At 33.7% G+C, this 72,089-nt stretch overlaps 3 protein-coding genes across 7 annotated transcripts; 1 reads left to right on the top strand and 2 right to left on the bottom strand.

The window, feature by feature from the left end:
- Positions 1-24,580: 24,580 nt before the first annotated feature.
- On the bottom strand, positions 24,581-30,528 carry LOC131628587 (replication protein A 32 kDa subunit B). Its single transcript, XM_058899425.1, has 10 exons — positions 30,196-30,528; positions 29,796-29,906; positions 29,475-29,572; positions 29,332-29,373; positions 28,490-28,567; positions 28,227-28,305; positions 28,007-28,096; positions 27,861-27,931; positions 25,027-25,095; positions 24,581-24,945 (listed from the first exon to the last, which is right to left on the bottom strand). The coding sequence occupies exons 1-10, from the start codon at positions 30,295-30,297 to the stop codon at positions 24,864-24,866; spliced, it is 822 nt and encodes a 273-aa protein (XP_058755408.1). The 5' UTR covers positions 30,298-30,528; the 3' UTR covers positions 24,581-24,863.
- A 6,255-nt stretch (positions 30,529-36,783) lies between these two features.
- LOC131628577 (uncharacterized) lies at positions 36,784-37,494 on the top strand. Its single transcript, XM_058899413.1, has one exon. The coding sequence runs from the start codon at positions 36,804-36,806 to the stop codon at positions 37,353-37,355; it is 552 nt and encodes a 183-aa protein (XP_058755396.1). The 5' UTR covers positions 36,784-36,803; the 3' UTR covers positions 37,356-37,494.
- A 167-nt stretch (positions 37,495-37,661) lies between these two features.
- LOC131628559 (uncharacterized) lies at positions 37,662-43,368 on the bottom strand. Of its 5 annotated transcripts, XR_009291849.1 has the most exons (18): positions 43,214-43,368; positions 43,095-43,123; positions 42,862-42,973; positions 42,688-42,785; positions 42,502-42,598; positions 41,999-42,088; positions 41,822-41,884; positions 41,591-41,665; positions 41,435-41,500; positions 41,274-41,351; positions 40,270-40,380; positions 40,112-40,189; positions 39,889-40,008; positions 39,596-39,706; positions 39,400-39,443; positions 39,299-39,317; positions 38,364-38,440; positions 37,662-37,990 (listed from the first exon to the last, which is right to left on the bottom strand). XR_009291849.1 is itself a non-coding variant. In XM_058899392.1 (16 exons), the coding sequence occupies exons 1-16, from the start codon at positions 43,244-43,246 to the stop codon at positions 37,976-37,978; spliced, it is 1,128 nt and encodes a 375-aa protein (XP_058755375.1). In that variant the 5' UTR covers positions 43,247-43,367; the 3' UTR covers positions 37,662-37,975. The 5 variants fall into 5 exon arrangements, 1 of the variants encoding a protein (XP_058755375.1); XR_009291848.1 differs by lacking the exon at positions 38,364-38,440; XR_009291850.1 differs by lacking the exon at positions 38,364-38,440 and having other exon boundaries at positions 39,596-39,703.
- Between the last annotated feature and the right edge of the window lie 28,721 nt (positions 43,369-72,089).

Below are 72,089 nucleotides of genomic sequence, written 5' to 3'. Positions count from 1 at the left end.
TACATAAATTGTAGGCCTAAAACTAATGGTGTGGTAGTTCCTCGATGTGAGAAACTACCACTTTTACAAAGTGATAATTTATGCCTAAAACTATGAACAGCGCTTCCGCGCCTAAAACTTGGATGATTTCAAATGAATGCTAAGACTCTATTTATAGTGAATGGAAATGGAAGTTCCTTTCAGCATCACGTGAGAAGTAGTGGAGATCATGCGTGGGAAGTTGAGAAAAAGGTGGAGAAAATAGTGGAGAGGTGGAGACGGACGTCTCAAGTAGCTGACGTGGCGCTCTTTCACCCATTGGGCTTAGGAGACGTGCGTCTTCTGAGGAGACGTGGCAAGGAGCATGGAGACGGGCGTCTCCCACTTGGAGACGTGGCTTGGATGATGGGAACGTGCGTCCCTTGATTTGTGGAGGGTGAGACGACCGTCTCCCACTTGGAGACGTGGGGGCTTCAGCTTCACGTGGGCTGGATTTGTACTTGCACAATTTGGGCCTTCTTTGCACCCCTTTCTTGCTTCAACACCCTTTTCCCATCTTTTAGGCACAAATAGTAGTGATTTTAGCTCCATTTCTTTCCTTTTCACAATTAGTCTCAATTTTGAGCGTAAAACCTGAAACAATAGAAATACCAGCATAATACCAACATAAAACAACATAATTAAGCTAAAATAAGGAAATAATTGATATAAATCGAGCCAAATAAACGATACATTTTCGTGCAACATAGGGAATCAAAAAACTTTGATTTGATTCATTTCAGGTAAGGAATTATGTAGTAGTGGATAGGGATATTTTGGTTAAGAATATGAGTGTTTATTATATTGATGATGTAAGTAGAAAAAGATATTGCATATGACCAAAAGTGTTTAGGAAGTTTGGATTGGTAAAGTAAAACTCTGCCTACATTGAGAAGATCTTGATTTTTATTTTCAATTCTTCCATTTTGTTGAGGGGATTCCACACATGATCTTTGATGTATAATTCCATTGGTCATATAGAACTGTGGAATTAATAATTATGGACCATTATTTGTTCTATTGTATTTGGGACAGGTTTTGAATTAGTTTTCAAGTAGGGTAACGAGGTCTTGGACATTACTAGAAACTCCAACTTTGGATTTGAGAATTATGATCCATACATATCTTCTAAAATCATCACGGATAGTAAAAATAAAATATGACCATGGATTGAATTGGCAACCAGGGTTCCCCAAATTCCAAAATGAATTAATTTAAAAAAGGAAGAGGTTTTAGAAGTACTAAAATGTTATGGTGATTTCTTGTGTCTAGCAAACTGGAAAATATCACAAACAACTTTATTGTCATGATGAATATTGAAATACAATTAAGACATTCTAGCTAATCTTTCATGAGATAAATGGCCTAGTCTAAAGTGTCAAATGATTGCATAGGTATAGTACACAATTTGTTAATACTGGAGTTTAAGGGATCTTGGTATGATATATGAGAAATATTTTTATTATTTTGAAATTGAGGTTCATATGGTTGAGCATCGCCATCAATCAAGAGTTTGTATAAACCACTCATCTCATTAGCCAAACTAATCATCTATTGCAATTTTAAGTCATGTAAGACACAATTTTATCAAAAAATGGACTGTGCAATTAAGGGACTATTAAAGTTTTGAGACTGAAAATAAGTTGAGTGAGAATTCAGGAGTGAAAAGAACATTTTTAATGTATGGGTGGGGGAAAAATATGACAGTTCCTGCATACTTTTCCAACATAGAACAGCCATTTAGTAAGCATACATTAATTGGTTTAATTTTGTAATATGAATTTAAAAATGTAAAGAGGAACATACGTGATCATTTGCTCCTGAATCAAGGAGCCAAAGATTATAGTCAAAATAACTAGAACATGCTAGGCTAGAGTCATAGGAAATACCAGAGGATTCATTTGGTTTGAGATCAGTGTGAGTGGAAATTTGGTTTAAGCTAGTTATGGTAGTAAAAGGTATGGTGGGAGACATTAATTTTGAATGTTGAAGTAAGCTAATAAAATGAGAGTATTGCTCTTGAGTAATATTGGCTTGAGCATTGGTTGACCTAGCTTTTTCACCGCTGGATTGATGTGGCTCGTCACTACCAGTAGAATAAGAATTGGCTGGATCTTGTTTCTTACCTAAATGTGGAGGGAATCCATGCTTTATATAGCCTACCTCGATAGTATGATCAATTATATTGCAATCAATGCAATTTTTGAGGTCCTTCTTGTATCCTGAATGATTAAGGTGTTAGATTCTCACTTTGAAAGCTATTCTCAGGTTTTTGTAAAAGAGCAATGTTATTGCTTTATTCTTGAATAACCATCTAATAGATTTTGTTGGTAGATGACAATGTCTCCATAAGAAGAAATTGAGTTTTAATAATATAAAAGTTGTCATTAAAATCTGAGAGAAACTAAATGATTTGGTTTTGTATGCTAAATTTCCATGCAGAATGCATAACTTCACATCGGCATTATTGCTTGCAAGTACAGGTTGGTATTGGTCGATGTGAGTTCAGTTCTTCCCACAATCCACACACTTTCGTGTAATAATTAAGAAATGATTTTGAACCCTTGTTCCATATTGTTTATTTCAGCTTGAATATTTGAAACTCAAATTCTACCGGCTTTAGCAAATCATTCTTTGAGATCTATTTAAACATCAAGAGCATTTTCCAGAAAAAATATAGTTTGAGCGATTGGATCAGAAATAGAATTAAGAATCCATTAATGAACCAAATAATTACATTGTTCCCAAGCAGCTTGATTCAGATCAAAAGGATCTAAAACTTCAATGGATTCGTCGATGAAAGATAACTTGTTCTTAGCACCAAGTGCTCTTTGCATTGATCTTAATCAAGCTAGATAGTTAGAGTCGTTCAAAAAAGGTGTAGACTTGACTGAATTTGGACCTTCACTCGGATGAATATAGTCGACATATTCAATATCTCCATTGGAGACACGAACCAAAGGTTTAAGATGCGGAAGGATGGTGATTGGATCGAAGAAGAAGAAGAATTCAGTTAGAGAAGGGGTGATAAAAATGTGAAAAATTTAAGGAAGAAGAAGAAAGATTGAAGAGAAACTAAAGTAAAATGTGATGATACCATATTATGGTGAAAGAGTTCAACTATGGTGAACACCAAAAGAGTGAATGAAAGTAGTTTCTCGTTGAATGAAATAGACCCTTAGAATCAGCTAATTAAGCTTGAATTCCTCTCCAAACTCAAACAACATAGGGGTCCTCCTCAAATGTCCATCAGCTCATCAAAATGACTCATCTAAACTAGGACTCGAACACAACCTTCATTGATCCATCATTTCATTTTCAACGTCAAGTTCCCCGCATCGTCTTCGCAAACCGATGACTTAGGGAACAATTGTTTTAGACTGGGCTCAATCCCAATCCATAATACATCAATCCTTGGACTCAATTTTCATCCACACCAATCAACTCAAAATTAAGGTAAGTTAACAAACCCGATATCTATGAATATCTCAAAGGCCGTCACTAATCATAATTTTTTTCTTATCTCCAATCACTCTGAAAAAAATTATATAAAACCTATAAATCAAAGTAAAAATTTATACATCATCTTATCTCAATATTTTCACTTCGTCTTTATTTTCTGACTTTAGTGTTGGAGAATTTTTTTTAACCATATTGGCCATCAATCCAATGCGTACATCAATTTGCTCATCTCAAATAGTCATTTATCTGCATCCAACTCCCTAATCATATTGAGATCAAATGTATTTTAATACAATTTCGTAACAACTATATTAGTAAGCATCAGAAATATGTACTAAATAGATCAAATGCGTAAGAGTATGTATTTAATTTTATAATAATTTTTTTCTGTACTAAATAGATCAAACACATATCATTAAAAATATGTATAAATTGTCTATCTTAATACATAGTGGATACTAATCATTTGATTTTATTTTTAGTAAGCATGATACTACTTATTTTGGAAAGGATGTATCAGTTTTAGATTGCATTTTATTTATATACTAAATAAATATAGATTTGATCCTCAATAGAGCCAGCTTGACTGTGGACCATGAGGACACTTGTCTCAAAACTAACACAAAAATGTATCCATTTTAGTGACTCAGCCACAGAACCAATCCAAATTGCAAGCAAAGCAAAGTTCACATTCACATTGCACATGTGAGAGAATTATTTTAGTTAAAAATGCTTTTACACTAAGCAATTAGAATGTAGAAAATAATTTCCACTAACATACAAATTTAGTAACATAAAGTAAGCAACGGTGGCAAAGTGTTACTAAAAGTATTATACTTTGCCAAAAATGGTCAAAGTTTGTTTCAGAAAGCCATTGCATAGTGAAGTTTGTGGTCAGAGAAAGGAATCATTCCCATGTTCATTGCCCATATCTTAGTTTATTTATTTATTTAATTATTGTTACTTCTTCATGATTATCTCTTTGTATTCTAGTTTTGTAATTTTAGCTGTTTAAATTATTGTTGTTACATTCTACATGATTTGAGTCTTGAGACATGTATAATTGCGGGTCCAACTAAGGATTCTCAATACGTGCGGTTGATTCTATTCTAAAATAAGAGCTTTTTATAAGGATTATTAGATCCCTAATTTTTAATTAAACAATTATTTTCTTCTAACAATTTTTTTATTAATTTATAAATACTAACCATAGTGAGCTTTGATTTGTGTGTCTTAAAAAGCAAGGACTCCGACGTGTATCTAAAATTACACCAACATTAACCTATTGACATTTCAACTATCTAATTAAAAATATAACATACCTATTAACACCCTTAATTGTTCTTCCATCAAAATTAAATTTGCATTAAACAAAGGGCGTTTCGGTAACTTGTTAATTCAATGGGATTAATCAACCAATGATATCATCTCATTCATCCGAGTGACACACATTTTTAAATTGTGGAGTACTTTTGATTGAAATTTACGTTTACCCAATAGACAATGTTGTACAACTTTTCTTTCACCCTTTATTTGCTATAGTTTGTGAACCTTTGCATTACCCCGTAGACAAACAAAACACACCATTTCAACACATTTTCCTCTCATTCTCCCTTCTCTTTCTCCCATTCCTCATATTCACGTTCTTTCTCTCTTCTCCCACCCGCTTTCTCTCTTCCTTCAACGATTCAAACCTAAATCGGTCGTCATCCCCTTCCTCCCCCGTCTCCGCTTCTCCCCTTCTTCCTGGTAGTTTCGTCTTCGTTATTTTCGTTGTATCACAATGTTGACCTTTTGTTGGTTTTATTGTTACAGGTTGAGGAGGCGGTGGCTTTGGAGTCGCAGACAATCCAGCACATGATCTGAGATGATTGTGCCGACATTGAAATTCCTCTTCCCAACGTTACGAGAAAAATCCTTGCTAAAGTTATTATTGTTTGAGCTGCAGTCCTTGACTCTAGACATGTTTTTTGAACTATTTAGAGGTGTAATTTTTTTCTGGAAGTTACTATTGTTTCTGGAAGTTTATATACTGAAGTTTAAATTACTGTTAAAATGTATATACTGAAGTTTTTTTTTATTATTTTGAAACAATGAACTTCAAGCATAGATTGTAGTTGAGCTTCAATCAACAAGTTATTGAGCTTTAAAATATATCTATTTTGGGATGATACAGGCCTGGTTTTTTGTTGAAAAACACTTTGAAAACATAAGCATCTTGAATGTTTATTATCATTCTTTTTAATTATATAGGGGGTTTGATTTCGTGAATTTACAATATAATGTCATTCTTGAAACCTAAGAATGCCCTCAAAAGAGCAGAAGGTTTGTTTTACAATATGCTGGATCTTGTGGATTTGTACAAGCAACTTGATAATTTGGTACAAACACATTGATGTGGATTTGTTTGGTCAAGAGACTAAGGAAGAGAAGAAGGCAGTTGCAAACAGTAGCTTTGAACAAACATTTGGTTTGTCTACTGCAAACAGTAGACCCTCCATTATCAGAATATCTCAAATTTTGACTACTTTTGTGTATCGTGATATATATATATATATATATATATATATATATATATATATATATATATATATATATATATATATATATATATATATATATATATATATATATATATATATATATATATATATATATATATATATATATATATATATATATATATATATATATATATATATATATATATTTCTAATTCTCGTCTGAAAAATATGTTGTGTAATTTGATTAAAGATTGGGAAGGTTGGAGGAGAGAAATGGAAATCCTTAACCAAGGCTGTAAGCAATGCAATTTGTAACAAATATAAGCGGTCATTCATCGGACTTCTTCAAAGGTAAAACACATTATTATTTCCACGTAAAGAACATTATACTGATTTTAGATAATTTATTATAGGGAAATTGCACTTTTCAATACTTAAAGCTAACTGATAAAGTTTAAGAGAATGGAGGGGATTTTAAGGTACTTTTAGAATTTTGAGAATATTCTAAAATTACTTCATGTCATGGATATATGCGCGGTGCAGTGGCTATATAGAGTATTCAAACTCTTATATTCTCAGGACCGCTGAATCTAAATGCAGTTTCTCTTGAATTTAAATTTAATTGTCCTGATATTTGTTGCACAGGAGATAGAAGTGAGTTTGTTTTTTAAAATTGATTAATGTCTTTAATCTTGATACCATGCTCAAATCTATAGTTTGCTCTTTATCTGTGGTAGCACTATTGTAAGTTTGTGATCATCTGCAAGTAATCAGTCTATATATCTTGTGGTGTAGGAAATTGATCGGTAGCCGGATAATAGATTGATCAGGGATTCGTTGTGGTTTTGCTGGTGCAGTGGATATGGTGCTCAATTGGTTGGTCATGAATCTGACTTCAAGAGATGTTGGTGCAATGTGCATGTTGTGTTTTGGTTGGGCTTTTATTTATCTTTGCATTAGTTAGAAGTTCTGGATATTGATTAAATTAGGAGTTAATGAAGATGAGTTTTGAGCAGAGTAAATATTTTGGTAAGATTTATGTTGGCTGGTGCATAGTCATATTATTTCAGTATATCTTTTTTCAGAAATATTGACGATGTCGACAATACCATGGATGAGATAAATGAACAGGCTGAGAACATGAAGCAGATTCAAGAAGCAAAACATGGTTCATCATCCCTTTGCCCTGCCTCACTTTCATCTTTATCCCTCTCTCAACTCTCAAGGAATGGTAAAGGATCCATGTTTAATGTTTTTGTTCTATTTGTCATTTTGATTGATTGTTCCTCTTATTGATTTTTGATGAATATAGTGTTACTTTTTTTATATATGCTTGAATTTAGCAAACACAATGCTTATCAAACTTAGCTTGGTTTTATTGGTTTTGGGCTAAACATGTTTCACTTGCTCCTCAATCATTGTATATAAGATTGTGTAATGTTAACATCCATGTATGGACTGAAGTTGTAGATTTTCTATTTCATTAATTTCAATTGTATGCCATCTCTAATGATACAGGTTGAAAGAAGATACTGCTTGGCAGCCTGTTTGGAAAGACGAGTTTGAGTCAAATCCACTTTTGAAAAAAGCAATAATAAATGCAAATGATCCACTTTGATGTTGGATATCTATAGCTCACTGGCAGGAAATGTAATTATACACTTCCTAAGTACTATTTCATTACTTTGAGCAGCTCTGCTTTCAATTATTTTGACATTTTATATTTTTGTTTATAAAGAATCATGACCATCTTATTTCTTTCATGTTTGATGTTCACTTCGATTTTGACCAAGTTCAGGCCAAATGAAATAAAGAGAGTGAAGATAAGCTTAGCTTATGTTTTTGCCTTCATAGAAATTAGATGTTCATGAGTCTGCTTATGTCCAGCATCATTAAACTTATTATGCTTATATTTTATTAGACATCATCTAATTAAAGTGGAAGCATATTAATATTACTATGCTTATATCATCTTTTATGATTGTGGATTGACATTTTTATTATTTCAGTTTTACCATTAAATTGTATTGATATAGAGTAATTGATTTTATGTTTGTATTTGTTTCCTAAAGTTTAATATACATACATATATTTTTTATTTTCAGTTTAATTAGTTGTAGGAAGTATTGTTATTTTTTTATCTTTCTTACATTGCCCATGTAAATATTTATTCTACCATCATCACATTTCATCAAGCTTTACAAATCATACCCATTTCTAAATTATATGAATGGTTTATAGTATACTCTCCACTTTCTATGTTCCTATTTTCTATCTGCACCATATTATTTTCAACATATTTTTAGTTTTGCTCCACTAAATTCATCTGCACCATATTACCTAAAATGATGAACATCACATCACCAACCACTAAGTACATTTGAAATTGTGTAGGAGATAATACTTTTGTTACATGTTTGCAGACATATCTCATTAAAATTGTGTTTTTAAATAGAAGGCTTCTCTAAATTTCATGTCTACATTATTATGACATTGTACCTGCTGGATAAAGTTTACACTATATCTACTGCTAACAATACACTGCAAAATAGGAACCTATTGTCTATCAACATTTTGTACCTGCTGAATAGTACCCTGATATCCAAGTTGTATCTTTTGAAACTAAATATTTCTACTTCAAAGTTAACTAAGGCAATTATGAACCACTTTCCCAGATATGTATAGTTTCAATGTGAACTAATACCCTGATGTCCAACATGATATGCATTATGAAATGCCAATTTCTGAGTTGTCTTTCATCCTAGGTTACTTCATAAACTTAGTTTGCCTTTGAAAATTCAATAAAGATAATTATATGAATACACAGACACTTGTAATTCATGACATGACCCTATGGTTTTTAAGAATTTCATGGTATGTCATATTACACAACCATATATCAACATTATCTTCAATAGTATAATTTCATTAGGTTAATACTTTTACAAATTCCATATACAAAAAACTGACATTATAAAATCTTACTTTTAGAACAACGGTCATAAGTAACACTAATCAATGAATTTCTATTACTGATACATTAACAGGATAGTTGATAAATATTAATCCATAAAATTCATTTGTCATGTAGGTGGAATTTCCAAAGTTCAAACACTATGCTTGACGAATTTTGAAAGTTTAACTATTATTTTACAATGCTTTCGAAATCTCTTATAATCCTATGTTGGGACACCATTTCAAAGTCATGTAAATCACATATACTTCGTGTCTAAACCTATACTAAATAATTTTGTCCACTGTATGTTGACGATAAAGGATGCAATAATATTTCCAATCTCATAAACATATTGTCAATTATATAAACAATCATTTACTATGGATATTCAACTATCACATTATAGGAATCAAAGTTGAATATGATTTATAATGTCAATCACACAATTTAGTTGCGGAAGAAACATTATAGGAACCAAAGTTTATTATTACTCATTACTTAATGTCATACATTTCTCATACTTTAGTTATCATACATTTTACTTTCATCTTTATTCACGTAAATTTCATGCGCATTAATTCATTTTTATTCAGACATTCATTATTTTTACGGGTCACTATCACCATAATACCTTTCTTATGTGAATTTTTTCATTGAAACTCACTACTTTCACCGGTCACTATCATCATAATACCTTTTTTATTTTAAGCAATAACACTTCTAAGTATTAACCATTAAAACATAAATGTATATTTTCTCATTCACAGTATATTCATATTTGTTTATCCAATAAATATACATTATTTTTGCTTTGACATATTTCATACATCTATTACTCAATGTTTAATTTCTCAATAACACTTTCATTCAATATTAGTTTTTCTAATTCTTTATTTTCTATTCATTTGAGATTTCTTTGGTACACTTCAATCTAAGATGTCATATACAATTGAACTTCTTTTGAAGACACTTTTGGCCTATTGCATTTCCAACTTCTTTTTTAAAATAGATACATATATAGCTTCATTATATCTATATTATGTTTTATGAATTTTAATAACATTTCTCATTCGAGTTTCAAAACTTCTTTTTATGTGTTTGTAATGCATTATTCATCTTAAGATTTACATTACTCGTGCGGACGCACGGGTCTTCTACTAGTTTAGTATGAAAAGTTAAATTTACATTAATTTATTATTAAATAAAATATTAATGATAATATTTATGTATCAGTAAATGTCTTATGGCCTTTTAAAAGGAGGCGTCCGAATTCTCTCAGGACAGACGATGTAGCATGTCGCCCTTGTGAGAGAATCTCTAGTCGCCCATTTCTTAATTATGTCGCTCATTTCCTAAATCACTCTTGGGAGGTGACGTATCTTGGTCCACAAGGAAACTGGATGGAGAGAGAGAGAGAGAGAGAGAGAGAGAGAGAGAGAGAGAGAGAGAGAGAGAGAGAGAGAGAGAGAGAGAGAGAGAGAGAGAGAGAGAGAGAGAGAGAGAGAGAGAGACAGATTCAAAAGGAAAAGGATCATGTTCTCCTGAATAATAGGGAAGTTGACTACCCAATTTCCACTGTCTTGAGAAGCGTTTACTACTCTCTTGAAGCCTAAGTTCCAGGCCTAGAGATTCCTTATGAATACCTCAAACCTAAAGTTGATTCGGGGATCCAATTCATTTTTGCAAAATACCACATACATAGCTTTTCACATCCTTGTGTGAGATCCCTCTAACACCACAACAACCCTAAAAACCTTTGACAACCCTACAGTGCAAGGGGTTGTCACGTATTATATTTTTATCAATTACAATTTATGCCCACCGTGGGTCCTGGTAAAATTGTTGATTTGAATCACACTTATCATTACTCACTATTTTTTTCGCCAACTCCCCCTGAAGGATGCAAAAAAGAAGTTCAGAGATCACTATCAACACAATTGCCAGAGGTTTCGCTGGTGGAGGAGAGATCAGTTCCTCCTGGAGAAAATATTCCAGGCAGATTTTGAAAGTAAACAACATACCCACGGACATCATATAAACCTAGAGAGAAGGAATGTAAAAGCACCTTCTTCAAAGAAGAAACATGATGATTGAGATATAAAGTGATTATTGATTATCCCTGGAAGCTCAACAAGTGTCTTATTCTAGAGCGTATTCCAGGGGGCTTCAGCTTGACCTGGACGACATTCGAGAATTCCAAGGTTCTCTGGTTTATCTGTCACACAAATAGGTACAAAAAAGGTCACATAACACTCGAAACAACATTTTCCTCAAAAGCAAATGCGAAAACAATTAAAGTAAAATATTTCGTTGTAGATGCCTTGTCTCCATACAATGTTGTCTTGGGATGACCCGCCCTCAACTTATTAGGGGCGTTCGTGTCTACCCTTCATTTGAGCCTAAAGTATCTCTTACCTAGAGGGCGGTTTGGATTAATTCATGGGGATCAAGCGATCACCCAGGAATTCTATCAAAATATCCTAGAAATAAGAAGGGAGCATGTCATTATAGATGATGCCCCTCAGTCAGAAGCACGAGAAATAGATGTTGTAAGATATGACCCTAGATTGGGGATGGAAATCGAGAAGCTCACTCATGCATAGGACCTGTAGGAAGTCTAGATTGAGCCCTTGGATCATCAGGTCACTAAGTTAGGCACTTCTTTATCTGATTTTGAGGAGGAAGATTTAGTCTCCTTGTTAAGGAGAGATGTAGACTTATTTGCATGGACGCTCTCTACAAAAAGTGGTATGTCATCGCCTCGCCATTGATTCCACAGTGAAGTTAGTGTCTTAGAAGAAACGCAAAGGAGGCAAGGATAAGAGAATGGCCATTAATGAAGAATTTCATAAGCTAAGAAGCTTCAGTCTTATAATTGAGGTAAAATACTCATCTGGGTTGGCTAATGTAGTTTAGGTAAGGAAGTCACCAAACATATGGAACATGCACGTCGAATTCACTAACTTTAACGTCACATGCCCTAAAGATCCATATCCCTTACCCAACAAAAATCGTCTGATTGACAAATCCCCTAGCTACAAAATGTTGAATTTCATGGATGCCTATTCTAGTTACAATCAGATCAAAATGGATTGAGTAGATGCAACCAATATAGCATTCATGTTCAATCATGACAACTATTACTATAATGTCACGCCCTTTAGGCTAAATAGTGCATGCACCGCCTATCAAAGACTCATGGATATGGTATTATCGAAGAAGAATGGGCACTACATGGAGGTCTATATCAATGACATGGTAGTAAAAACTCTAAAAGAGAAGAGCCACAATACATTCTTAGAAGACATCCTGGAGTAAGTCAGGCGAACATGCGCCAAAATCCCACTAAGTTCTCATTTTGTGTACAAACGGTTAAGTTTCTATATTTTATGTTAATCAAAAGAGGCATAGAAGAGAACTCAGATAAGTGATAGGCCATCATTTAAATGAGGATTCCTACCAAATTTAAAGAGGTTCAACCACTAATAGGGTATTTAGATGCCCTCTCTTCTTTCCTTTCTTGTGAAGATGACAAGTCTTTTCATTTATTTATCACTTTAAGAAGTTTGAATGGACAAGAGAGTGGGATGATACATTCTTAAACTTAAATTCCTTCATGGAATTTCTGCCTATCTTGATATGCCCAATAACATGTTTTCCCCTTTACCTCTATCTATGTATAACTGACCAAGCAATGAGTCAGTGCTCATCCAAGAGATTTAATAAATCCGAGTAACATGTCTATTTCGTGAGTAAAGTGTTTTAGAGCGTTGAGGCCCAATATCAAAAGATTGAAAGACTTTCCTTGGAAGTTGTGATAACCGCAAGAAAACTCAGACCCTACTTTCAGTGGGCATCGGGTATTGGTGAAAACTAACTACCCTATTTGAAAGGTCTTGAAGAAGTTGGATCTAGCGGGAAGAATGGTATCTTAGGAGATTGAACTATCTGAGTAAGATATCTAGTACATATATAGAGGTAATGTCAAGTCATAGATACTAGCCAATTTCTTGGAAGAATTCTTCTTGCAAGTAGGGGATAATGCTCCCCACACATGGACATTGTCTCTTGATGGCGCCTCTAACTTAAAAGGAAGTGGCGTCAGGATAGTGCTGGAAGGAATGAACAAAATATTAATGGAGTAGTCGTTGATGTTTGAATTCAAGGCTAGTAAAAATCACGCTGAGTATGAAGCCCATTTCGCAGGCATAATCATGGACTTAGAGATGGGCGCTTTAAGTTTGAATGCCAATAGCGACTCCTAATTGGTGGTGAATCAAGTCCTTGGGGAATACTAGGCGAAAGAGCCCCAGCTCATCAAATATATAAAAAATAGTACATGATTTATTAGAACACTTCAAAGCTTTTAAAATAAAGTATGTGTCCAGGGAACATAATTTCAGGGTGGACCTTCTCTCTAAACTAGCCAACACAAAAAGGACATGACATAACTGCATTATAATTCAAGAGACCCTCGTCGCACCTAGCATTAAAGTAGGGGAAACCAAAACTCTTGGAATCTCCTAGACAGCCAGTTGAATAACACCTATAATACGATATCTACAGTAAGACAAATTGTGTAACACCCCATATTTTCTAATTTTAATTTAATTGGAAATTAAATTATTAATTAGAATTATTTTGGTATTTGGTTGAATTATTGTAGAATTATGGATTAAGGGTCATTGGGTCGGATGGTGAGGTTAGTAGTATGGGGGTGCTAAGTGAGTAAGCCCATTACTAACTATTTTATGTTTTCATAAAATAAGGGAAATAAGGAAAAAGAGTCAGAACGTGAAAAATGAGAAGTTGAAGAGAAGAGCTGAGGAACGTAAAGAGGAACCAAAGAGGAAGAGGACCAAAATGAAGAATTTGGCTAAGGTAAGGGGTGATTACTCTAATCATATGGTATTATGATTTTGATGATGATAGGATTGAATTAAGGAATTAGAATCTCTATTTGGGATGTTAGGTTTTGTGAAATTCCAACACTGACATGCATGATTTGATGAATTGACTGCAATTGATAATGTAGTATTGTTACATGATGCATAAAAATCTTAAAAATCATGTTTTTCAGCTACTGGGTTCGTGGGAACCGGTTCCCATGTGGGAGGAACCGGGTTTCAGTGTTTTTAAACGTTAAAAATAGCATTTTTGGGTCCAGGAACCGGTTCTCATGTGGGAGGAACCGGGTTCCAGTACAAATTCCAACAGCACGTTTTGAAAACTATTCTAACTTTAAAAGCTTCTAATTTTCAAACCGTAAGTCCGTTTTAGACGCTGTTTTGGACGTTGTTCCTTAAATTGAATGCTCTACCATATGAAATAAAGAAAACAACAATAACTTGATTTTATTTTGAAAAGTATCGTTTTCCTCAAATGTGGTTATTCTTGTTTTGCATAGTTGACGATATGCAATGATTTGTTGTTCGAATAATTGAATATGTGCAATAATGTGTGTTGTTATAATGTGATTGCTTCTGCTTGTTATGCAAATGGATGTTGTTTATGGTAAATATGGTTATCATGTGTTTTGATGAATGATTATGCAGATGGATGTTATTCATGGTAAATGTTGTTATCATGTGTTTTGATGAATGATGATGATTGATTTGTTTTGAATGATGCATGATACATGTACATACTTGTTGGTGATAACTATGTTGAGTTATGTGAGACGATGTTGTTCATCGGAACGGTGATGTTGTAAGTATGTCATATGTGTGCATTCATTCATAAATCATTTGTGTTGGATCCCGTTGATGAGTGGATCGTTGGTGGCTAATTCCCATTGTGTGGAGATTAGTAGGCATTCATCGTGTGCCCATGTGGGGTGTGAGCGATGAGGTTAGTCGTGTGCCCATGTGGGGTGTGAGCGACTTGAAGGGCAGTATCACAGAGAGAAGTCCTGTGAATGTGATTCACGAATTTTGGTACCACATGCATAAGAGTCTGCATGGTCTTTGTATAAATTGTGACATGTCAGGATGAAATCCGGTGTTATGATTGTGTGGTGTTATTGGTGCATACTTTTGACTTGTGCATGTGATTGGTATGAATTGATAAATCTGAATATGCTAAGTAGGGTGGATAATTGCTTATGAATTCTATATCTGACGATTTATAATGCTATTTAATTATGATGTAGTCTCACCCTTACTTTGATGATTTCAGATTGAAGTAGCGGCTTAAGCGATCGGTGAGGATGACTCGTAGAGTTTATCCGGTTATGTTGGGTCGTGCCGGTCATGCTCTGATCTTGTAACACTGGGGGTCGATAGTCTTAGAGTTACTTGTGATACACTGTTTTGCCGTTATTGGTTTATGTACCGTTGATTTTATTGGAGATGTTTTATAATATTGTTGAATGAGTTTCCGCTGTGCTGAACATGTGTTTTGATATTTTTGGATTATTCCTAATAAAGCATGACAAATGACTTGGAGTTTTATTTATTCTATTTAATTGTAACATCCTTGTTGTATAATTACTCTGATCTTTATTATATTTTCCGCGGGGGGTTTAGAATGGTGTTACAGTAGTGGTATCAGAGCAGGTCGGTCCGTCCGGCCAATTGTAGAGTCAGTTGAGTTGCACGACAGTTGAATACTGTCGACATATTATCCCTTGGTACGCGACATGTGAGTGAATCACCGTCGGTACTTGGTTGTTTGTTGCAGAATTTGGTTTGAAACAAGTGGGGGAGAAGCTTTGCTTCTCGGTTATGTTTCAGTTGTAAGACGATTGATTCAGTAGGCTGTTTTGGGCAACCGCGCAAGCATTATCGGAGTTGTTGTTTTCCGAATCGAAGGTGACTTGAAATTAAGACTTGACTGGTAATTGAGTTGGAACATCTTGAAGGAAGATGATTAGAGGTAATTGATGATTATTTGTAAGAGAGGAAATTAAGTAGTTGCAATGTATCAACTCTGCTGATGGGCTGCAAAGTTGTCAGTTGAGTAGCCTTGCATCTCGGAAGAGGTTCAGCTGCAAGTTGCAAAGAGGACTGCGGTCGTAATGTTTCAGAAATCGCACTTCGGCGATGGGATGTGTTGCTCAAGTTATAAGAATGTTTAGAAGTGAAGAGATATGATAAGGGGCTGTTTGGAATATGATCGAGTTGAAGAGAATGAGTTTTGGAGTGAAATTTTCGTAAGCAAAACGCCGGAAAATTGCTGAATAGCTGCAGAACTTCGAAAATTCATAACTGGAGTTCTGGACATCCGATTTGAGTTCCGTTTGAAGCTTCAGAAAGCTAAAGAGATGAACTTTGTTATAGAAATGGTTACAGCAGCTGTAACATATTTAATTGTGACAGGATGATGTTGGAAAAAGGTGAAGTTGCGGTTACGCGTGCTCTTAGAACTAGACTTGTTTGTTGGTACGGCACGGGATGTCAGTGTCAGAGTTGAACGGATTGAAGGAATAATTAAAAGGTTTGGTGAGAAGCAATTTTAGGAATTAAGTGTACCATTTGAGGAGTTTTGGAAATATCATTTAAGGTGTCGCTGCATGGCGTCAGTGTTGCAATTTCGAACAACGATTGGAAAATTCATATCTCGAGATCCGAGTGTCTGATTTAAGTGTCGTTTGGGGCATTGCGAAGCTGACTTAATAACCATGATATATGTTGTTATTATATGTTTAAAACGTGTTTGAAATGTGTTATAGCGTGTAAATTGATGATGTTTGTGTGTTATGTTCGTGTGTGCATGAATTGGGGAAATGGGATAGAGTATTTTGCTGTCAAAGTGGTGAGTTTGGCTGTGCAGGTACGTAGGAACCGGTTACCGTGTGGGAGGAACCGGTTTCCCCTTATAAAAACAGAGGCGTGAGAATTCTGAGTTGTTGGGAACCGGTTCCCAGATAGGGACAACCCGGTTCCCCATAGTAAAAATCATAGACGAGTTATGGGAAGCAGCCAGGAACCGGTTCCTGTGTGGGAGGAACCGGGTTCTACTGTGTGTTTTTGGGAAATTGTTTTTACTTTAAAAACCCATAACTTTTGATCCTATGAGGAGATATTCTGAAGTCGGTTAAGGAAGCGCAAAACTTGTTGAATAGGAATGCCTACTACCGTGATTGTTTGAAACAAAATTGAGTAGAATGTGTTATTGAGGAATAAGTTGATGAGATGTTCGGTAATAAAGATGATTTCAATGCCGATGGATTTTAGTCAGGAGTGAACTAGTAGTAAAGGTGAAATAAGTTTTAGTACGGTTGAAGTCGTATTTATGATGCCAAAGCAACGACATGTATAGAAGAAGAATTGTAGAGGATTTCTTACACCTATTGGTGTGAGGAAAAATTGTTGAGATTCCAAGTGGAATGATACTTGGACGCAAAAGATGTCATGGGATTTAGAGTGAAACCACGAGTTATGAATGTTATTGCGGTCTTTTGCTAGATGAGGATTTTGATTCAGAACGAGATAAATAGAAAGGTACGAGTATATTAGTGATTATGAAGTTGGAAGTACTTAACAGGTGTGTGATGCTAAGTGACCATGAAGCAGATTATGTAAAATGTTTGGATGTTGGTATCTCACTGACAAGATCCAATGAAAGGGAAGTGTGCGAGTTGTAAAGACTCAGAGTGAACTATTGGACTATGACGATGTTAATGAGTTTGAGTGCAAACTCGGAAAAGGACACTATTATGTAGTAACGACGGTTTATGCTTAAATGTGGTTGTCGGCTATCTATTGACAAATTGAGGACTTGATCACCCTTAATCTCTTGTTGATAGTAGACGGAATCATATAGATAGGATGAGCTTGTTTGTTACCTTAATGGTTTAGGATATGATGGATACTAAGCCGTGAGAATAATCACTCACCATGTTGTGTGAATTTATGAAGAAGTGAATATGAAAGAGTGCAACATATTGGACGGTGATTTAAGACGGGTAATCAGAGTCACGCAGCGAAAGTGTGATGCGGAGTAGTGTGCGAGTACTACTCGTGGGCAGTGAGGAATTAATATGCTGGGAGCCTACGTAGAGAATATGAATTGATCTATATGATAGATTTAGAATCTAGTGGATGCAAGGATGTCGTGCTAGAGAATTATAACTCTTTTGAATAATTGCCGAGATGATGGGTATGTTATTGTGGATGTACTTAGTTAACGAGTATGTATTCAGCGAAGTTAAGGCGATGAGTGTATATTATATGATGCTATAATAATTTTGTACTGTTGTAAGGTATTATTGTAGATTTCCAGATATAATAAGGAATTATACTCTATGAAGAACGAAGTTGATTTAATTCTTAGAGAAGAGCGAGACTCGGTTTGAGCTATTTTGTAAGCAATGGTATATTAAGGCTGATGAGTGTGATTATAATTACTTGTGTGTACTCGTTATGATGGTTAGAATGTTTAAATAGAGGAAGTAAATCAGGACTTTGTTTTTGAATGCGAGTGAGTGTTGCTAAATGGTAGATTAGTACCATGTATGATGAAGAAGGATTCTGGAATGAATGAGTAAAGAGAGTTGGAATTGGATAAAACTGAGAAATCTAATTAGTAATGATGATTGTAATGAGTAATCAAATAATGCAGAAAAAGCGGAATGTAACATGTTGGATAATTGCTGGTATGACTTGAGAGGAGTCAGATAGTTGAAATTCAATGGTATAGGAATGTTATTATCGAGCTCTTGAAGGAAGCAGTTGGTGAAAAGTGTAAGTGTTATTTCATCGCTCAGATGGAAAAGGGTGTCTAAGGTTGGTACGTTCGGTAGATGGAATGCTTTACTGCAGTGTTGATCGGGTGTGGTCATACCATGATTGTGTAATTATATTACTCAGTTATTGGGCGTATTGTATGAGTCGCACCTTGACGCTCCATTGTCGTTAACCTTGGGAGATATGGCGAGTGGTACACCTTGGGATGGTCAAATGCGGCGTAAGAACTGAGATTGAATACATGAGGCATGCTTATGTTGGTTATGTCAGATGAATTTTGAGGTTCGACTAAGAAAGTGTGAACTGAGAACGGGAGAGTCAGATGAAGGACTCCTATCTGGAACTTTTCACTAGAAGTATGTTTTCGAGGACGAAAACTCTTTTAGTGGGGGAGAGTTGTAGCACCCCATATTTTCTAATTTTAATTTAATTGGAAATTAAATTATTAATTAGAATTATTTTGGTATTTGGTTGAATTACTATAGAATTATGGATTAAGGGCCATTGGGTCGGATGGTGAGGTTAGTTGTATGGGGGTGCTAAGTGAGTAAGCCCATTACTAACAATTTTATGTTTTCATAAAATAAGGGAAATAAGGAAAAAGAGTCAGAACGTGAAAAATGAGAAGTTGAATAGAAGAGCTGAGGAACGTAAAGAAGAGCCAAAGAGGAAGAGGACCAAAATGAAGAATTTGGCTAAGGTAAGGGGTGATTACTCTAATTATATGGTATTATGATTTTGATGATGATAGGATTGAATTAAGGAATTAGAATCTCTATTTGGGATGTTAGGTTTTGTGAAATTCCAACACTGACATGCATGATTTGATGAATTGACTACAATTGATGATGTAGTATTGTTACATGGTGTTATGGTATGTTATTTGTGCAGTAGAATCATGTATTTTGAGTATTTTGATGTTATTGATGATCAATTTCGTAATGGTATGAGTTGGTATGTGTTTGGGATGCATAAAAGTCTTAAAAATCATGTTTTTCAGCTACTGGGTTCGTGGGAACGGGTTCCCATGTGGGAAGAACCGGGTTCCAGTGTTTTTAAACGTTAAAAATAGCATTTTTGGGTCCAGGAACCGGTTCCCATGTGGGAGGAACCGGATTCCAGTACAAATTCCAGCAGCACGTTTTGAAAACTATTCTAACTTTAAAAGCTTCTAATTTTCAAACCGTAAGTCCGTTTTAGACGCCGATTTGGACGTTGTTCCTTAAATTGAATGCTCTACCATATGAAATAAAGAAAACAACAATAACTTGATTTTATTTTGAAAAATATCGTTTTCCTCAAATGTGGTTATTCTTGTTTTGCATAGTTGACGATATGCAATGATTTGTTGTTTGAATAATTGAATATGTGCAATGATGTGTGTTGTTATAATGTGATTGCTTCTGCTTGTTATGAAAATGGATGTTGTTTGTGGTAAATATGGTTATCATGTGTGTTGATGAATGATGATGCAGATGGATGTTATTCATGGTAAATGTTGTTATCATGTGTTTTGATGAATGATGATGATTGATTTGTTTTGAATGATGCATGATACATGTACATACTTGTTGGGGATAACTATGTTGAGTTATGTGAGACGATGTTGTTCATCGGAACGGTGATGTTGTAAGTATGTCATATGTGTGCATTCATTCATAAATCATTTGTGTTGGATCCCATTGATGAGTGGATCGTTGGTGGCTAATTCCCATTGTGCGGAGATTAGTAGGCAGTTATCGTGTGCCCATGTGGGGTGTGAGCGATGAGGTTAGTCGTGTGCCCATGTGGGGTGTGAGCGACTTGAAGGGCAGTATCGCAGAGAGAAGTCCTGTGAATGTGATTCACGAATTTTGGTACCACATGCATAAGAGTCTGCATGGTCTTTGTATAAATTGTGACATGTCAGGATGAAATCCGGTGTTATGATTGTGTGGTGTTATTGGTGCATACTTTTGACTTGTGCATGTGATTGGTATGAATTGATAAATCTGAATATGCTAAGTAGGGTGGATAATTGCTTATGAATTCTATATCTGACGATTTATAATGCTATTTAATTATGATGTAGTCTCACCCTTACTTTGATGATTTCAGATTGAAGTAGCGGCTTAAGCGATCGGTGAGGATGACTCGTAGAGTTTATCCGGTTATGTTGGGTCGTGCCGGTCATGCTCTGATCTTGTAACACTGGGGGTCGATAGTCTTAGAGTTACTTGTGATACACTGTTTTGCCGTTATTGGTTTATGTACCGTTGTTTTATAACATTGTTGAATGAGTTTCGCTGTGTTGAACATGTGTTTTGATATTTTTGGATTATTCCTAATAAAGCATGACAAATGACTTAGAGTTTTATTTATTCTATTAATTGTAACATCCTTGTTGTATAATTACTCTGATCTTTATTATATTTTCCGCGGGGGGTTTAGAAGGGTGTTACAAATTGTCCCTGGATGACTTTAAGGCAAAGAAAATTCACAAACGTGTATCAAAGTACACCATGAAGTCTAAAAGAACATGAAATTTCCTTCGACCTTGCAAAGGTGCACCAAGGGGCTTATCATAACCACATTAGTTGATGAGCCCTAGCCCACAAACTACTAAGGGTGTGGAATTATTGGCCCACTCTGATGAAAGACATTGTTGCATTCATTAGGAAATGTGATAAATTCAAAAACCACGCCAATATTCATCATGCACCAACAAAACTCCTCCATTTTCTCACGTCACCTTGGCCATTATACTAATAGGGTGTGAGTATTTCGATCCCTTTCCCACTGGGGCCAAGCCAACTAAAGTTTCCGATCGTTGGAGTTGACTATTTTACCAATTGGAAAGAAGTTGAGGTTGTCTCCAAGATCACAGCAGAAGGAGTCTATTCTTTCTACTGGAAGCGGATCATGTGTCGAATCAATTTTCTAGGAGTTATCATTTTAGACAACAGAACTTAATTTGTCATCTCTATAATGGTCGACTTCTGTCGCAACATAGGATTGAAAACAAAGTTTATTTTCGTTTTCCATTTGGAAGAAAACGAGCAGGCCGAGTCAGTGAACAAGGTGATATTATGGAGAATAAAAAAGAAGTTAGATGAAACCAAAGGACTTTGGGCTAAGAACCTTAAAAAAATGTTATGGTCTTATCACATTTCATTCAACCACTAAAGAGACTTCATTCACAATGGTATACAACATGAGCGTCATGCTACCCGTTAAAATTGGCATGCCCACTGGATGGCACTATCAATTCAAAGCAGAAAGAGAATGAGGCGGGGCTAAGATGCATAGCCGACCTAATTGACAACACAGGAGATGTTGTCCACATCAGTGAATTCAACGCCAAATAAAGAGCAGCCAGAAGTTACAAATCTAAGGTAGACTTGGGAGAAATGCAAGACAACGACATGGTAATTAGACTGGTAGTCATCCCCGCCCAGCAAGAGAAACGGAAACTCAAGGGGGCATATTGCTTATGTGAGAAACTACCTCATGTAGCATATAAGTTAGAAGAGCTGAGTGAACATCTCATCCCTTTGCTTTACATATGATCATTCCCTTACTAAATTAGGAGATTACTCGTTTTTTACAAACTTTAACCATGTACTGCTCTTTAGGTTGACACTTGAGATCTCTTGATATGAGGCTATAGTTTTTTTTTCCATTTAATTTTTCCCCATTGGATAGTAGAGTTTATCAAACCATAATACTTAGGTTTGTATATTTAACCCTTAATTGTCCAGGTTTGACTTATCATAGTTGTCATCATATTTGTCACCGTGGTGGTTGTCATCATCAAAAGTAGATGTCATATTACCTGTAAAAATAAGGTTCCACATTATCCCCCTTTTTTATGATGACAACGCATCTCTCAGGGGAAATGGTAACAGAAACAATATATTTTCGGAGTATAGAAATCCCCCTGAGTTAGATAGAAAATTTAACACCCCCCTAAGAGTATACTTCTCCCCCTTTGTAAAAATCAAAAAGCAGATAAATATGCGCTGTGAGAAGTAAATATGCAAAACAAGGGCAATTTAGATATTTAAGAAAAAACATCAAACTCATTATTACGAAGAATTCAAAATACATAAGAAAAATTTGCATGAAATTTTGAAATTACAGATAAGGAAAGCAACAGATAAAACGTATAAATGGACCTAATCTAGTCATAATTTTTTCCATTCTTTGCTATGAGTATCTTAATGTCCTCAACTATGTTCTGGTAGATATTAAGGATTTCATCTGTCTTGATGCTCTCACTCTCATTTGGTTCGTCTTCTTCTTCTTCTTCAATCTCTTTGTGCCTAATGTGGACTCTAATTTCTTTTCAGGCAATGTAGATTATCCTATGGTTCGATGAGTCTTGTGCTTCATCAATTGTGTCAACATTGAATGTGGCTAGAAGTTTTGTGATTAGTGGTCTATAAGGTAGTCCTGCAGATGGATTTTCTCTACACCGAATCATGTGGTTAAAAATACTCTCCATCCAGTTTGTTGAGATTTCTTGATTTAGTAGCCATTAAGATATTACATCTTCTTAATCACATAGTTATGGTTTCTTATCATTCTTGGAAAAAGTATTCTAGTGAAATGGTATTATTCGCTTCTGCGGTTACCATGCTCTTGTAGGAGATACTTCCTCTGACCATAATTATAAGCAAAGATTCTCTTTTTAGGTTTATTGAGTAATGAATGTATCTGATCTACATAAAAGACGAGATACATTCATTATTCAATGAATTTAAAAAGAGAATATTTGCTTATAATTATGGTCGGAGGGAGTAAGTACTTAAATGGTAGCCACCACCTCTGTTTCTCCACGCTTTTCGTCGAGAGAGTCTTCGTCTTGTTTATCTTTCATTTTTTATTTTATTTCAGACCTTCAAGACTTCTTCCTATTATTGCATGTCAAGGTTTGTGATGGCAAACTCGATGCCAGACTCTAACAATGGGCAACTCATGTGCTTAAGCTTCAAGAATCTCCGAGAACAAATTAATAATGCTTATACTTTTACCTTAACTAATTTTCATCTTTCCTAAGTTATTCTACAAAACATATCATCCTAACTAAAAGTTTTTTTTTTATTTCATTTAATAATTTTAAAATTTTTATAGTGTAAAATAATTTTACACTGTCAACCAATCACGACCATGTTAAGTGTCAAGTCACACTGCGCACTACCTTTAACCTCTTATATTTATTACTTTTTAATTTTTAAAATTTTTATATTTACTTATGTCATACTATTAATGAAGAATAATTTTATAAAATAACTTGCAATTTTATTTTTGACACATTAATTAAATTCTTAATTTATAGAAAACTGTTAAAAATAAATATAATTTAGAAAGGAAAGAATAAATATAATTTAGAAAGGAAAGAGTAATTGCAATCAGAGCAGACCCAAGTGTCCCATGAGGTCCAACTGAACCCTCAATTTTATAAATTAATATTTATAATTTTATATATCTTGCACTCTTGGAAATTATTCTTATGCACCCTGTGCATTTAAGGAGCCAAGACCCCTAACATTTACCTATTCAGAACTCTATATTTAATATGCACAGCGCATAAGATAATCTATATTTGCTAAATATTCTAACATTATAATTTTTAAATGTATATAGTTAAAAAATAATAATACTAAATTGAAATAAGTTTGCACTTCTGAAGATCCTGACTTGGCCACTAGTTGGCATTCACAGTTTTCTAACATGAATCATAGGTGCATATAAACTTTATTATACTCAGATGCTCAAATTCGTCAAAATATATTGTTTGAAGAATTTTTCCGATAGTGTATTTTTACACTGTCAGAATTTATATAGTCTTGCATTTAGGAGATGGATTGAAAAACTATTTAACTATGTATCCGTGTGGAAATCCTTAGATTCAAATTTTAAGATCAACAAACCATTGCCATATGCCGATACTTTGGATCTAAATATAGTTTCCATAAATTCAAACAAGTCCTGCATAATCCATAAGCTCTTAAAGTTTTCGACAATATGTGAAAACCCCTTTACACAGTAGATGCATTCAATGTCATGCTATCTTTGTCACAAGCAGTGTCAAATACATTAGTCACAAACAAAAAAACAATGAGTTGTTCAGAATGTAGCAGATCTACTACTTTCCTTAACTCTGCGTATGTTGAATCACTGGTATGCATAAAAACTTGCACAGAGTGGAGCATACTACAGTAATATTGATGCCCCTCGACCACCAATATGTCAACCGTCGGCAATGGACTTATAGTGATTTTGTTCACCTTCATAAATGGTACCTTCATTCGCAAGATTTGTAATAGCCAACCTGCAAAACCAGATAAGGGGTCAAAAAAAATTGGACAACATAAGAAGTTAGAAGATTGAGAGAGAGGGAGAGAACAGAGACATGAGTTTGTCCATGGGAATTCCAAGGTGTTGTCTAATAACATCAAGAGGTGTTCCTCCCATCTTTGTCCTGAAACATCAGTAACAACATTTTAGATTATGAATAGTGGATAAAATGATTAAGCAATTGAAAAATTAAAACTAAATGCAGTATTCTACACATGCATCTCTTAAGAACAAACACAGATGAAAACTGAAAACTTAGTAATCTAGTGTGATGAATTTGTATGATTGTGCCATTAAGTTAAATTGCCAGAAAAGGTATACATAATGACTACTACACCAAATCTCTGTCCATTCACAAAACAAGATGAAGGCTATTTCTAGGAATAATTGGTGCATTTTGGAACCCAGTCTAGATGGTAATATGCAGGCCCGGCCCTGTGTCTGTGCAAACAGTGCCACAGCACAGGGCCTCCAAATCAGTAGGGCCCCCAAAATAAAAATACTATATGCTATATTGGTAATATAAGTTGGCATAGGTAATATAATAGGTAATATAAGTTGGCATGCTATGTAAAATACAAGTGATCAATCCAAAACTTATGCTGTTACATTTTTTAAATATTATAGATTTCTTACTTGAGTGTTATAGTTTTTAATATAAACTAGTATATTTTTTAATGCATATATTTATTACTTAATTTCAAAGCGATTGCCTTTCAAATTTTCTTGTTTTACAATCTTTTCAAATGAGGTACTATATACACTGTATTTGTTTCTATTATTACTTCTTTTCTTTTTTTCGATAAAAGTATATATTATTTCTAAAAATTCTATTGTTATATTTTATTTTCTCATAATATATTACAAAATTGGAAAATTTATTATTAATTATAATTAAATCATTACAATTAAATAAATTATTACATTTAAATTTTATTTGAGTCATTTAACTTGATCTAATTTAATATAATATTTATAGGAATTTGTAATTTTTCTCACAAATTTAACTTCTCTACTGTATCAGCTATGATAAAATTTCTATATATATATTTTTAAAGAGGAATATTAGTATATAATTTATATTTATATTTTATCTTTTAAGAGGCCTATTTAAAAAATTATAACAGGGCCTCTTAATTGTTTGGGCCGGCCCTGGTAATATGGACAGTCACTCCATTGCTTGGAGACACTTTTACTACACTGTTGTAGACCCATAAACTCAATAAACTGAAATTGCAGATAAGAAAAAACATATCCATGTACAAACCTCGCGATCAAACTACTAGATAACTCGTCAATCTAATTCTAGAGCAAACAACGCTTAGTGTTGCAATATTTAAGAAACACATGCATCAATACCCAATCAACTTACACTTGTATAATATATTAGCACTCTTGCATCATCATAACTATTTCCACATATGATTTTATTCAAAAATTCAGCCAAAGGTCCATCGAAGCAAAAGCCCAATTAGAGGGACCCAATCCAAAAACGTCATATCGCAGTGAACAAAGGAACAGGTGGAACCTAGATCAGAGAATCGGGCACATGATCCCCTTCAAACATCGAACACCATTGGACCTACTCAGACGACTCCCCGCATCTCATATCAGGTTAGATGGAGGCGGTTTTAACCGTCTGCCATATATAAGCTAAATCACGCGTCGTTTCAAGTATTATCTCACTCTTCACAAACACAACTACACAAGGTATATTTCACAAACTTTTTGTTATAATTTGTTAATTTAGACCCGCTTAAAAAAGAATGGATGTAAATTATCAAGTTCACGTTTGATTTCCTAACTTGCACTCACTAATTTTCTAGTTGGTTTTAATTAGCAAACTAGACCTTATAGTTTTGTTTGCAATTTTAAAGAGAAGCGCTTTGGATAAAAGAAGGGAGAAAAGGGAAATGTAAAATATAATATCCCCCATCTTGAATATAGGATTTGTTTTTCTTCATAATAAAATATCTCCAAAATAGCGGAACTAATAAATTATGAAGCACAGACACCCCGGACAAAACAACACCGACACGGAAACACTGGTAATAATTTGAAAAAATAAATAAATCCAAGGTAATCACAAGTGTCCGTGTAGGTGTCGATGTCAGACACTAACACGGACACGCCATATTTCCATAAATGTTAGTGCTACATAACTATTAAATTGCTTCAAAAAAGGATTTTGGAGAGTTTAGATAAATTCTTCAAATTCAATCTATATAGATACACTAATATATTACTAAAATTTTATTAATGTTAAATATTCATTTATCATTTTCAACAAAAACACCGTATCAAAAAATGTGAAAGATTTTTCTATTTTCCTTCTACTCCCCTCCCCCCAAAGCCTTCTCTTCCCCTCTCCCTCCAAATTTGCAAAGAGAGCCTAAAGTCATAACTTGATAATTTACACCCACTAAAGATGAGTGGGTATAAATTAGCAAAGCCATGTATTATATGTAGAACTTTTCAAGTTTGCATTATATCTAAATTCATTAAGATTGCTACAATAATCCACAAGGGAATAAATAATTTGATAGCTGCTATATAATAGGTGGGGGCTGTTATAGTGGTAGCCTTAATTTCAAAGGTAAAACGCATAGCATTGAGTACCAGCAAGAGCAAGCCACCTGGACATAGGACCCACTCTCTCAAATCCAAAAGTCTCCTCTTGTTCCTTCCTAGCATTTATATATAATGCGGTCTACCATATTGTCTAGATCCCAAGTCCAAGGTAATCCTAACTAACTTAACTTCCAGAAGAACTAACAGGCCTAACCCCAAAATTCAGGAAATAACATAGACTCTGAGAAATAACTGACTTAGTTATATGTTTTAGGAGCTAATCAAATAAAACAAAACAAAACTACATTAAAAAAATACCTGTTTGTGGGATGATGCAAGATTTCTAACACCAAATCTTCAACAGTCTTCTGACCATTATTAGCAGAAAACTGCAGAGAAAAAGTACTAAAACAGTGAGGATACGGTAAAAATGAAGAAAAAACTAAAAGCCATGGTCCACTTACTTGATTTGCCAATACGGCTTGAGATTGATGACCTCTTGTGGGAGTGATTTGTGTGGAATTAGGAACATGTTGCTGATTGGAGTTGCTAGCCTGGATATGTTGTCATGTGAAATATTAGAATGCACTCACATATGGTAGACTTGTCAACATCCATAATCTTATATGTACATCATATCATGTCAAAATCAAATATAGAACTAGGCAACTTCATAACTTATACCCGTAACTTCGAATTATATAGATGAACATATATGCAATCAATGAAATGGTGGGTAATCTCGTTGAAGTCAGTCACAGGTCTGAAAATGACACAGATTAAGGAAGTGAAATTTTTATCTGTTAGCAAAATAACCTGTCACTTGCATACAGATAGGATAACTAACATCTAGTAATAGGTTAACAACAGATCTATCAAAAAAATTTAGAATATTGAACTGCTAAAATAAAATGTAAAAGTAAAATATGAAATATGTATCGTCATACCTAAAAGAGAAAACATTTAAGTTTTTTTTACCCTGAAAGCCTTTCAAGTGTCCATAAACCCGCACATACATTCCATTTCTACCAATGAAAACAGAATTTCAGTTCATGTTATATGAATATAAATTGTATGACAAATGAAGCTGCAGAAGGGGCAATAACAATTTTACAGATCATCTCAATGCTGACCAAAAGAAAGATAAAAACCAAAAGAAAGCTAACCATATCTCGTATTCCTCTTTCATTTTTCTCTTATAAAAGAAAGGTCATGTTTCAGCATTTATTTAACATGCAATTTAAAACATTCCATTTTCTTGATCAATTAACCTATTAAAACTTACTAGCTATTAAGCACGGCCACGGACACCTCTAGAAATAGGTGTGTCGCAATGTCTGACACACGTATAACACTCATACAACACGAGCCAGACAATTTAGACAAGTGTTTAAAAAATGATACATTTTTAAAGACAAATCTCACACATCTAAAAGGGTTAAACATGTATTAAAGCATTGTTATCAATGAAAAATTAAAAACAATCATTTGGATTAAGATATTTTTAAACTCTTTCAATAACAGATGGATAAATGAGGTTCAAATGCTAACATATATGTAGCGGTGTCGGTGTCTTATATTTGACATTATTGGTGTCAGAGTGTCTGTGTCAGAGTCAATGCTTCATAGCTTACTAGTGATAAGAAGAAGCTAATGAGAAACAACGAAAAAGTAACATAAGTAACACTTCTTGTTAGTCTTCTCTATACTTATAGAGGAAGGTATAAAACCTGATTAGTTAACCAAGTATAGTACTAAATGGCAATCAATACAAAATAAGGCACCATACAAGATACTCTCCACTTGAATTGAATCTGCAGGTTCTTGAAGCCTGCAAATAAACAAAAACTCATCATTCACAAAGGAAAATGTAAAAAGATAAAAATCAAACTAGATATTGACAAGTTGCACAAAGTTAACAACAATATTCACCATTTAGTGCACTCAATCATTCCAGTACCATCATCAAGTACAAATTTAACATCAGTGATCTGTCCAGCTTTGTTACACACCCTTCCAAGAAGAGAAATCTGAACACAAAATGGTGAGAAAACTATGAATCAGAGACACCACAAAATACAACACTAACACGGCGACACCAACAATAGTTTGGAAAAAATGAATAAATAAACATAATCACAAATGTAGGTACACATTTTTTCAGAGGTGTCGGTGCTAGATAGTGAGAAAAAGAAAGGCCAGAAATTATAGTTCATGATAACGAATTCACAAGAGAATATTCAAGGAACGCACTGTGCCAACGTCAACTCCATCAATAGTCAGATTGGTTTTATCATCACTTGCTTGATAAGCATCGTTGATCTGCTTGATCGTCAGAGGAAGCAAGGCCTGAGCATCACGATTCTGTAAAAGAAGAGAAAAATGTATAAATAAAATAATAAACCTAATGTATCTTGTAAGTTCTCAAATCAGAGGAAAAGCAATTACACGAGAAAAAGCAAGTCAAAACCCTAAACCCTAACAACTAGTTGATATTGCGGTTATGCAATTACACAAGAAAAAGCAATTACATAAGAAAAGCAGGTCAAAACCCTAAACCCTAGCGATTAATTGCGGTTATGCGATTTTAGGGTTTATTATGAATGCTGGTAAGATTATTAAGAAGAAAATGGAGAGTGAGAGAGTTAAGAACCTTGGAGGGAGTGAAGGGAGAGTCGCCGCTCGTGGTGGCCTGAGAAACCGTGAAACCGCCGCCGGAGAAGGCAGCGTTACCGTCGAACTGACTCGCATTCATGGTGATGCTTCTTCGGAATTTGAAATGCAGTGATTGAAGAAAATTTTGAAATTTCACAATTCAGTGTGAGTGTTATATACAGAGAGAATATCAAAATAATTGGTTTCCCGCCATTTTTCTTGCCCTTTTTGTGCTTCTATGTATTCCGCTTTATTTCTTCACCGGAAGAAGGGGAAAAATAAAGGTTAACTTTTCAAGAAAAAAAACTCTTCCAACATTTTTTTTCTAAATCAATTTAAATATAACAAAAAACGAATAAGGGGGTTGGCGAGTTGCCCTCAAAAACCAAACAACCACGATAAAAAGAATTCAACTCAAATTACTCTGTCTAGAAAGCAGAGCATATGCTTGTACAATTTGGGTTTAATCCATAATCGATATACAATCATGTTTATAATTTTTCTGACCTATATTTGTATTAACAAAGGACCCGTGCGTTTACACGGATCGCGTAAAGTCGAAATAAATATTAAATAAATATTATATAGATATAGTTAAAAAATTTATTTAAAAATATATATAAATTAAGATAAAAGAGATTTTAATGATGATTGTCACATAAATATTAATTTAATTTATTAAATTTTAGTAATTGTTAGGATATTCATAAAAATTATATTGAAAAATATATGAGTATTTGGTCTAGTACACTTCACACGCACACATAAAATCGATTATCTACTAGTGTGTTCGCTTGTATATAAAAGATATATAAATTAAGAAGTGTCGACACGTCGAAAATATATATTTTCGTACCGATCGCATATTCTCGTTATAAATAGTATATAAATATAATTAGTAATTTATAAAATGTATATAAAATATAAAATGAATAACAAATTTGTCAAATTGTAATAGTTGTCAGGATATACATAGAAACATAGAAATTATGTTGAAAAAATATGAGTATATGATGTAGCACACTTCACACATACATATATATAATCGATTATCTACCCGTGCATTTGCATGGTCGCGCAATATTGTTATAAATAGTAAATAAATCTGGTATAGCAATGGTTAAGAAATATATATAAAAAATATACAAATTAAGTTGTGTCGACCCGTCGGAAATGTATATCTTATTAGAAAAATAAATGAAATAATTAAGTAGTCATTCACCCATGCGTTTACACCGGTCGCACAATATCGTTATAAAATATAAATAGTAGAGATTATGTATAAATTTGTTTATCTTTCACCCATACTTATGCAACTTAATCCTTCAGTCTTGTCCCCACTCTTCTTTTTGATCTACTAACGTTGTATAATGGATTCTCTCTCTCTCTAAATTTTATGATTTAATTATTTATCAATTGAACGCTATTTTCCAGTTAAGACATGTCTCTTAGTTTACCATTTACTTTCGAACAACATAATTCAGGTCTGCAGGTGCCATTTAAAGTAGTTCATATTTAGGAATGATAGTGAGGCAACTTGCCTTCATTTGTATGATTTTACTAATGCAGACATCTAAAGACTTGTTAACTTTTCCTTGAATTTTGGTTAAGTCTATAATGTTAACTTTAATTTATTATTTAAATAATCTATAAATAACTGTTTGCGGAAAATTGTTTCCAAGTGCCCCTAATCATGAATTGAGTTAAGAGGTAAAATGGTAGACCAAGTGAACACATCTTTACTCGGTGAATCGGAAAAATATTTCCTTTTTAGGTATTTTTCATTGGCTAAGTTATCACGTTCACTTTGATACCCACTCACGTGCTCTACCATAGATTTTCATGCTTCATAAGAAAATTTAGTGAACTTATAGATTTTAATTCCTCGAGGAATCTCACTTTGGAAGACAAGCTTGAGGAAGATATAAACAAAATATAGTATATTCGCATACTCCACGTCGACCCATTTCTCTTTAATACCTTTTTAAATACATTTTCTATCTATTGTCCCCCAACATTATTCTTAATACATTTTTTGAGGCCGATAATAATTTTTTGAGGTCATGGAAGGTTATTCATGTTTTATCCATGAATTTCATAAATAAATATTCTATTTAATCAAATTTTAACAATGATAAGGATTTATGAGGTTTTATTTAAGTACAGTTTAACTTTGAAAATTTTGAGATCCTATGCGGTAGTCCGCCTTACACCCATATAGGGTGAAAACCCCAAAATACCTTTCGGAGATGCATCTCCGAAGGCACCAATTTAATTTTTCTCAGATTTCGGAGATGCATCTCTTAAATCATCCCATTTTGATTTTTTTTTTATAAATATTTTAGAAATGCATATCTGAAAACACTTGGGGACCAGTCTCGGATATTCATATATGAATTATGCTCTGACTGTTTCTTTTTTCTTTTCAAAATAATGATAAATCCCATATTTTACATTATTCGACAAAATTGCAAAACAGAATCAGATAACACGTAAACTAGAATAAATACGGCTATATTAATCAATGGTAGTTGTTTAGCTAAGTCAAAAATGTAAAAATATTATAACCCAACAAAATGTCATGAATAAAAAATAAATAAGCAACTACTACTGAGTATGCCTAATCCTAACTCCTTGGGACCTCCTCTGCCTCTTATGCATCGTCGCACCGACCGCGTCACTGACCATCCTCTGCACAATGGCAACTGCCTCTGGACCACCATGCTCAATGATACCTCTGTCCAATGCATCCTGCCCAATCATCTGTATCTGTTGGCATATCGGTAGGAGATCAGAGGAATGGTCATCCTCTGCCTGTCGGTTCTCCAAGATCTCCTCATGTGCTGACCTAGGTGGATCTCCAGGAGCATCGGGTGTCATCAAAGGATGTGACACTCGATAAAATCATGTCACATAGCCATCTACCCAATGCCAGCTCTAGGTGGCCACCATACGCCGATACTCATCAGGCACCAAGTGATGCGCCCAATCCTCAAAGATTGTAGTAAGCTCTATGCGGATAATGGTGTCGGGAGCAACCTGAAATGGAGATCTCAGTATCATCTGCACACGCCTAAACTGTTGCATGCACCACTCGGGGAGATATCTGACCATGGTGTTGGACTCACATGTCAACCATCCGAAATATAATGTGATGCGGTCGAAGGGGACAACATCACTATAACCACTAAAGGGCGTCCACTGGATTTCATCGTGAATAGTACACTCAAGGTATACATGATATGGGCCCACCTTCTGATTCCCCCTTTAGAGGACGTATCGTGCGGGCATGGGCATGGCGTTAGTGTACAAAGGATCAGGGTGGTAGCCGTGGATGCGGTGAAAGTATGAGATAATCCAGCTCTAAAACACAAATACGATAATATGTTAGTACACATTAAGAAATAACATATTAAATGTGATATAATCCACTCGATGGCCTCAACTCGCTGTATGCGAGAATGGTCCAGCAGCCTCCCTCTGATCGGCAGGTGGAGCAGACAGGCGACATCGTAGACGGTGTTCGTTAACTCCCCAACAGGAAAGTGGAAAGATAATGTCTCCTTGTGCCACCTTTCGGAAAATGCCCCCTGCATGTCGTGGCTAATGGTGCTATATTCGGTCATGTATAATTCGCCAAGACCGGAGGCAACTACAACAATGTTAAATCACTAAGCCTTTGGAATAAACAGATCAAATATTTTTCGCGAATGATTCATAGATTTTATGGGTGGCCTTTCCTATCACAACAAAAAAACACAAATGTTAGTTAATGTTTTCAACTATTTGTAATTAAAACGGATAAATTAGAAAGTGTAATAAAAAAACTACCTCTCCCTCCCAAACACATCGAGCGACGTGCTCATGGTAGTATATTAACAGAGATGTGTCCGAAGGCCCTTCCGGGTAGCCCTCGTCCTCATCATCATGTGCCTCCACCACGGGTAACCCTCCTCCTCATGTGCCTCCACCTCCTCCTGATGTTCCTCCACCACATCCTCCTCGACCTCACAGAAGAAAGATGTCTGAGCCAGCCTACTCATCGATCCAGATGAGGAACCTGCAGGCGCATTATCCATTTGGACGGATACTTGTACTCGACCCCGTCCCCGTCCCCGTCCCCGTGTCGCTGCTAGCTTTGCAGCGCGCTCTCGTCGAGCCGATGTCGTCTGGGTCTCCCTACCCTGTTTAAGTCATGCCTGATTTCCTAACATTTTCCTAAAAAAATTAAAATCGGTAAGACTTTGAAACAATTTAGAAAAAAAAATCAGTTCAGACTTCATTTCGGAAGTGCATTTCTGAAGTTGGTCAGAGGTGATTTCGAAAATGCACTTCCGAAAACCCCAGTGATTCTCCATTTTTGCAGTCACTCATTTCTTGCCTTAACCCATTCAAAATCCAATTTTTATCAACTAAACACAACCATTGACCCACAATAACTTCAACCTACAACATTTTGCTAATTTCCAACAGCCCTAATAAGATTATTAATGCTAGAGTTCAAAGTTTGGAAACTTACAAATTTTATGAAGCTTTGAGTTGCCTTTGAATGAGCCTTTGAATCCTTTGATGTTATAGAGCAAGTGTAGTTTGTGTAGAAGTTGGACGAAATGGGTGTAGTGTGGAAAATTTTATGTTTTTGGTAGAATGAAAAGTGGGGGTGGCTGTTTTGAGTTAACAGAAAAACGCAGTATATTTCGGAGATGAATCTCTGAAATGGTGATTTCGGATATGCATATCCGAAAACACTTTTTTTATTAAAAAAATTGATTTCGGAGATGCATATCAAAATCACGCTTTTTAATATCTTCGGAGATGCATCTCCAAATTATAGGGACATTTATGAAATTTTGCTACGAGTTAATAAGAAGCTGGAAGTCTATAAAAAAATTGTCTTATTGTTAGTCATTTTACCTTTACACAAGCAAATACAAATGCTAAGATTCAAATATTTGAATTTCAAATATAACAGAGGCTCATAAAATGTTAATTGGTAAAGACAAATTTTCCATCAATATTTCTACAAGTAATTATAAAGGATGTTGTAATTATATTAGAAACTAGTATAAATGAAAATAAATTTTGTTTTGTTTTTACAAAATAAAAACAGATTTTATTTTGCATTAATAATTATCAATTTATCTTTTGATTAAATTTAATTTTATAAATTTTAAATACTCTAATCTGACTAAATCACCAAAATAAAATAAACAAGAGTAGAAAGTGATTTAAAATAAAGTGATAAGTTAGTGTCGGTCAATTGAATCATACTCATAAGTAATATAGTAGTACTAATCAAAATTGCACGATATAGTTAAAAATTCACTATTGTCCAAAGTCCACTCCGTTCTTGTAATAAAGAAATTGAAGTAATAACTTGTAGCAATCGCATTCATTCGAAGTCAATGAACCAAACACTTGTTAGTTAATAATTTCCAAAGTAATGGATTTTGCTTTCTTATCAATCGAGAAGGTTATCAAGTTTCGAAGGGAAAGTTGTAGCTAATAATCCATTTATGAAAAACATAGTCGATGGGTTTTGGGAATGAGACTAAGTTACAACTTAGTGAAAAAACACCACCGAATTTGGCTAACATCGTAGTTAGGTATGAAAAATATATAGGGACGAAAAGGTCAATGAAAATCTCAGCTTCGTCACTCATATATGATTCAAAAATAATGTATAGCAATCTACATGTGTGAGAAGCTATCTAAAATGGAGGCCAAGTCTTTAGAGTGTGTTTGGATGAGGTAATTGGAAATTTTAAAGGAATTTAAAATTCAAAGCAATTCAAATGATTCAATTGAAATCCATTCATTTTAAATTATTTTGTTTGGATAGAGTATTAAGGTAATTCATTGTTAGATTTTTGGGGTCTTTTTTTATAAAATATACATTTTTTGGACCAAATAAAAAAATTGGAAAGTAGGGACTAAATTGTAATTTTTAAAAATTTGAAGGACCAAATTGTAAAATTTAAAAATTAAGGACTAATTTGCAATTTTTTTAAAAAAATTAGGGTCAATTTTGAAATTTTGAAAAATATGAGGACCAATTTGTAAAATTTGAAGAAATAATAGTAACAAATATATTTTTTGGAATATGAAGGAATTTCAAATTCTTTGGTTTTTGGTGTCATTTCAAAATGATTAAATTTAACTTAAATAAAATACTCCATAAATTTCCATCATTTTAACAATTCTTTATTTTTGTATCCAAACAATAAATTTTGTAAAAATCATTTTGAATTCCCTCAAAACATTACATTACCCCATTAAAATGCTTCATCCAAACACACTCTTAGGGTTTAGCAACAGAGGCCGGCAAACATACAATATAAAAGGTTTATCATGCCAAAGACTTAGAAACTAAGATACATTTTCACTTTGCTTACAATTTGTTTCCTTCTCAATACAAAAAGACTTCAAGTCACTCAAACTACAAGCAATAACATTACTAATCATGATGAATAGTCACCCAACAAGATACATAGTTTTTAAATAATGATAATAACTGATGGTCAAACGGTTGAATGGACGGAATCCTATATAAACATATGCAACTTATTTTTCTCTTCCATAATTTTGGTACTAGGAAAAGGTGAAATGGGTTTATTTGAGATTGAAAGCAATAAGATTCTATCAAGGAAATCCTCTGTGGGATGTTCCTCTCGTATATCATATTATAGAAGTGGAGAAGGTGTTCCATTCAAATGGGAAATGCAACCAGGGATAGCAAAAGAATCATCACCGGCAAAAGAGCTTCTGCCACTCACTCCACCGCCAAAATTTCATAGTTCGGGGCTAGCAAAACCATGCATTTTGGACAGCAAGAAATCACCTTCAACTATGTCAAAGCTGAAATTGTGGAAGAAAAGGGTTATCAAAATCAAAAGCAGGAAGCCACAAGAAGATTGTTTTCATCAAGATTTTGATGCACTATCATGGTTGGATTGTAGCTCTGATTCTGAATCTATGGCATCGCCTCGTGGTTCGAGCTTTTCTTCTTCCTCCTCGTCAATGTCAACGATGAAGAGTACTCATTCTTCATTGAACTCCGTGTACTCATGCTCGGAGCGTACTGTCAAGCCAGTGTTTGGAGGATGTTTCCCAATGAACATGAGCAGAGTTCTTGTTTCAATTACAAGGCGTAATTGAAAATAATGATAGTATTATTTATGCTTATACCTTTACTTTAGAAAAATAAAGGAAATATACAACTCACACCCATCTTCATTCATTATTTTTTTCCAAATATGTGGAAAATTTATCACCTATATTATTCATAACTGGTCTAATCAGTGCTTCTTTTGCATCTGAATGCACTTTAATACTGATAGTTCAACCCATGTGAATTTGTGTTATTGTAATTAGTGTACACTGATTAATTGTTTGGTTTGCATGTTTATGAACTAACATACATAGGATAGAAAGTGCAGATGCTGCATTGAAAAATTGTAAAACTATACTGAATCATACTTTATAATTACTAACTCATAAAGTCTTCCTAGCTACAAATCTTAAATGCTATGAAAGTTTAAGTGATCCTCCGGACATATATAACTAGTTTCTTCCAGAAGCAGTTTCAAAGCTACAATATCAATAATTACAATATCATACTAATAACAATAATATCATAGTAATAACAATGACATTCGACGGTTAGAGGGCCTGTTGTTACATCATCAACTAAGGGGGTAATGCAGAATGGACAAGCAAGATTAGTTACATGGAGCCAATGTAAGTAATCATGACAAGCATGAAACCTGGGCATAATGTTAGTTGCATACTCCCTGTAAATCAGAAAAGAACAATATCACAATTGCAGACAAACCATTATGTGACCAACTGATAAGAAATTAATAGTTTTGCCAAATTAGATATTACAGACTTCCATTTACCAGAATGATCGCACAATCATTCGTGAGGAAGATTTTAACTTTATGATCAAATCTCATACAGTGTTGTTATATTGGGACCATGGTGCCACCATGGCATAATGGCATGTCCGCCATGGCGGTGCCATAAGCCGCAATGACATGTTCGTATGACAGATTTTTGGGCTTTCACCACCAACGACACTGATCTCATAATCATACTTCAATGAACGTTCTGAGGTGAACGAGATGAAAGTATTGTAAAAACAAAAGAATCAGCAACAAAGACCTCAAAAAAGGTTGATGCTAAATGCCATCTTCACCACCACCATTTCTACACCATATGCTCCCAGTCTAGCACTACCCCTATCAACATGACACAGACCATGTTAACATTAATAGCTTATCCCTTCTGCTGCCAGCAGAGGAACAAGTGTGATTAAATCTCATTTCTGTTGTTCTTTAAAGCCCTAATTTCTAGTACACGCTAGGCCCTAATTTCTAGTACACGCTAGTTTATCTTCAAAACTGGGTGTCTGAGACTGAGAAGATACAAAAAAGAGCTGGTTACTCAAAATCACAAAACATTAAAAGTTTGTCACACATCTTTTCCTACCGCAACACTATTAAATTGTATCAACTGATAAATTAGTGACACATAATCTTCTTTTGAAAGTTGCACTCTTACAAACAAAACTGGTTACTCCCATAACCTCAATAAACATACAACAACCAACAACCAACAACCAAACCTTATCCCACTAAGTGGGGTCGGCTACATGGATCAACTTTCGCCATAAAGTTCAATCCAGGAGTAAAAAATTTAAGAAAACAGAAGACATAATCTACCTCAACAAACTGGTTACTCCTATAACCTCAAGCATCTAGAAGACATAATCTATTAGATGCTTTTTCTGAACTGAAAACAAGAAGGAAAAAAAATACCAGACTAAGAAATTTAAGAAACCCAGACTCCTAGATATAGCCATGCAACAATTTTGTTTGAGGCCCTAATCATTAGACAATAAAACACATCTCACTTAAATTATACCTCCAAAGATGCATTTCCAAATACCAGTACTCCACCAACCACCAAAAATACACTATAAAAAAACCTTAGGACTCTAAGGCTGTATAAAATTAGGTTGATAGGTTGATTATAAATTGACATAACCGAGTACAAACCCAAAACTTGAAACAGGCAACATAAACATAAATACGTACCTCAGCCGGTGCCGATTCCCTATAAAATTCAAAAAGTAAATCAATTTACTGCAGCTATACATATTAGACAGTTCTTAATAAATAGAGAACACCAAGTATACCTTGGTCTGTCAGACTTTGCAAGATGTTTAGCCATTATAGATTCCTGCAACACAACATATTATCACATTACTCTCGTAAATTTAAAATGAAGTTAACACGGTCCAGCACTAAGCAAACTACTGCCAGAAAATTCAATGGCAAAAAAAGAAAAAGCCCATGGATTTGTTGAAAGGGAGCCGTTTGGAAAATAGATACATGTTTAGGACTGGACCCGCCAAAAGATATGGAGTTGCATGTTGTAGGCATATATCAATCCTCAATGAAACACCAATTCTTGCTTCCTTTAAAAGTAGTTTTATTTTTCTGCTGTCATCATAAAGAACAATTTTGTATTGGCCAAACACCATAATACATAAAAAAAAAAAAAAAAGAAGGGCTTTTCGAAATAAAAAACATCAGCTTCTGTTATTTTGCATCATAGTAAAACAGGTGTCAAAATGTCTTTGGACCTAACTAGTGATTGCAATTGTGAGAGCATAAAACATTACCTGCTCTTGTATGATGCTCCTTGCTTCAACAAGTTGAGCTTCAAGCTCAAGTTCCCTCTCGGTAGCTTCCGAAGTGACGTCTGCCTCTTTCTGAGCATCTTGCAATTGAACCATGCGCTCCTTCATATTTGAAATTTCAAGCCATTAACAACCAAAACACAAACAATCCATATATGCAAATACTTAACATGGAAACCAAAAAGTGATACTAATAAGTAATAACCTTTATAGAAGCCATCTTGGTTCTAAGACTCTCTTCAATTTGATCTCTGGCCATGTGAAAAGGAAGATCAAATACGTCCTGCAATTATCAAACATATAAATTTCATAGAGCAGTTTGACAGTACGCACAATGTACAAAAGATAAGTAAGTTTCCACACCGTTCTCCCAACCAGCGGAGATTGCGAAGGATTACTTTCAGCTCTTTCATTTGGAGTGGGAGATTGATTTGGTAGTCCATTAGGAGCATTTAAGAAATCACGCATATCCACCTGTAATCAGTATTCATTACACTCACAAATCTAATAACCTAGGTCAAACCCTCTGCTTTAGAGGGATGGTCATCATAGAACAATGACCATTAGAAGGAAGTGAGAGCCTAATCAAAATATAAAACTGACAAAGATGGATGAAAAACAAAAGAAGAAATATACTGAAAGCTACAAGACCAAATTTTTTACAGAATTAATATTCTCCTTTTTACCCGTCCAAATTAGTTACTACCATCCTCCATCCATTTGTACTTTGCACCACTAAAACAATTAGTTCCCTGAATACATCAAAACAATTAACGTGTTGTTTTCGTGTCTAACAATCAATCAGCAACAACCACCAAACCTAAACAGTGCCATAGTATCCTATAATAAGGCATGTCTAAAGGTTGACATTTAATTCCACATTTATAATGGTTTGGTCTGCAGATATCCTTAATCTCCTACCTCTACTATTAGACTGACCTTCATTTGGTCTACCAACCTTACGGATGCTTTAACAGTTTTCTCCTCTTGTGCCCAAACTACCTACAACGAGACTACCATTTTCTTTACAATAGGTGTCACTCCATGTTTCTCTTTAATGATTTCAATTCTAAAATCAGTCCCAAGGCACAAATTCATAAAGATGAAAAAGGTAATATATGAAATTGCCAAACTAATTGATGTGTGTGTGCACGCTTGCACGCATACACAAAAACTCTTAAAGAATGAACACATTAAGAAAGCAAAATACATTGAACGAGTGTTAAGAAATGAAAAGTTGCTGGATGATCCAAAATCATATCAAGGAGAATGACTGAAACATGGCAAGAGAACAAACAGGCAGCGTTTGTACATGTCTACAAGTAGAATTTTCATCAAATAATAACAATTACAAATCAGGAACTCACCTGCATTGATCTCAATAATGCTCTTAAATCAGCATTTTCCGCTATCAGTTCTTGATTTTTCACCTCATAAGCATCCACCTTCCATTATTATAAATAAACTATGAATGGTGGAGAATGTCGAGGATTTAAAGTTTATAATGATAGGGTGAAAGCTAGCATACAATCTTTTTATAAAAATCATTGTCTGTTTTCTTCCCATTCCAAGTCCCACGTGGCCTCCCTTCTTTCTGTATACACACATCACAAGTACCAAATTATCACAAATCTGCGATCTAACAAGTTAGGAGCAACATTCAAATTATATTGATGATTGATACCTGAAGCAAATTCATTATCTCCATGCCCGACCTAGATTCTTTCTTCTTCTCCATCAATACTTGGTTTAGTCTCTCCTGCAAGTATAATGCCAGCCCTTCATACTTCGAAAATCCAAATCTAATAATTTGAGGAATCATGAAATAATTCAATGGTAAAATCCCTACCATATAGATGCACAAGTTGCCAAAATACCATTCTCATTTGTACAATAAAAGTCAAAGGATATCTACCTGCAATTTTATGTATTCCTTTTCCTTCTTCTTCATCTCATGTACTTGTTGAGTCCTTACTTGCTTTGGCACCGACCACATAGTCAAATTAATAAACAGTCAGAGCTTATCCATTTTGAATTACAGGTATATGAACAATACACAAAAAATAAAATCATAGTAAAGACAGCCTCTAACCTGATTACCAATAACCATCCTCTGAAATTCATCCCTCTCCTGTTGCAGCTTGTCAATTGTGGCCTTAAGAGCTGCAGTGTTTTTAGCTTCCTAACAAGAACAAATAACTTAGGAATACTCCCACCATTAAATAACAAAAACAAACATAACTAGTACTCCCTCCGTTTCAAAATGAATGTCGTTTAAAATTGTTGCACACATATCAAGAAATGTAATAATATTGTCATGAGACATAACACTTTTACTATATTTAACTTATTAATGTGTTGGAAGTAGTGTACAAAATAATAATTAAGGGATACAATTGGAAAGTGGGTGACACTGATTTTGAAACAAATTTTACAATCATTTCTACATTGAAAAGTGAGTGACAGTCATTTTGAAACAGATGAGTAGTATTATTTTGTAAATAAGGAAACCATCAATGCTCATATCATAGATACACTTTCAACCATTCAATGCTTGACATTTACCAAAATTATATTTCAAAATCACCTCCTCACCTTCCTAGTTAACGTCGCTATCTCTCTGTCTTTAGTTTGTATTTGCCCTTCAAGCCTCTCAACTTTGGCCTCAAATCTCGATATATCAGATAACAATCTACGACATCAAAATCAAAACACTTACATTTAAACAAATCAACCTCACAAACACAAATATCAACCTAATGTCAGTTACCAAACAATTACCGTTGTCTTTGTTCATTCGCCGACTCTCTAAACTCAACATCACGCTGTCTCTGCTGAAGCAAAAAGTATATACAGTTGCAAGTCCTCGCTATCGAAACCTAAACACCACATAATCAAAATTTTCAAAAACAACGCCATTTTCACAACAATTTCATTTCGAAGATCAATTCTTACAGGATCGTTTGCGAATAGATCGAGCGAAGCAGGAAAACCAAATGTGACGAGCGATTGGTTCAAATACTTGGCGCAGTGTTCCAAATTCCCTACATCGGCGAATGCGTTTTCTCTGAAAACGAAAACAACAATGCCGTTCCAGAGCGAAAACGAAAACGAAAACCCTAAGAGAGAGAAAAATGGAGAAACTGAAACTAACGAAAAGAGACAGTTAGGGTTTGAGTTTAACTAACCCGGTGGTGAAAGAAGAATGAGAAGATTGCTACAAAAAAATGAGACAGTTAGGGAAATAAATTAAATAATTAAATTGAAGAAGCAAAAAAGTTAGGAAGATTAATTGAGATTTTTTTACCCTAAGATCTAAGTCTCCTTCAGTTGAATGCATTGTTGTTTTTGATAAAGAGCTTCTTCTTCTTCTTCTTTGTTTTAGATCTAATAACTATTTATGTCTTTGATTCTAAGCGGTGTCTGAATTTGAATGATGAAATTGAATTAAATCTGTTTTTTTTTTTGTTGGGTTTTTTTGGGCGGGTGGGTAATGATAGTGTCTTCGGGTTTGGATTTTGGTTTTGTGTTGCCAATTGGGATATGACAAGTGGATTTGGTGTAATGATTTGCCATGTGGAAGTTTGTAAGTGTAGGATGAGAATTGTGGGGGTTGTGTTTTGGTTGGGATTTATGGCGCCATGATGGTCGGTCCCATGCGCTTATATGCGTGACAAGGAAACTTCTTTAGACTCGCTTTTTTTAGAGTAATTCGAAACTTTGTTTTGGGCTTTGATTTAGTGGTAGGGTCGGAGAATTTAACTTGCACCCCAAAATAAAAGACAATTTTTTTTTTACCCCCAACTTTCTTGAAAATCAGCGACGAAATTTTAAAAATGCTTCTATATTTTGGAAGTGCATCTCCGAAGTTATCTTATGAAAAAAAAATATGGTTTCGGATGTGCACTTTCGAAAACACCTTATTTTTCTGGAAAAAAAATGATTTCGGAGATGTACTTCCGGAAACACTTTTTTTCTTCAGAAAAATGTGACTTCGGAGATACACTTCCGAATTCACTCCCTTGGAATATTTCGGAAATGCACTTCCGAAATATTGTCTGATACAGAAAACATAAAACAAACGAACAACGCTTCGATTTATCATAAAACATCAAAATTACAAGGATTACACAACATGAAATTAAAGTTACATATTGTTAAACATGGGTAGTTGAGGATGAGTCAACATTTTGATAACGTCGGCTCCCGATCTTTGAAGTTTCGCATCCAACTCGATCAAAATCTTTGAAGAAAATCGGTCGAAAGTTGTCCACAAAACCGCTAAATCTTCGTCGTTCTTGACTTCAAATGGGGTGAACTGGACGTCCCCCTCGTCGTTAAGCGAAGGCGAGCGATACTCAAGCTTGACAACCTTCCGATTTTTCGGGTATTGCGAGAGAGAGTTAAGCGACGTTATATATTCTGCATATGGCATGTCGCGCGAGAAGCGAAATTAGAACGGTATCTGGTAACCACGGCTGAAGTAGACAAAAACTAGGAGCGGGTAGGTTTGTGTCATTGTTGTTTGTGGCTTGATGTTGATGAAAAGGCATTGGAGATACATCTTCGAAGCAGGGGTATTGTAGAATTTTCTGTAGGGGTTATCCCCACATGGGGTCTATAAAGAAATTGTCAAATAAAATCCAGAACCTTTCATACTTTTTTAATATAGAAAATATTTCTGGTAAAAAAAACTACTTTTTAGAATTAAATTTTTGGTATGATGTTAGAATTTTATGTATGTACGAATATTTAGATAGTTCATTTGAAATTTTCAGTAATCTATAATTTTTTTTAGAAATTTCAAAATCTACTATTTTGTACAAGAATTTTAGTTGAAGGGTGAAATTTCGGTAGTGTATTGACTTAAATTTTTTATCAATCAGGATTTTGCCGATAGTTTTATAGGGTTGTGATTTCATCGGCAATTTTGTGTGGTCTAGAAAGAATCCAAAGTTGTATAAATAGGGGCGCATGTTATAGAAAAAGACATCTCAAAAATGCGTCTTCCTCTGTTTTTTATTCAGGCAAAAGTATACTTCAACAGAGACAAACCTCCTGTTGAGTCAAGCTTCCAGATGACACCACATCACTCGCCAACTTCACATCTAAGTTGAATGAATTGCTGCATAATACCGATAACATAAGGGTGAGAAAGATCGAGTTTCGTGAAGATTGCATTAGTAATGGAAGGTGAAATATAATTTGATTGAGTTGGAGACCAATGAAGATGTGACGATCATGTGAGTGCAACTTCACCATTAGATGTTTTGTATGATGTCAAAACTATAGGAAAACTTAGCATTTTGTATATTGGATGGTATCTATGAGTTTGTGTGCCACCCTTGCATTAGAGGTCTTAGGAATCATCAAAAACAACAGTTTTCTGCACAAAAATGCATTACATGTGCCAGCACATAGGCTTTTCAGGTCGGCACATGTAACTCAATAATGAAGCATATAACTTATGTTTCATAGGCTGACACATACTCAATTACAGGCCGACACATACTAAAGGAATTATTCTCATGTGTTGGCACGTACAATCTTCAGGTCGGCACATGCAACTCAATAATGAAGCATGTAGGCTCTGTTTCATAGGCTGACACATACATAATCACATGCTGGCACATACTGAACGAAATATTCATATGAATCGGCACATACGACATTCAGGCTTGCACATGTTGTTATTTTTAACACTATGTGTCGGCAAATTTAACCAATAGGCCAGCACATATTATTTCATAAGTCAGTTTCTTTAATTTCTTTGAATTATGAATTTCCTCACCTTGTCACCAAACTTCCACAACTATAAATACATCATTTATGCATCACACCAACTTGATGAAACTATAAACACTTACTGCATTTGCTCTTCATCTTCAACCACCAACATATGCATACACACTGACAAATCACACATAATCATCTTTTGTTAGGGTGCCATATAGACGAGGTTCGAAATGTCCAATTAGGTTCTTGTGTAGTCGAGAATGTTAGGTTGAGATTTGCAGGGGGTTTCATTCAGAAAAAACCGTGAGCTTGTCCTCCAAGATCTTTGGTAGATTTAAGGGTTTTCGTGCCAGACTTTTAATAGAGGATTGCGGCCAAGTGAGAGCTTTAGAGTTTTGGAAACTCGCAAAGGAGTAGTGAGAGAACGACAAATCAAATTGAAAGCTTGTGTTACAATGAATACAATTGATCGTGCGCGAAAACTTTCGAGGTAAAGAACGCAAAGCAGTAGCAATAGTCAATAATCAATTGGTAACTATAGTGTCTTGATCTTGCTTAAGATCAAAAAAAGAAAATGGGTTGAATAAACATCAAACGGTTGGGTTTGTCGGGTTGCTCTTGAACACCTCTTTGGTAATCAACTTTTTGCATAGTAAAAAATTTCCTAATTCCAAAATTGGAATTAGGGGAAGACGTACCCACACGCGAGAACAACACGGGGAACTACAAATCCTCGTGTCGATCTCTCTCATCTCTTTACCTACTTTATTTTCTTTACGCAATTTGTCGAATAACATTGTTTGATCGATCGACTCGTAAGAATTTTTCTGCAATTGTATTTGTTTAAAGTGGTGTGTTGATTAGCTTATGATCACTTTGATTATAAGTGGTTTTCATATCAACACAACTTAAAGAAAAATTCTGGAAATTCGTTCGCACACCAAGTGTTTGATAAATTGCATAGCTTTACATTTTTGTTTGTTATCATTGGAAATAGCCATGCAAATAACTTGGTATAAATGAATATTATTGTGTTGTTTGATTCAAGTCAATTAATTCATTTTATTGTGTTGTTCATTCCATATAGATTATTGCATATCAGAGTTCCAATAACTTGGTTCGTATAGACGATTTATTTGATATATAAGAATACCTTCCGCTAGCACTCTTTTCTATTAACTTTCAAACCCATATTTTATTTGGTGTTTTTAGCTTGGTGATCTATTCACCCCTCTAGATATGTTTTCGTCGTCTAACAGGTAGTGTGGAAATCATTTCGTCGTAGGGTAACCAAGGGGGCTGGTCGAGTTTGATACGCATATTTCAAGACCTATCAATGAAATAATCAAGATGTTGTACGGTTTTATGTTATGTTCATCTTCGAATTGAAACATGTAATAGCCAAAATATTATGCAATAAAAAGAACAATGATAAGTATTTTAAGCCACAAAATATACAAATAATACAACTATTAAATCAAAAAAACTAAATAGGCCCCCCACGGGCTATGTTTGCTAGTCGGGATAATCCTATAAAAACTTCACCATTCGAGTTCACCAAACCCATGAGATTATCCATAATAACAACGATCAACTTGAGGCACTATTGGGCATCTGTGCCGGATGGATGTGGTGGCGGCGACACATCATCGGCTAGAACCTCACATAAAAAATGTCAACATGGGAAAACCCCAGCATCAAAAGACCATATAATAGGTGATATGATGCGAGGGTGTGATATAGTGAGATACCATCCTATGTAACCGTCCTCACATTGTGAAGGGTGTTGAACCTCCACTGGACTAGCCTTAATGGCCCGGGCAAAACTAGTGATGATACTTTAAAAACATCTGTCAATGCCCATAGTTAGAGCCCCTAGAACTGATCGAGGGATGCCCTGGACATAACCACACTATCGCATACACCTCTTAGGCAAGTGTCTAGTCACCAAGGTCTCCCACCTCATATGACTTGAATATAAGGAAGAGTCATCAAATGCACGATGAGATGTGTATGGGGTCTAGATGACATCATATATTGTTAGAGTATCGAGCCTCCTCTTGTACTCCACAACACCACCTAGATGCACTCGCGGGGAATCCGCTGGGGCATGTTGCACCCTCCCATCACAGATGCTATTGAAATGCTTGTATATCCTACAATGTAGAAATAAAAGTTAATTAATGCCACAAACAACAATAAAATAAAAACATTTAATAAATACTCGTATATCGGTAATAGACTCAAATAACCAGTAAGTTGTCTAGTCTCACGCACACTTATGAGTACCTCCAGTTATGATTTTCACAGTAGAAGCTCCTTATGCTGAAAATAAAATACGAAAATAAATCAAGGGAAAAAATAAACTTAAATCTAAAAACATAATAAAATAGTAAAATTAATAAAACAAATTAGAGAAATGCCTAAGTACAATAGTAGAAGAATGTGCATAAAAATGCACTGATCACCGCACTTTTGCTATGTCTTGATTAAATGAATAAGAACAAACCATTACCATTTGATTATCAACTTGTTCAGTTTAGATAATAGCTTGTCTTATATCTCGAGCATTTCGAAGTGCACAGGTCTTCCAATGACTATGCAAGTGTGATGTTCCTTTTCCTAGATCACTAGTGAGTTTTGTACCACACCGGTTGCAAATGGCCTTCATCTTTCTATCTATTGTACACCTTTGAAGATGAAGCCAAATATATGAAGTTAGCTTTATTTTCAGAGTATGTTGTGTGACTTGTGTCTCATCTTGAGATTCACGTGGAGTTGCATTTTTAATTTGTGTAGGAGTTGAATTAGTTTCAACATTAGAAACATCGAAGCGACGGTATTAGACTCATCCATGTTTGAGGGTTCCAAATTGTTTTATACATTTTCCATAGGAGAAAATGTTTGTTCAAAAGCCATTCTACAAAGAAATAACATCAATATATTTCGTTAAAATTAACTATCAATTTGAGTTAAAAAAATTTATATTAAAGTAGTAATAACTTTAAGCATGAATCCATTGTTAAAGCCATATGGATCTTGTTAGTTTCTATTAAGTAGTAATCAGTTTCATGTGAGCTTTCTAGTACATATTTCCTAACATGAATTGAACTGGAAAATTGTTATTCAAAAATTCCACAAGAGCTTAACTAGAAACAGGATACACAACTTCAGAACAACACAAAAACCTATTTTGTTTAGATTTATTACACCAAGTTAACATAGAGGTTTCTCCATTGGAAACAAATAAGTTAGCAAGAAGAATAAACAAGAAAAATATAATAAGTTTAAGCAGAAATAGAGGGGAAAATCTAATATCACCCACCTGTAGAAGTCGCCGCCTCCGAGAGAGGAAGGGAAGAAATTATCGCTGTTGTTGCTTTTGGAAACATAAAGAAGAAGATGATGATGTAATGGTATAGGAATGCATAACTAGTTTTTTTAGGTTTTAGTGAAAAGTAATTTATCAAATATTCAACTATACTAATTTTAAAAGGATATTTAAGTAATTTTATTCATTATTAACGGATACGGATATCCACAGGTACGAGTATCATAAAATTTGTATATTTGTCCGTAAGGAAACGAGTAACTAAATATCTGTTTATAATACCCGTTAAGATATCCAACTCATGTCCGTAATGGATTTTACCCGTGGGTATGAGTTTTTTTGTCATCCCTAATCACACGTGGTCTATGAGGTGTCCAAAGAATAACGGTCTGGGTATATCAGCTCAAGATAAAAATTGCTTCCTCCCATTATTTGAGAAAGAATTGGTCTTCCACTTCCATGTTTCTTATTAAGGGATTAGAAGAGTTGTTTCACACGCTCTCTAGTCCGGCCCAATGGATCTTTTATAAATACCCATTTCCTTGAATTGGAGGGGGAGATTCACGAATTTCCGAGGGAAACACAACAGTCTCCCCAAAATCCCTATGTGATCATGTGTTCTTCTAACTATTGTACTTTCAACGAGTGCAATTAAAATTTGATATCTAAAACAACACAATATCCCAACCAATCAATACATAAAATAGATTCAAATCATCAAAAGTAAAACACAAATGATACAACATAACACACATATTTATGTTATCTAATCAAATTACATATTATCAAACATAACACAAAATAGTTTAAATTGGTTACAAAAAATTTTAAGTTATCAAACTTAACATAAAATTAAACTAAATTTAAATAAAGAGCTAAATAGTCCTTACCTGACTTGAAACAAAGTCACTTGAGTTTTCTTGAAGTTCACTCCTAAGTTGGGTTTATATGAATATTTAAGACAGAGAAACTAAGTCCCTGACACATTTGACCCTTCAGATTATAAGGAAGATATGAATGATGGAGTATTAGTTAGCATTACCACAACATCTATCTAGTTTGCATGACATATTCCATGTATCTAAATTTAGATAGTTTGTGCTTGATCATTTTCAACCAATGATACTAAATTTATTAGAATTAAAGTCGAACCTCACATTTCAACCTCTGCCAATTCAAGAGGTGGACCGCAATGTAAAGTCCCATAGGAATTAAAAAAAAAAATCCTTTAATGAAGATCATTTGAGAAGGATCTCCTATAGGAGAAGCTACTTGGGAACTATAATTTGAAATGCAGTTGAATTACCCTCACATCTTCAAGTCTAAATTTCAAGGACGAAATTTCTTTAAGGTGGATGAATTGTAATCTCCCATATTTTCATATAAGATTAGTAATATCTAATTATCGATTTTAGGTGAATTATGGAGGTCAAAGACCATTTGTGAATAAAATAGAAAATGAAGGGTATTTTTGTATTTTATCTTAAAACTATATAAATCAATTGAAGAAAAAACTCTGAGTTATAGCATGATTGGATGGGGAGGCCACGCGAATTAGGAAGAAAAATAAGAAGGAAGTTCAAAATTCAACGGTTTTTCATGCACTAAGGATATTTTCATTTTCATCTTCTATGTGTATGAGTAGGAGTACTATAGTCTATCATCACCATCCAACACGTTTTTTTTTTGCCTTAAATTTAGAAGATGTGCTTTCTTTTATTTTAGATAGAGTATGAATATGAATTTGTATGCTTAGGAAGCCAATAATTGATTATTTATTGATGAAATCCTAGGGTAGATGACATAGTATGTGCTAGGAAACTCTATGAATTTATGTGTTTTATGATGTTAAGAACATGCATGAATGGTCCTTATAAGTTAGGGAGCTCAAGATCATGTTTAATGATGGTTTTGAAGTGAAAATCTGAAGTTTCTTGTAGATGATTCGAACCAAGGTAAATTACTATTCAAATTAGGCTAGGTTTTGGCACATTCTTTGCTGAAATTCGAATTACAGGGTGCATGAATTGAATCATGTAGTCATCAAGTCAATTCTTACTTCCTTCAAATCAGAGAAAAAACATGGATCGAATCATGAAATCTTAAAGTCCCAAAATCATGATTAAAGCTTAGAAAACCCTAATTTAAGACTTGTAATATCATTAGGACTTAAGAGGTGAACCTAAGCATAAAGTTAAGAAGAAAAGGGCTAGTTTTAACCATGAATGTGCATGGCACCCTTAGTGAAGAAAACCCCTAATCGAGTGGACATCCCCTAATCAAGTGGAAATCGTATGAGTTAATTACACTCATAATGAAAGTTTAGCAAATGGTCAAGTATTCCAAGGCAAACCTGGACATGCTATATCTAGTGTATGCTAATCATTGATACTTGATGATTGATTGTAATTTGAGAAACACGATGACATGTCTCAATTTATAATGCTGGCTTTATCTCATTTGCATGGATCCTTGTCCTACGAGTTAAAATGGATAATCAAAATCCTAGTGATATACTCAACTATAGGGGATCATATGTGACCCATGTCCTATGAGTCACATGTGATGATTGTTCTTCTAATTATTTACTCAATTGTAGGGGGTCATATGTGATTCAAGTCCTCCAATTACGAGTCATAGTGGATAGACATAACCCTGTTGCTATACTCATCTGTAGGAGACCTTATGAGGCTGAGATCTTGCAATTGATATAATTATATGGTTGACATGGTATATGCCTAGTTACTCTCACTTGTTGAATGTTTTAAATAATGAATAAGTTATCATGATTGTTAAGATAAGATTGAACCATGACCATGTTAATTGGGTAGTTAGATACTTAATGGTTAAAGCTAATTAAGGAATTTAGTGAGATTGTTATCTCACCTCAGATAAGTCATTTATTTATTTATTTTACATATGAACACATGTTAGTAAAAAAAAAAGTAAAAGACAACTTGAAGGATAAAGACTTGTTTATTTCATGCTTACGAGAAATCTTCTTGCCACTCCTCATTTTATACATGGAACCCCCCTCCCCCACATATTTCAATAATACCCATGTTGTCCTTGGATAGATTTAAGTAAAAAAATTGGACAAAATATCTGGTAGTTTAATATAAAAATTGGGTAGTGCATAGCGGATATTTCAAAATGTCCAAAATATTTGCATAGTACCAGTTTTTTTTGCAAAATCCTGAAAATAATGGATATTTAGTACATGTATGAAAAATATGGTAATTATAAAAGAGTCAAAAATTGATGGCTAAGGTTTTGCCGACACTTTTATACGATTGTGATTGCACTGGCCGTATTAATGTGGTATTGAATGAATTCAAAGTTGTATAAATAAGGTCATGTGTTGTAGCTAAAACTAGCATATTGCAATGCCTCTTCCTTAGTTTTTGTCTAAGGCAGAAGTGTACTTCAATGGGGCAAAAACTCCCCTAGAGTTTCGACTTCAACAGACAGCACATGTCCTGCCGTCTTGATATCAAAGTTGAATAATTTATTACCCGACACGGATAACAAAAAGGCAGGTAAGATCGAGTTTCATGAAGACTGAATTGATACTGATGGGATGGTGAAATACAATCTTATTTAGTTGAAAACATGAGAAGATTTGAAAGTTATGTGAACATCATATCATCGTAGGCTAACAAAGGGACCAATCGAGTTTGATGCGACAATTTCTAGATCTGTTGACGACATTATCAAGTTGTTGAGACGTCCATAATCATCTGGTAGTGTTTGGGTTTTTCTTATTTATTATTGTTTCCTTAAGTTGTGTACTCGTTTGTCTAAGTTATGTAATCGTTTGTCAAATGTTAAGTTATGTTTATCGTGCATCAATGGAAGTGCCAAAATGTCATCTAATAAGCAATATTGTGAAAATGTCCAAGCAATACTATACATAATATACAAATAATACATTAAAAAAATAATTTCTAAATAGGTCCCCCATGGGCTATGTTTGCTGCCTGTGATACTGTTTATAGAGATTTATGGTAAAACAACCGCTAGTCTTCCAAATTATTAAATATAATTTGGTTACTTGCAGGATTGACTAGATTAATCCTAGGACATGTGTCTAAAAGTTTATAGTCTTTATGGTTGAGTTCATATTGTAAAGATATACTTCGAACGTGTAACAGACTTAAAGGCAACACAAATTGTAAGAATAGAATCTGAGTAAAAGACTTTAAAAGATTTCGATTGTAATGATAAAGGCAAAAATAAAGGACAAAATAAAGGACAAGATTCGAAGGAAAAAGACAAGTATATGTAAATGATGTAAATTTATAAAACTGAGACTGAATGTAAAAATGCAATTGGTGTTACACGTACATTCTCAATGAAACTCTTTCTCTTTCGCTTGGTACTTGAGTGATTTTTTGAGTAATTTTTTGAGTAATTTGTACAAAATGAACACCCCCGAATCCTACCAATAAGATCCTTATTTATACTAATTCGACCCTAACGGTCTTACGCACGTTGTCTCCTTGCATGCGTCTTGATTGTCTGATGTTTCCACGTGTCTTTCCAATCAAATCTAATATTTTGAAATTCGAAATGTTCCCGCTTGAAGCTTTAAAATGTGAAACAACGTGACTTTGTTAACACATATTTCTCAGAAATATCTCGAAATATTCTAAGTCTTTTCAATTTTTCGCTTTCGAGGATATTATAACGTCCGTCTTGCTTCGACTTAGGAGAGACTTTAATATTTTAAATAAACTTTAAAACGGCCTTGTAAAGCCATCCCTCTTTGAAGTACACAGCTCCTTTTTAAAACATCTCACTGTCGAAATCTTCAGCTAACAGATACCAAGCCATGATGTAAATTTATAAAACTGAGACTGAATGTAAAAATGCAATTGGTGTTACACGTACATTCTCAATGAAACTCTTTCTCTTTCGCTTGGTACTTGAGTGATTTTTTGAGTAATTTTTTCAGTAATTTGTACAAAATGAACACCCCTGAATCCTACCACTAAGATCCTTATTTATACTAATTCGACCCTAACGGTCTTACGCACGTTGTCTCCTTGCATGCGCCTTGATTGTCTGATGTTTCCACGTGTCTTTCCAATCAAATATAATATTTTGAAATTCAAAACGTTCCCGCTCGAAGCTTTTAAATGTGAAACAACGTGACTTTGTTAACACATATTTCTCAGAAATATCTCGAAATATTCTAAGTCTTTTCAATTTTTCGCTTTTGAGGATATTATAACGTCCGTCTTGCTTCGACTTAGGAGAGACTTTAATATTTTAAATAAACTTTAAAACGGCCTTGTAAAGCCATCCCTCTTTGAAGTACACAACTCCTTTTTAAAACATCTCACTGTCGAAATCTTCAACAACAGATACCAAACCATGAACCTCGCCATATGGGTTCACCAAACCTATGAGATTATCCATAATGAATGCTATCAAAAATAGAACTAATATAATAGGAAATAATAATTTAGTTATACTTGAAATAGACTCATTTAACCGACAAGTTGCATGGTCCTAAAACAATCTCCTCTCCAAGAGCAACATATAGAACAGTAAATGCAACACACCCGTGCCCAGCTGCAATGCTTAAGGCTATTAAATAGCCACATGTACCTCACATCGAATGGTAACAAGAGGTAGCATGTATACCCTAGCGGCTGCCTCATATATACCTCGATGTACTGACTAATGATACGAGCGATGAATAAACTACATTCTTGTGAAATATGGAAAAACCATGAGACATCATCAATGTAATAATCATCTCCCCAAATGGAAAATGGAAGAAAGATGTCTCTTTGTGCCATCGCTCAACAAGGACTATCAATAGCTGATCGTCGAGCATGATAAGCGAACAATCCGCCAGTGGAAGGAAACTGCACTCATCAACTACCGCCTTCACCTTCGGTGGCATCACGACATCAAAAAACTTCTTCAACTTCAACCCATGAATGGGCGCACCTTAAGCGGAATACGATCATGTAACAAAAAAAAAAGATCTATTAATTTCAAAGTATATTTAATAAATAAAGTCACATCAGAGGAATATCATATACATACCTCTCCCTTCCATAATCTAAATGTCACATGATCCTCATATTCAGTGAGAACCAAAGTGTCATTGGGCCCATCAGGAAACCCCTCATCTGTGTGTAGAGATGAGTCTGTCGAAGCAGGGGCATGGACATCTGTCTCAACAGGAAGAGTAACCTCTATATCATCAGTAGGTAGCGCCTCAGCAGCCATATGCAGAGCATGCGCCTCAGAAATAATCTATGGAGTGACCTATACAATAGTTATATGTTGCCTCTACCTCAGAAGGATGGGGCACCTCTGCCATCTCAATAGTATGGGCAACCTCTGTGTCTGTCGAATGGGGCATATTTTCCCCTGTCTCTGTCGGATGGGGCACATTAATGGGCTCATCCTCAACATCTCTCGTCCATCCAAAAGCATATCAAGATCGAAACTGGGCATGTTTGGCCAGCCGCATCCTGTGAGAACCAGTCAGTGCCACTCTTCCTGCCCTGAGATGTGAGTCCTCCACATCACCTCCCCTCTCTCGAGCCCTCCCAACAGCTATATTGCGTAGTCGACCAACAATTGTACCATCCATGCCTTTGGTCTTCATTGAAAAAATAAAACAAATTTTTTTAGCCTACTAGATTTTTCAAAAAATTCGGAACATTGAATTTTCCAGATTTTCCAAAATATGCAAAACTGAGGCATAAATTATTTTAAAATATACGGCAATATTCCGGATTTTTTGAAAAATTCGGTAAAAATGCATATATTTTTGCAAATTTTTCAAAAAAATCGGAATAATGTATGCATTTTTATCGGATTCTTCAAAAAATTTGATAAACGTATGCTTTTTTACCAAACTTTTAAAAAAACGCGGAAAAATCTTTGCAATTTTACAGGATTTTTTTAAAAATGCGTTAAAAATGTATAAAAATATGGAAAATACTTTAAAATGCAGTAAAAGTTTAAACTTGTCATCAAACACAAAAAACATAGGGAATACCATGTACAATTTGGGGGAGTTGGCATGAAGATTTCTCATACCTTTTGTATTTTAAGATTTGTATATTCAAAATATATGTTGATGTTTAATAGAATTTTATTATGATTATATTTCTAAGAATAATGTCTAAATTCTTTATGATTATATTTCTAAGAATAATGTCTAAATTCTTGTTCTATTCGTATAATTCTGAAAAGAGATGTAATATTAATCAGAATCTCATTATGATAAAAAATATAGGGAATACCATGTATAATTTGGGGGGTTGGCACGAAGATTTCTCATACCTTTTGTATTTTAAGATTTGTATATTTAAAATACGTTGATGTTTAATAGAGTTTTATTATGATTATATTTTTAAAAATAATGTCTAAATTCTTATTTTATTAGTATAATTTGAGACATAATGTTATATTATCTTCTGCGATCTACAATAAATATATTAACTAATTCTCTTTTATAAATAATAATTTTATAAAAGTAAATATGAATTAAATTTAATTAATAAATATGAGCGATAATGTAAATAATTTTTATATTCTCGCTAATTATAACCAATAAATTTGTATATGTGTTTGATTTTTTTTAATTATATTTAATAGAATTTTATTATGAATATATTTCTAAGAATAATGTCTAAATTCTTATTCTATACGCATAATTTGAGACATAATGTTATATTGTCTTCTGACCTACATAAATATATTAACTAATTCTCTTTCAGTGGCGGAGCCAAGAATTTTATGCAGTCTGGGCACAAACTTTACACCAATCATTATTCATCTGTTTTAGTTTTTACACCATATTTTTACTAATTTCACCTCTAATTTTGCCATTGGTTTTATCTAAAAATCGACTATTAAATTGGGGGGAGTACAAAGAAAATAGGGGTTGAGCCCGGGCGCCTGCCCGGACTAGCTGGGTCTTGGCTCCGCCCCTGTCTTTTATAAATAATAATTTAATAAAAGTAAATACGAATTAAATTTAATTAATAAATATATACAATAATGTAAATAATTTTTATACTCTCTTATAATCATAACCAATAAATTTGTATATGTGTTTAATTTTTTTTAATTATATCTAAAATATCATTTATGAATAATTGTGATGCATTGATATTGTAAAAAAAAATTACGATGACGATAAATATCAATTAATCTCATACAAATTATCAATAAAAATTTAACATTGCAATAATTTTCATTAATTTTTATTATAATATTTATAAAAAAATTGTATTTAGAAACAGATTTAATAAAACAACCAAGGTCAGCTGTGGACATAAATTAAACAGGGGAAAAACATTTTCGATAATTGAATAGAGAAGTACTTAATAAAGAAAAATGAAACCAGACAAAGAAAACACGAATAAATATATCAATCACTTGTGTAAAAAAACCATATAATCAATCATACAGTATAAATTACAAATGAACATGTACTATGCATGTGCATCATACTAACATGTTTCATAACAGATCATAAATAATATTTAATAATTAAGGTTTTTTCTTTACCCACTTCCCTATGGGTCACCCCAGCGAAAACCCCACTTTACCCCTGCTTTCGGAAATTCATAAATATTTTTTTTTCTAAATTTTTCCAGATTTAAGTGCATTTCCGAAAAAATTCCAAAAATTGGGATTTTGATTAATTCGGAGATACATCTCCGAAAATACAAAAAAAATTTAAAAATCCCAAAAATTAATTTTAGGATATTAATTAATTCACATATCATAAATTTGATATAATTTATGAGTAATGAATAATAATAATTATATATTTTGATATAATTTATGAGTTATGAATAATAATTATTATATATTTATATTCTGATTTATATTTTAAAATTTAAAATAATTTTAATTAAAAAAATTAAAATAATTTCACTTACAAAATGAGTTATAATTTTTTATTTATATATTTATATTAATTATTATATATTTACAAAAAAAATTAAAAAAGTCAGTGTTTTAATTTATATATTTATATAATAATTATAATAATTATTATATATTTATAAAAATTATTATATATTTATATAATAATTATTATATATTAATTATAAATATATTTATATATTTATATAATAATTATAAAAATTAAAAAAATGAGTGTTTTAATTTATAATAATTATTATATATTTATATATTATATATTTATATATTTCACTTACAAAATTAATAATTATTATTATATATTTATATATTTCTATTCTGATTCATAATTAAAAATGAGTTATAATTTTTTATTTAGTTTAAAAAAATTAAAAAAATATTTTGTCTTAATTTTATTTAATGAATAAATTTTATATTTAACTCTATACAAGTTAGTATAATTCAAAATTTACTTATGATATTAAAATGTTTTTGATTTATATAAGTTAGTAAAATAATTTTTTACTTTAAAATTGTTTAGGAAATTTTGATTCAGCTTGATTTTATTGATTCACCTTCATTTTATTGATTCATCTTGATTTTATACCTATTAATTGTATTGATTCACCTTGATTTTAATTTTTTAATAATTATTGAATTCTTTCGGGAGTGTATATCCGAAACATTCCAAGACCAATTTGGTCTTGGAATATTTCGGATATGCATCTCTGAAGACACCCCTCCCAAAAAGGGGTGTTTTCGGAAATGCATCTCCGAAAACTCAAAAAAGGGGTGTTTTCGGAAATGCATCTCCGAAAACACCTTCTTTTTTTCGTGTTTTCGGAAGTGCATTTCCGAAAACACTTTTTTTTCAATAAAAGTACGTTTTCGGAAATGTATTTCCGAAAAAAAGGGGTATTTTGGTAAATTCGCCAGAGGTGACTAAGAAGATTAGGAGGTGGGTAAACAAATTCTCATAATTAATAGTGTCTAACTAAATTAACAAATTGTATATAATTTAAAGACTATGATAAATTGAGTCAGTGCTAAATTGAGCTGGTAATGTATTTGGCATGTTTTGCGTGAAATTCATATTCCGGAAAAAATGTTGAATGTCATTATGCACGTTATTACTAGTGTTGAAACCAATGTGAATTGGAACGGTAGTAGAAACGAGTTTTTTAGGCCGCAGCGGGGAATCCGTCAGGGAGACCCTATCTCTCCATATCTCTTTGTTATGTGCATGGATAAGCTATCTCATTTAATTGAAGATGAAGTTGATTGTAAGAGATGGAAGGGTATCAAGTTGGGAAGACAAGGTATTAGAGTTTCTCATCTCATGTTTGCTGACGACCTCCTGATTTTTGGAGAAGCAACTGAGAACAATATCAAGTGCGTGCTGGAGACGTTTGATAATTTCTGTAAAATGTCGGGTCAGGAGATAAGTCAAGAGAAAACTAGTATTTTGTTTTCTAATAATGTGAGCAGGAGCATGCAAACAAAGCTGCAATTGATGACTAAATTCAGAAAGGTGAAAAGCTTTTGTAAGTATTTGGGTGTGCCCCTAAGTGGTAAGAAACTCAATAAGAGGGACTGTCAGTATGTTGTGGAGCAAGTGGCTGCAAAGCTCAATGGTTGGAAGAGAAATAGTTTGGCCCTGGCTGGTAGACTCACGTTGGCTAAGAGTGTCATTGAAGCCATACCCTTATATCCTATATGACTAATAAATTACCTAAGTCTTGTATTGACCAATTACAAAGACTTCAGAGGAAGTTTGTGTGGGGTGATACGGAGGAATGTCGAAAGTTGCATGCTCTCTCCTGGCAAACTGTTACGACGCCCAAGCATCTCGGAGGTTCAGGTTTAAGGGATTTAAACATTGTGAACCAGGTTTACTTAATGAAGTTAGGTTGGAGCATGCTTAATAATTCAACGGAGCTTTGGTGTAAAATTTTGAGGGGCAAATACAAAATTCACAACAGCAATGATTGTTTGAAGGCACGAAGCACTGACTCGAGTCTTTGGAGAGATATAGTTAGATGCATCCCAATGATGAAAGAAACTGGTTCATGGATTGTTGGGGATGGCCAGAATATCATGGCTTGGGAGGACAGCTGGATAGGGCAAGATTTTCGTCTGATAGATTGGATTGAGAACATTCCTGGACATCTTTCAAATGCCAAAGTCTGTGATCTCATCAAGGAAGATGGTGAATGGAATATCAGCATGTTGGAGAGTTGGATGCCGGCTTTTTTGCTTGATAAGGTTACAGCTTGTGTGCCGCCAAGCCGGAGTCAAACTACTGACGTTTTTTCTTTTGCAGGAACAGGTCATCATGTATTCTCGTTCAAGGAGATGTTCACATCGGTTGCTGGGCATAATATGATTATGGTGGATAGAGACTAGAGTCGGATTTGGAAAGCCTCGGCTCCGGAGAGGTGTAAGACTTTCGTGTGGTTACTCAAGCACGATCGGTTGTTAACAAATTTTAGCAAAAGTAAAAAAGGATTGGGTACTGCGGGATGTAAACTCTGCGGTAATGTGTGTGAAACGACGATTCATGCGCTGCGAGATTGTAGCAAGTGTGTTGCGATTTGGAAAAGTCTGGTGCCTAGTGAGATCCTTGGGGAGTTCTTCAAAGTGGACCTCGGCAGCTAGATTCATATGAATCTCACGTACAGGGACGATATAAATAATGATTGGATTGGTACATGGATTAATACATGCCATGCTCTCTGGACGTGGAGAAACCGGGAGGAACACAATGAGACGTATGTACGCCCTATGGATCCTATAGTGCAAATATTGAGGAGAAAAGAAGAGTATAGCCAAGCTGTTAGCATTTTCAAAAATCACTGCTATGTTGAAAGGGGTGATAAGATAGCGGGATGGAAGCCTCCCACCAGCAGTATGATAAAAATCAATACTGATGGTGCTTGTAATTCAAATGGCGCCGGCTATGGAGGTGTCATACGAGATCATAAGGGCAATTGGAAAGGCAGTTTTTCCAAATTTGTGGGACATTGCAGTGCTTTAATGGCTGAGTTTTGGGGTGTGCTTGAAGGGCTGAAGCTTTCTCAGAAACTTAGCTTTAATCGGTTGGAAATTAATGTTGATGTATTGATTGTTGTTCAAGCTATTGAGGAAGGTAAAATTGGGGTTGTTAAGTGTGTTGCTATTCTCCGTCGCATTTTGGATGCTATGTCTAAGTTTCAAGTTGTTGTAATATCGCACGTTAATCGGACCTCCAATGCGTGTGCGGATTGTCTGGCTAAGCGAGGATGCTTGGAGAAGAAGTTTGTGGTTTATAAAGAGCTTCCTCTCTTTTTGAAGTCTGTTGTTGATTTAGATGCTAAAGGGATTGTTCCTCCCTTAGATATTTCTGTGTAGTTTTGTTTTCTTTTGGGCTTTGGCTCTCCACCTTAGAAAAAAAAATAATAATAAAGACTATACTTATTATAAATTTTTTGTTTAAAGACTAAATTAGAGAAGGGTGATATTAGTTTAAGACTTAAACAGATAGTTTATTTTAAAAAGTATTTTTTAAAACTAAAGAAAAAGTCTTGTTGAAAATTCAAGAGAAAAAAAACATCAAACATATATTAATCAAACATATATTAATGTCTGAAGTTTTCAATTGAGTGTTGACATCGTCCAAGAACAAGAAATTTGAGGAGGTGACTTTTCACTTAATTTTATTTTTTTCCAACATCAAGCTCAATCAATATCTATAATATAGATAAAACAAACATCCTAATTACTTTGACCAGCTCATTTTCAAGAACTCAATATAGTATTTTCTTGTCCTCTTTCAATTCAATTTTCAAGTCATTTGCATGCCGCAACCTTTAGAATTTTGATATGCAATATTAAAAAAACTATGTACTATTTACCCGAACCAATGAACACCCCTAGACCAAACCAAGACCCCTTAATGACAAATCCTAATCCTAGAGGTATCCTGCTTGTCTAACAAGTAATCTCTAGTGATATCTTCATAAATAAAATAAAATAAACTGAATTTTTTGTCCTTTAAACCTATGCTAGCCAAGAAATCTGCACAAAAATTGACTTCTCTTAAGTTATGTGTGATCATGAAATCAATTTTGATCGTGTAATCCAAACACAACAACCAACGAGACTGAAGCTTCCAAGGCACCAAAGCTGGATTTTTAAAGGTATTAACAACCAAGGCACAGTCAGTTTCCAATCATAATTTAGTGATGCTTTTCTGTTTGGTTTTCTCTATAGCTATCAAAGCTGCAATTAGCTCAGCGTTCTCCGGAGAACTGCGGTCAAGGAAATCACAAAAGCTCAAAATATGCTCAGCATTATGATCTCTAAATATTCCACCACAAGCAGCATAACTCGGACTACCAACCGTAACACCATCAGTATTACATTTAATCCAGCCAATTAGAGGAGGAGATCAAAGGACCTCAACAATTACATAGTCTTCCTATTCAGAATTGCAACTTCAAATCTGGCTTTGTTACGAGGAATCCAAATTTGATTGAAAATACATAATATGCTAGCATGAAGAACATATTTAGCTTGAGGAGATCTATTCCAGTTAATGATTTCTCTGCAGTCCTCAATATTATTAACCACCATATTCAATTGAAGAGTTTTAACCAGCCAATTCCAAATTTCTCTAGAAAACTTGCACTCAAAGAAAACGTGAGTGGAAGTAACACAACAAGCTAAACAAAGATTGCACATTGAGGGAAAAGAGAATCCTCTCAATCTCATGTTTCATGAGTAGGAACTTTGTTGTGCATAAATCTCCAAACAGGCATTGAATGAGAGGGAGGAGAATCAATATCCCAAGGGAAAGATTTCCAAACAATTGAGGGTAGGGGTGCTCGTGGACGAATAATTAACCTAACCAATCCATATTCAATTAATAAACATTTACTATAACCGGATATAAAACCAATCCATATAAATAGTTATATTTTTACATTACCGGTTTATTCATAACCACATTTTACAACTGGTTCTAAAGTTATGACCAAATTTTAATTTAAAAGCAGTTTTGGAAATTTGTATTTTTTTTTGAGAAAAAAACGATTTTTTATATTTCCGAAAAAAATTGATTTTCCATTTTTTTAAAATACTCAATTTAAAAAAAAAGAATTTTTTTTATTCCGATAAAATAAGATTTTTGTATTAATTTGAAAATTTCAATTTTTTCGTATTCCCTTTCGTATATCGGAAAAAACTCGATTTTCTACAAGTTTAGAAATAAAATTGATTTTTTTTCGTATTTCTAAAAAAATCTAACTTTTTATATTTAAGAAAAAAGATTTTTTTCGTATTTCAAAAGAAAAAGATTTTTTTTTAATTTCTGAAAAAAAATCGACTTTTCATATTTCAAAAAAAAAAATCAATTAAAAGCAAACTTTTCTATTTTCGAAAAAACTAGATTTTTTTCGTATTTATAGGAAAAAACTCGATTTTTTGTTTTTTTGGAAGAAAAAAAACTCCAATTTCTGTATTTTAAAAAAAAAACTCAATTTTTTTAGTATTTCCTAAAAAAAAAAAAAAATCAAATTTTCATATTTTCGAGAAAAAAATCATATTTTTTATTATGTTTTTAGAAATGAAATCAGTTTTTTATATTTAAAAAAAACAACTTTATCTTTTTATTTTGGAAATCATATTACAAGGGTAAACAACTTTTTCAGAAAATCAAATTATTTGTATTTCTGAAAAAAATTGATTTTCAGAAAATATTTTAAACTTAATTTTTATTTTGGATATGGATGTCCAAAATATGAATTTGGTTAAAATCATATTTATAAAATGTCCAAAATGTAGATTTGGTTATAACCATATTAGAATTAATCGATTTTTTATAACCAAATTTAGATATGAATATGAATAATTTATATAATCGGTTAATTTAAACACCCCTAGCTGAAGGGCAAGGTAGAAAATAAATTTATAAATCGTGTTTACACTTTATAATTTAATTTTTTAATGATGAGTTAATTTTAAAATATATATTTTTAATATTAGTTGTTTTTTTTTTAATTTTGTTATTCTATATTACGTGCTTACACCAAAAATAAATAATTCGTTAGACAAATTGGCGAGTAGTCAAATTTAGAATCAAACACAAATTTGTTCTCAATTGAAAGAAGGTTAGACAATTACAAAACAACCGAATGCAGATTAATTGAATATTTTTCAAGACTATTAAGAGTCGCAAGGCCCATGGAGATGTTAGGCTCAACCAAAGCTCAATGGCTCTGATCATTTGACATTTACCTTGCCATTTACCTTCATTCCTTACTTGTAGTGCTACTAACTAAGAGTGTTATTTATATCAAGACATGTTTTGAGAAAATAATGTGTGTGTGAATTGAATAAATGGGAAGTTCCCTGGAAAAGGGAAGATCAAGTCAAGGATTGCCACTTATCCCAAAACAAGATTTTTATGCATTTTGATTCCATTATTATTGTGATTTAGTTTAGAACGTTGGAACATCCAAAAATATGTACTTAGCGCTTTTTGGAGGAGTTAAAGAACTCATAGTCAAGGATCATAGTTTCCTCCTCAATAAATATTTGAAGAAAAGGAATCTCAATCAAAAGATATTAGCTTATATCTTGGCTAACTTTAAAGTTCGACAACAAATTTGACACGTCACATGAGACACTATAGCCAAAACTATTAAAAAGTCCATTTCACCAAGTCACAACTGTAATTTGCGTGTGCACTAGCGTTAAGGAAAGGGCATCGACAATATTGATCAACCATCACCATCAACACCGAAAAGGCTGGACCAACATAAATAAAATGATTTTTCTCGAATATTGGAAATGCCTACATTTTTGAAGCTCCTCCAACGCTTTTGGAGAGGTGAAAATTTATCCGCCTCAAACCCCTAGTGGTTATACTACGTCTTTTATTAGATATATGGCATATATGAATATGCATGACATCACAAAAAAAATCGTAGATATTGTCAAACCCATGATTTATAATGAGGTTCAATAAGCAATTAAGTTAGAAATTTAATAAGTTGATTCTAGTGACAACTCAATCACCTTCGCAACTCAATGGATTCAAGGGAAACACGAACAAGCAAGCACTCTAACTCAAATCCAATTAATAATTGTAATGACATGAGCTTCGTCAACCCAACCGACTCTTACAAAATATGTACCTTTAATTAGTTATAATTTCCATCTTAGTACATTTCCCATGGTTAAACTTGATGAGATTCCCAATGGAGAATGATACCTATAGCTAGACCGATCTTTAATTTAGACAAATACATATGATTGTCCTCAATGGAGAATTATATTTGATAACTTGACTCACATTTATTTTATTTATTTAACTTTTTTCTAGTAAAAATGAATATTTAGGTTATAATGAACTATTTGACCATTTCTACCTTAATATGCAATTTTGGAGCGTTTTAAGTTATTTTGTAAGTGACAAGATGTCAAAAAGAAAACAAATAGTGGAATCTAAATCCCATCATTCAACCCCCAAGGGTTGGTCTAGTGGTGGAGACTTGGGTCTTGAGAGTGTGCTCCTTTCAAGGTCTTAAGTTCGAATCCTACAAGGTGCTAACAATCCTTGTGTTGGACCAGTCCATAGAGAGCTCTACTGTAGCTTTAAACGAGACCCCCCGCTAGTGGACAGTGTGATTGATTCTCTTGGATTAGTGGGTCGCAAGATCGGATACCAAGATTTCAAAAATAAAAATAAAAATAAAAAATCCCATCATTCAACATATGTACGCCAAACACAAGTACACACCCCCATCAAGGAACTAGCTAGGACTGTATATGAAGGCTGATCGGCAAATGTACCGATAATGTTGAAGTAATATGAAAAGACATTGTCTCAATAGGGATTAAAATTTAACAAGGCAAAAATTATGCGAATGAAAAATAATAATTGGGGGATTTTTAGATGGATTTGTGAAAACAAAAATAAACTGGTTCTAATGTCAATAACGAGAAACGATTAGGTTTTACTTGAATCTCTTGTATTGTCCCTTGTTGATGTTTAATGCATTATATGAATGGTAAAGTCGTTATATTTCCATGTCGAATTAATAAGGCCATTATACTCAATCCCTTTGTGTATAACTCACTAATTTTTACTAGATATCTGCTACCCCTATTCAACCAGCGTGAATGAAATTATGTAATGTAACAGTACATTAATTCAAATGACTCTACTAGAGATCTCCTATTCATATTCAACCAGCGTAAGCACAATAATTTCCCTAGTTTAAACGTATAGACTAAAGGCCAGTATTCCCTATGCGCCCAATATCAGATTAACAAAGTATCTCAAATAAAAAGCATTAAGCACAAGAGACAATTAAATAGAAATATAATTTCAATTATTCATATAATATCAAATTACACATATGTTCCAACAAGTCCAATTCAAGTTCATCTCATAAAACCTAATCTAGAGTAAATTAGCTACTCATATTACAACAATAAATTATCAAGATATATGATGACGTCTGCATGAAAATCCCTTGAAGAAACTAGCCTCAAATGACTTCCAATACTCCCAAAATCGCTCCCCTGATTCTCCTTGCCGTCACTTTCTGTCTCCAAATCAGAACAATTGAGAAACTGCCAAAATCCACTTTTAAAGGTGTTAAATCGGTTCAGAATGCATCAGAAAAGCCCAGAAAAAGATCCCATTGCGCGTGCGATGCCTTTGTGATATCTTGTCTGATAAAATCGCGTGCACGATGGCTGTGTGATGGCCTGTGTGAGAAAATAACGCGTGCGATGACCTGTGCGATAATGTGTCACGCGCGCGATGTCTTATGCAATAATGTGTCATGTGCGTGATGTTGTGCAATACACTGTGTGATCCAGTAACTTGTGTTTTTGCTCTTTTTTCCATCAAATTTTCACCAAGTCCCAATTTCTTCATACTTAGTGAATTTTTCATCTTTCTTCAACCTCTATGCTTCATATTTTCTCCTCTTTGACTGATTTTTTTTCTGATTTCTCGATCAAATACATACACTAATAAAGTATCATCATAACCCTAAACTTAATTTATTGCTTGTCCTCAAGTAACTTGCCTGCAACTGCACATTTTAAACAAAAAAATCAAATTGCAACAATACAAATGAACATCACCATTTCAATAGTTTTCGTTACCTGATCATCATTTCAGTTCCTGACTTCAATCCAGAAAAATCACCTCAACCTTGTCAGGTACTTCGCTTGTTTCTCATCTCACTATAACCTACTCAATTTGATAGGGTAATCTCTCTATCAACATGCACAACATTTTATCTAAGTTTGATCACGTTCTAATAAAATTCATCAAAGTAATCAAAACACGCACATTTGAGGCCTTTTTCGATTATAACGGGACTTATGTTCAAGTAGGGCATTTTTGGGAAAGTAGGCTTAAATCTTTGGAGTTAGGTATCTAGTTCTCCTTTTGTTATCACACTAACTCTTTTTCAGATTATCGGTACTAGAGATTCATACTTTTATGGTCTTCACTATTTATCACTATTAAAAAACTGCAATTTAGAGACAAATTAGTGAGGGAAGAAAATCCCTCACTAATTGTGATGGATTTACTTACAAAAATGTATACATTATAATTTGTGGGGAAATTATTTCGTCACAAAACATCCCTCACAAACTTTATAACAATAAATTTAGTGAAGGATTTTGGGATGAGATTTATTCTTCTCTAATATTTTTGTCACAAACTCCATTATAAATGTTATTTGTTACGTATTTTTTAAGGGAATTGTTCCATATCTAAAAATTGGAACTTAATTTTTCATTTAGTTTTTATTCAAAATTATATTAATTATATTTTATATAAATAATTATATTTTATTAAAATTAATTTTGGTACCTTTGTAAATAAATATACGTATTAAACAATAAATATACGTATTAAACAATAAGACAATATTAATTTAAATTTATTAAATTTATAATTTTAAATTTGACAAATTTAATTATAAATATGAATGTTAATTTGAATGAAATATTTTTTTGGATATAAATATGAATTGATTACCGAAATTGCACATAATTAGGATAAAGATTAACAAAAAATAAAAGTAATTTAAAATAATAGAAAATCAAAGTTTATTAAAATAATTTTATTTGCATATCAAAAGAGTTAAAAACATAACAATTTAAATTTTTTCAATTTCCCTCTCATGTCTTTATCCCATTCAAAGTAATTTTAATTTCCCTTTCATATCTCTCCTCCAAATTTCAATTTCCCTCTCAGCTAAAATTCAATTTCGATTTTCAATTAGCTCACCTCTTACTTTTAATTATAAGAGCGTTCTCTCACTCCTCTTTCCAACTCTTTAACCTTTGTAACCCTAAAAATGTGGGCGTGTTCTTTTAGTCTCAAACCCTAAAATTCATTCCACTTAAAAATTCTGCTCTCAAATCTTCTCGTTACTATCGTGTTTCAATGTCTTTCAATTCAACCACAGTCGTTCATCTCATTTTATTTTGATAGGAGTGTATCAAAACCTAAACCAAATCAACATTTGAAGGTGCCATTAACGAGTAAGAAACATTTTGTAGAAGAGAAGATGTTTGTTCTTTCTCACTATGCGGTTCTGTCATGCTTCATCCCTTCATAATACGGTATACACTTACTCATTCACTCACTTCCTCTTCTCTTTCTTTTCTCCTATTTTGATTTCCATTTGAACAAACAGGTCATGTGCAGCTTCAACGCTCCTTCATTCTAGCCTCAAACCCATCATTCGATGTTACACCACTCTATCCTCTACCTCTCCAGACACTCCAACACTTACCTCAATCTCTATCCTCTACCTCTCCCAACACTCCCACTGGAAACAAGTTGTCTTGGGAGTTTAACATACTGGCTCAATTCACCTTGGAAATTATTTCGGCACCATTAAAAATTAGGTTGCTATTCAGGTTTGATTTTTTTCATAAATCACACACAAGTGGAAAACTTTAATTAGTTTGCCCTGCTTAAACCTATATAGGGACCAACTTCTGCGTACAGCTGTAACAATATGTAATTTATTTCACTTGCTATCTCATATGTACATTTTCCTCTACAAGTCAATATTGTTGAATGAAGAACACTGGTGATGAGAGATAATATCCTATTGTGAATGAATACTTAATTAAAGCCACCTTATAAAGATTGAGTTGCATAAATTACTGATTAAATATACTTTCAATTTGATTTACATTCATTTATCTTTTCATTTAATCCTTCTATTATTAGTGTATGATAGAGTCGCTTAGACCAATGAGTATGGTTTGCTTATATAATATATGGGTTAATTGAGTTGATTCCAGTCAACCCCTAATTACACCCTTAGATTATAAACTAGCGAGAATGGATCTTGTAGAGTACCACAGGCGTGACGGATGCTAGTACTTTCCCCTTGGGTAACTGACACCCTTACCATTTCTCTAAGACCTTTGCTTTGTTTTCTATTTGGTTTTTTTTGATGTTTTCCACATTCCCACATAGGATAAATAAATGTTTGATGACGACTTCATTGTTTTTTGATGATTTTTCCAGTTGCTTCAACCTTGCCTTAGAAAGTAGGGAGTATTCACATAATGATACGGTTGAATTTAAGTTGGGGAGAAAAAAGATTGTGCACTTATGGTTGGTTGCTATAAGGTTGAAAGAGAAAAAAAGAGAAAGAGAAAGAAAAGAAAAAAAAAGGAAAAGAGCTTTGAAAAAGAAAAAACAAAAAAATTTTGAATGATTGTGCAAACAAGTACGTGTTTTGGTTTGAAATTTGGGATTTGGAAGAAGTTTGATTGGAATTTGGTGTTTGAATCTTTGGTGAATTGATCACTCCCTTATGTTTAGCAAGTTTTTGTTTCGATTAGCCTTAGGAATTATCCATTGTTTGTTAACCCGACCACACTACAACCTTGAAAAGTCGTTGTGATTCTTGCCTTTGTGTTTTCAATATGATTTTTGGATGACTGCATAATTTAGTCTTTTGTTTTCAAGATTGTTGGATGAGTGAAAATTCTCCACTTTTGTGTTTTTCATCTACCGATGATTGTGTGCTAGGTGTGATTCATTTTTGGAACTAGTGTTGTTTTAGAATATTTGGTATATTCTTTGTATCTAGCATTTATGTCATATTTATGTTATCGTCGTAGTTAGTGGTAAGTATGTTTCTTTGTGTGTACCATTTTTCATTTGAGGCATACATTTGTCCTTTTTCAAAACTTGTTGATTCGTAATTTTTAGATTTTTGCGTTTGTTTCCTTGAGTTAGTTGATTCTTATTTAGGGACAAGCAAGTATAAGTTATGGAGAGTTTGATATGTGCCATTTTATAGTGTTTTTGTATATATCATTTTGTGGCACTTATCATGTTTTTGTGTAAATTCCATTGAATAATCCCCCGTTTAGTGTGTAATTATGTTTAGTTTGTTTATACTCGTGTTTTGATTCATTTATGTACCAACTAATAGTTTTTCATTCATTATGTATGTATTTGAGCATGTATGGAGCATTGAGTAATAAAAGCTTCAAAGATGCATTGTGTCTCAATAAAGAAATAAGGCAAAGAAGAAAGTCAATGGCTTGAACAAAATAAGAAGTTGCAGACTGGTGTCGTTCGCCGGGGGAATTTGCTTTCGTCGGGCGAATCTAGTGCTTCTGGTGTAAGTCGTCAAGCGAAGCTCTCATTTCTCGGGCGAGTGTGGATATCATTTTCTCCTTTGGCTACTCATTTGGTTTGCATATTGGTAGTTAGGAGAGTGAATAAGGATTCTTCGGGTGAAGCGCTCCTTCACCAGGCGAATGAAGATATTTTTGCCAGCTTATTGATGTGTGTTGCACCCCAATTTTTGACCTCTGAGATCCCATCATTTTTCTAAGTATCATGATCATTATCATTATCATTTATCATCATGCATATTTTTATTTACTAACAAAAAATAAAAAGAAAAAAAGTTTGTTGCTTGTGTGTTAAAAAGACAGGAGAATGATCAAGAGAAAGCTGAAGAATTCAGGGTTTTGAGGCCCACAAGAGGTTCAACATTCTCTCAAGATTCAAAGGTTCCTTCAATCAATATTCAAGTCCAAGGATGGCTCAGTTTAAGGCAGACAACTCTCAAGATCGCCAGAAGCGCCAAATTAGGGTTTTTGTTTTTTTTCCAGGAGAACGAGTTTTTGAGACCTCAAATGGATTTCATGGATCTTCATATGTCTCAAAGTACCACCAGACAAATTTTCAAACTTCAATTCGCTCGGACGCACAGTCAACAGCTCAAACAGTCAACAGACGACCAGTTTGACCAAAAAGTCAACAGACAGTCAAAAATGCAATTTTTTGTCAACATCCATATTTTTTCAAAAGATTCGTCATGTGATCAATGGTTGATCATAATTCATCAAGAAAAGTTCAGAAATCGACAAAACTCAAAATTGCAAAATTAGAGTTTTTTTAGCTAAAAGTCAACTGAACTTTGACCGACCATAACTCTCTCATAATTTATCAGAAAAATTCCAAACAAAGCTCATTCTCAAGGAAATTCAATTCTCTACAACTTTGATGTTGGGACCAAGGTCAAGAAATGCTTCCGCCTAAGAGATATAAGCCAAAACATTACGGGTCATTTTGAAAGTCAACAAAAAGCAGTTTTTTGTCAAAGCCCATATCATCAAAATAACTTCTCCAAATGCAAAAACGCTTCCAAAGTGGCTTGTAGAGGACATCTTGGGCTTTCCAAAAAGTTAAAGAACACTTTCATAGGATCAAAATTGAGGGAGATATGCCTTGATGAAGTTGACCTTTTTTGGAAAAATGCATGAAACAAGTAATGACCAAAATTTGATTTTTTTTCAAAAAGGCTTATTCTTTTGTGATTCAATCTTGATTCCCATATGTATAAGGGGAATCCACGACCCATCCATGATCCATAACATTTTTATTTCATTTTAATTAAATTTTATTCATTTAAAGTTTAATTAAAGTGAGATAATTCAAGGATAATTCAATGATAATTCAAGGATAATGCAAGGAAGCTTCATGTGATACAAGCAATGATATATTCAAAGCATCAAAGATAATATTGCAAGATTGGAGAGAATAATAATTGAGTGATTAAACCATGGTTAAGTTTTTTAACTTAGCATAAAAGAATATTCCATTCTTTTTCCACAAAATCAATCATTATTTTTTCCACTT

This window comes from Vicia villosa, linkage group LG1 (genome assembly GCF_029867415.1).
Source record: "Vicia villosa cultivar HV-30 ecotype Madison, WI linkage group LG1, Vvil1.0, whole genome shotgun sequence".
Classification (NCBI taxonomy): domain Eukaryota; kingdom Viridiplantae; phylum Streptophyta; class Magnoliopsida; order Fabales; family Fabaceae; genus Vicia; species Vicia villosa.
This window is presented reverse-complemented; position numbering and strand designations above follow the sequence as displayed.

Coding starts and splice junctions, on each gene's coding strand:
- LOC131628577 (XM_058899413.1), top strand. CDS start 36,804: ATGGGTTTATTTGAGATTGAAAGCAATAAGATTCTATCAAGGAAATCC.
- LOC131628559 (XM_058899392.1), bottom strand. CDS start 43,246: ATGCATTCAACTGAAGGAGACTTAGATCTTAGG. Junction 40,381..41,273: donor CATTATTGAGATCAATGCAG/GTGAGTTCCTGA, acceptor TACTGATTACAG/GTGGATATGCGTGATTTCTT. Junction 40,009..40,111: donor CCAAGATGGCTTCTATAAAG/GTTATTACTTAT, acceptor TCAAATATGAAG/GAGCGCATGGTTCAATTGCA.
- LOC131628587 (XM_058899425.1), bottom strand. CDS start 30,297: ATGAATGCGAGTCAGTTCGACGGTAACGCTGCCTTCTCCGGCGGCGGT. Junction 28,097..28,226: donor TATATAATTCGAAGTTACGG/GTATAAGTTATG, acceptor CAACATATCCAG/GCTAGCAACTCCAATCAGCA. Junction 27,932..28,006: donor AAGCCGTATTGGCAAATCAA/GTAAGTGGACCA, acceptor TTTTCTCTGCAG/TTTTCTGCTAATAATGGTCA.